The 72,089-nt window shown below is 37.3% G+C and overlaps 5 protein-coding genes across 5 annotated transcripts; all 5 read left to right on the top strand.

Moving 5' to 3' along the window:
- The first annotated feature begins 3,577 nt into the window (after positions 1-3,577).
- On the top strand, positions 3,578-4,510 carry LOC118839233 (olfactory receptor 51I2-like). The gene has a single exon (XM_036746691.1). It carries the CDS (start codon positions 3,578-3,580, stop codon positions 4,508-4,510), a length of 933 nt encoding a protein of 310 aa, XP_036602586.1.
- A 20,074-nt stretch (positions 4,511-24,584) lies between these two features.
- LOC118836566 (olfactory receptor 51L1-like) lies at positions 24,585-25,544 on the top strand. The gene has a single exon (XM_036743815.1). It carries the CDS (start codon positions 24,585-24,587, stop codon positions 25,542-25,544), a length of 960 nt encoding a protein of 319 aa, XP_036599710.1.
- Positions 25,545-34,650: 9,106 nt separating this feature from the next.
- On the top strand, positions 34,651-35,595 carry LOC118836565 (olfactory receptor 51V1-like). The gene has a single exon (XM_036743814.1). It carries the CDS (start codon positions 34,651-34,653, stop codon positions 35,593-35,595), a length of 945 nt encoding a protein of 314 aa, XP_036599709.1.
- Positions 35,596-41,883: 6,288 nt separating this feature from the next.
- On the top strand, positions 41,884-42,831 carry LOC118836563 (olfactory receptor 51V1-like). The gene has a single exon (XM_036743812.1). The coding sequence runs from the start codon at positions 41,887-41,889 to the stop codon at positions 42,829-42,831; it is 945 nt and encodes a 314-aa protein (XP_036599707.1). The 5' UTR covers positions 41,884-41,886.
- Positions 42,832-60,719: 17,888 nt separating this feature from the next.
- LOC118835343 (olfactory receptor 52K2-like) lies at positions 60,720-61,664 on the top strand. Its single transcript, XM_036742534.1, has one exon. The coding sequence runs from the start codon at positions 60,720-60,722 to the stop codon at positions 61,662-61,664; it is 945 nt and encodes a 314-aa protein (XP_036598429.1).
- Positions 61,665-72,089: the final 10,425 nt, after the last annotated feature.

Below are 72,089 nucleotides of genomic sequence, written 5' to 3'. Positions count from 1 at the left end.
GATGGGGGTGGAGGTACTCAAAAACAAACACTTTGGAAAGGGGACAGGGTCAAGGGAGAAAATTCAATAAAGGGTGATGGGTTGGGAAGGAGCAAAATATAGTGAGTCTTTCACAACATGAGTATTGTGGAAGAATTATACATAATGATATACATGTGGCCTATGTTGAATTGCTTGACTTCTTAGGGAGGGTGGGTGGGAAGGGAGGAGGGGGGAGAATGTGGAACTCAAAGTTTTAAAGACAGATGTTCAAAAACAACAAAAAAAGTTTTTGTATGCAACTAGAAAATAAGATACACAGGCAATGGGGCATAGAAATTTATCTTGCCCTACAAGAAAGGAAGGGAAAAGGGGATAGGAGGGGAGTGGGGTGACAGAAGGGAGGGCTGACTGGGGAACAGGGCAACCAGAATATACACCATCTTGGAGTGGGGGTGGGAGGGTAGAAATGGGGAGAAAATTTGTAATTCAAACTCTTGTGAAAACCAATGCTGAAAACTAAATATGTTAAATAAATGAATTAAATTTAAAAAAAAAAAAAGAAATTGGGGGCTGGGAGAGAAGCAGCACTCTAAAGACCGCAAGTGTCTCTTCCTCCCAAACTTCCCACATATTTCCAGGGGATAGGGCATTGAGGTAAGTGGTCATTATTGGGTTACTAATACTAGAACCTTTTGCAAACTATATGAATTCCATTCTCAAAATATTATCAATAGAAGGAGTTTGCAAATGTTCAAGGGGAAGGGAATCAATGTACTTTCTTGTCATTGTTAAACGTTCACAAAGTTAATTAAGAGCACCAGCAAAGAAGGCTTGTTTTAAGGGCAGGGGAAGTAAGTTCCATTTTCAAGTTCCATTTTCTACCAAGGTGCCCTCTTGGAATTAATACATTAGTCAACAAACATTTGTTAATTGACTACTGTGTGTCACGGATGATGCTTAGTGCTGGAGATTCAAAGGAAGACAAAATCAGTCTCAGCTCTCAAGAATCTCACTCTCTAATGAGGGAGACTACACAAAAACACTACACACACACACACACACACACACACACACACACACACACACACACACACACGGTAAAGTGGGAGTTCTTCTGGGAAAGCACTAAGATTAAGGAGAACTAGGAAAATACTTCTTGCAGAAGATGGAACTTTAGTTACCTTATTATCACTTTGAATGCACCTGGTAAAGAAGGCAACAAGCACTTACTGTTTTGATAAGTAATTTTGTTTGATTTTACTCTCTAGTTTCACTCAGAATGGGGAATCTTTACCAAGTTTTGAAATGATTAATTTCAAGTTATGGGAAGTGTGTTGCCTACTTTGGGGACATCAGCAAGTTAAGAACAGCTTGATATTTGTTGAAAGTGTCAACTAAGGGAAAATTCATCCAGTCACCAAACATTTACTGACCACCCATCAGTTCTGTGGAGTTTTCTGTTCTTCTACTGTTAAGTGGAGGGATGATCCACAACTTCTCCTTGGAGAGACAAATGAAGGAATTTACAGAGTTGGCTTTCTTAGCATTCAAAGGAACCAAGAAATATCTTTTCACAGAAGACATAGTCATTTGTGTTGTATAAATTTTGCATTTATTTATCAACATACCTGGCTTTTCTCCCTGTCCCTGCTATGACCCCATAAGGTGTGTACTGCACATTATATTATTATTATTATTATTTTAAAAATGGTGAAAATGAGGCTCAGAGAAATTAAGTGAATTTCCCAGCATCAAACTAGTGAATGCTGAGGAGTATCTGAGGCAAGATCTAATATGACATCTAGCCCTACTCCATTTTTACTAATACATATTATCATTATCATTATTTTACAGATGAGCAAACTGAGACTCAGGAAGTTAATATATTTTTTTAACTCTAGGATCATTGTCCATAGTCATAGCTCCCAAATTTGATGATTTGTTATAATAATCTGGGAATAGGCTTGCCAGATGATGATTGGTGTTAGCGTTCACAGCTCTGTCATCCCTTCCCCAAGGTTCAGCGAGTAGTTTCAAGGTTCCCCTCCTTCTCTGTAGTAGAGACAAGATTATATAATCGCATATTTAGCAGCTTGTTTGAACTTAGAGCCGTTGATTCTAGCATCAGTCACTATACAGGAAACTCTTCCATACTCCAAGTCTGACAGTCTAGCCAATGAACCAGAATTTATTTTTCTTTGTATGATTAATTTTAAACAAAATTAAACATAAAAACAACCATTTGAAATTACTTTGAAACTACATTTAAATAAATGATTTTTTGCTCCTAAAATGTCATAAGTTTTGTTATTCCCTCCATATGTCTAACAGCAGAAATAGGTGCATTTTATTATTTATTTATTCCTATTCCTTAAGTGCTTTATATACATTTTCTCATATGATCTCATTATTCCACCTTATATTTATATAGATCTTTAAAGTTTTTTTTTATTTTCAATTGTAAGTGTTCCCTTCTAATGTTGCACAAAAATGAATAATTTAAAAAAATCCTTAGCAACATTTGTATGTATGTAGTCTAGCAAAACAAATTTCCAGACTGCTCAATCAATAGTCTTCTATATACAGGCACATATTTGAAGCAACTGAGGAATGCCTATTGCCCAAACTTTGATACACAGTTGTATAGAAATCCCATAGATCTGGTCCCCTGGTATCTTCACTTTATACAGACAGTACAGACAGATGCTGAACTTGTTCTAGAATGGAGTATGAGGAGAATGTGATGTTTTGCCTTCTTTGCTTATTACTTTTATTGACCCCAAACTTCTTCCTGAACTAAAAGCCCATCTTTTTACAACTGAAATCAATGAGCATTTATAAAATGGCCACTACGTGCCAGATACTGTGCTAAGTACTGTTAATACAAAGAAACATAAAAGCAGTCTCTGTCCTCCAGAAACTCCTAATCTAATGGGTGAGATAATATGCAAATAACAATATGCAAACAAGATGTGTACATGATAATTTTGTTGTTGTTATTCAGTCATTTCAGTCATGTCCAATTCTTTGTGACCCCATTTGAGGTTTTCTTGACAAAAATACTGGAGTGCTTTGCTATTTCCTTCTCCAAACCATTTTACGGATGTGGAAACCAAGGCAAACAAGGTTAAATAAATTGCCCAGGATCATATAGTTAGTATTTCCCTGAGTCTGGATTTGAACTCAAGGAGATGAGTTTTCCTGCCTTCAGGCAGAGCACTCTTTCCACTATGCCATCTAACTGCCTTATATACTGGAGAACTCAGAGATAATCTCAGAGGGAAGACACTAGCATTAAAAGACAATGAGAAAGAATTTTTACAGAAGGTGTTTTTAACTAGGACCTTTTAAACATCAATATTGTCATAGTGATGGTATAATACTAGGATTCCCAAAAAATTGAGGTTTCTGATAATTTGGAGGTGAAAGCATTACAGAGGGGTATAGAATGTGTCTGAGTGGGGTATAACATAGGAATTGACTACTAATAATACACAAAGATCCACAAAATCAGATAAAGATTGATGGAAGTCATGATTATGAAGTAACCTGGACAATTTCTCTGTAGAGACCCAGGACATCCTCTTCTCTGAGAATGGACTCTTTCAACTACAGTGACTTCAGACCCTTGCTTCTGACCGGCTTTCCAGGCCTAGAGGCTTCACATCCACAGATCTCTGTCCTCTTCTGTATTCTCTACCTGATTGCCATTGTAGGTAATGGTTTAATCCTGGTGGTGATCTGGCAAGAACAGTCACTCCATGAGCCAATGTACTATTTCCTTTCCATGTTAGCAGCCAGTGATCTAGGCCTTTGTGCCACCACCCTGCCCACCCTGCTCAAGCTCTTCTGTCTCAATGCCCGCCAGATTGCTTTTGACTCCTGCCTGGTTCAGATGTTCTTCATTCATGTCTTCTCCCTCATGGAGTCAGGCATCCTGCTGACCATGGCTTTTGATCGATATGTAGCAATCACCAACCCACTCCATTATACAACCATCTTGACCAATGCTACCATCGTCAAGATTGGCTTTGGCCTCTTGCTTCGGGCAACTGCAGTCATCCTGCCAGGACCGTTTCTCATCAAGCGACTAAAGTTCTGTAAGTCCAATGTCCTTTCCCACTCTTACTGTCTTCACCCAGATATTATCAAACTCTCCTGCTCTGACCACCGTATTAATAGCATCTATGGCCTCATCATCATCCTTCTTACTTTTGGTCTAGACTCTGTGCTCATTCTTCTCTCCTACTTGAGAATCCTGATCACAGTGCTGGGCATTACTTCCTATGAGGAGCAGTTCAAGGCCTTCAACACCTGTGTCTCCCACATCTGTGCTGTCTTGATGGTCTACATTCCCATGCTAGGTGTATCCATCATCCACCGCTTTGGGAAGCATGTCCCACCTGTTATTCACATCCTCATGGGTTATGTTTACCTGCTAGTCCCCCCTGTGCTCAACCCCATTGTTTACTGCATCAAGACTCGTGAGATCCGCACACGAATCCTCAGGTTCTGTCGGACAAAATAAAAAGAGGAACGAAAGGGAATACCTACTCAAAGCAAAGTAAGGAATGTCCACAATAGCATGACATACGTCTGAGTCATTAAGTCATTAATCAGTAGAAATTAAGGTAAGATCCAGAGAATAGTGATGACAGTGAAAATAACGATAAAGCTTACAATTATTATTTTTTTATAAATTTCTTTATTTATTTTTAGTTTACCACACACGGTTCTACACAGTTTTGAGTTCCAGTTTTTCTCCCCTCCCTCTCCCCTCCCTCCCCAAGATGGCATGAAGTCTCATATAACTGTCATGTATAACGTCGCATTGAATTAATTTATGCACTAGTCAACTCGTGGAGAAGAATTTTGACCAATGGAATGAATCATGAGAAAGAAGAAACAGAACCAAAAAAAAAAAAAACCCCAAAAACAGAAACAAAAGAGAAGCAAAAAAGGCGAGCATGTAGTGTGCCTCAGTCTGTATTCAAACTTCGCAGTTCTTTGTCTCGATGAAGATAGCATTCTCCATCGTGAGTCCCCTGGAGTTGTCCTTGCCCCTTAGGTTGCTGAGAAAAGCGCAGTATGTCAGGGTTGGTCCTCATGGAATCCATATATCTGTGGCTGTGCACAACGTTCTCCTGGCTCTGCTCCGCTCACTCAGCATTATGTCGTGTAGGTTTTTCCAGGTTGTTATGAAGTCTGCATCATCCCCATTTCTTATGGCACAATAGTATTCCATCACCTTCATATACCACAGCTTGTTCAGCCATTCCCCAATTGATGGGCATCCCTTTGATTTCCAATTCTTGGCTACCACAAAGAGAGCTGCTATAAATATTCTTGTACATATGGGTCCTTTTCCCGCTTGCGTGATTTCTTTGGGATACAACCCTAGAAGTGGTATTGCAGGGTCAAAGGGTATGAAGATACCTATAGCCCTTTGGGCATAGTTCCAAACGGCCCTCCAAAATGGCTGGATCAGCTCACAACTCCACCAGCAATGCAACAATGTTCCAATGTCCCCACATCCTTTCCAGCATTTATCATTCTCCTGATTTGTTATTTTAGCCAATCTGACAGGAGAGATGTGGTATCTAAGAGTTGTTTTCATTTGCATTTCTCTAATCAGCAGCGATCCAGAGCATTTTTCCATATGCCTGTAGATAGCTTTAATTTCTTCCTCTGAAAACTGCCTGTTCATATCCTTTGACCATTTCTCAATTGGGGAATGGCTTGTATTCCTATATATTTGGCTCAGCTCCCTGTATATTTTAGAGATGAGGCCTTTATCAGAGATACTAGTTGCAAAGATTTTCTCCCAATTTTCTGCTTCCCTCCTAATTCTTGTTGCATTGGCTTTTTTTGTCCAAAAACATTTCAATTTGACATAATCAAAATTATCCATTTTGCATTTTGTAATGCTCTCTATCTCTTGTTGGGTCATGAATTCTTTACTTTTCCACAAATCTGATAAGTAAACTATTCCTTGCTTTCCCAAATTACTTAGAGTATCAGCCTTTACTCCTAAATCATGAACCCATTTTGACTTTATTTTGGTATATGGTGTAAGATATTGGTCTATGCCCAGTTTTTGCCCTACCATTTTCCAATTTTCCCAACAGTTTTTGTGAAATAGTGAATTATTAGCCCAGAAACTGGCCTCTTTGGGTTTATCAAAGTGTAGATTACTAAACTTGTTGATTTCACCTACTTGTGTACCTATCCTATTCCACCGATCCACACCCAAAGCTTACAATTATAAAACACATTTTGCTTTTCCCAGTTTACCTAATTCAGTCTTGCGCAGAAGACTTATGTTAGGATATGTGAAGCACCTGCAGCTGCTTTCATGCCTAGATGACTATAATAGATGTTGTTGGTGAACTGGCAGACCAAAGTGGACTCCTTCTGGGTCAAAACTCCCCTCTTCTAGGAAGACATCCCCTATTAATCTGTCCTGCTCTTATGTCTCTTTTGGACCATCTATCACCATGACTTCAACACTCCCCATTCATGTTTTAGTAAAATACAGTTTTGCAAATGTCCTGAGTCCTTCTTATTTGTAGATACTGAAACCCTTTACTGGACTGAATACTGTCCTGGAGCCAAGCCATCTACTGTATATTCATCAACAAATGCTGCCCTGTGAAATCAGTAATGGGCATAGCAAAAGTCTGAAGGAATGGGCCACAGACTTCAGGGTCAGGTTACGTCTATCTGGATCTTTGCCTTAAATTACTAATTTAATTTTTTTTTATTATGAACTGAACAAATACCAGGAAACATAAGTGTTCCAGTATAGAAAGATAAAAAAGTAAAGGATATAGTATATGAAACTGAGTAATTTATCATTGTTGTTCAGTTGTGTTCAACTCTTTGTGATAATAAATAGGGTTTTCTTGGCAAATAAAGTGGAGTGGTTTGCTGTTGCCTTCTTTAGCTTATATATATATATATATATATATATATATATATACACATAGATAGATAGATAGATAGATAGATAAATACAGATATATAGATGTAGACAGATAGATAGATAGATAGATAGATAGATAGATAGATAGATGAAGAATATGAGGCAAATAGGGTTAAATGATTTGCCCAGGGCCATACAGCTAGTAACTGTCTGAGGCCAGATTTGAACTCCAAAAGATGAATCCAGAAGACTTCTAGGAGCCAAGATTGCAGAGTAAGCAGTAAATCACTGTAGCTCTCCCATACTCAACCCCAAACAACCATAAAATAGAGTCAACGAAGAAATCTTGGAACAGCAGAACCATCAAAAATATGTGGTGAAACAATCTTTTAGCCTAAGAAACTTGGAGGATAAGAAAGAAAGGTCCATCTCACTTGGGTGAAAGGGGAGATTAGTCTAGGATGGGAAGAGTCCCAACAAGCCAGCAACAAGCCCCACCTCAGCAGACCGGGTGACATCCTCAGCTCCAGTGGGACGGAGCATGTGAATGCCAATACCAGGACCCCGCACATGCCTTAGCATACCCACAGGAAGTGGCAGACTTCATCTCCAAGAACCACCGCATGATTCAGTGTAGCCCTAGGCAAATAGGCAGTCTCAAGAGGTCAGACCACCACTTCAGTTTAGTTTATCTTTAGTTTAGCTACAGGGAAACACAGAAACACATCATCGGGCCTCAGCACACAGCAAACATCACTACTAGGACCCCTGCTGGGCACCAGATAGCAGCTGTCAGACCCCTACAGCTTAAAGTGATAACAGCCACCCCCACCCACCCCCTCAGCACAGCACCAGACCTTAGGGCAACATCAGTGAAATACCAGATAAACAGCCAGGGACTGCAGCCACCAGCACAAGAAGCCTGAGACAGTGCCCCTTCCACCCTGGGAGCAGAGCTTAAATTTAAAAGAATGGAAAAAGCTCCCCCCCACCCACTAAAAGATGAACAAACAACAACAATAAGAACAAAAGAATCTGATATAGAAAGTTATTATGGGGACAGGGAAGACCAAGACACAAACTCAGAAGACAACAACGTTAAAACACCTATGGGCAAAACCCCAAAGAAAAATGGGAAGTGGTACCAAGTCCAGAAAGAACTCATGGAAGAGCTCAAAAAGGAGCTTAAAAATCATATGAGAGAGGTAGAAGAAAAGTTGGGAAAAGAAATGAGAGTGATATAAGAGAGTTATGAAAAGAAAAAAGACTCAACAGTTTGGAAAATTGCTTAAAAAGTAGAATTGGCCAAATAGAAAAGAAATACAAAAATCCACTGAAGAAAACTACTCCTTAAAGAGTACAATTGGTCAAACAGAAAAGAAAGTATAAAAGCTAAATGAAGAAAATAACATAAATGTTAGAATTGGGCAACTAGAAGCTAATGACTCTGTGAGACATATTGAATCAAACAAATTCAAAAGAATGAGAAAATGGAAGAAAGTGTAAAATACCTCATAGGAAAAAACAAGTGACCTAGAAAATAGATCCAGGAAAGACAATATCAGAATCACTGGACTACCTGAAAGCCATAATCAAAAAGAGGTCCTGGACACACTTTCATAAGAAGATGAGAACTAAACCAAAAATTTGACTTCCAATATAAAGACCCAAGAGAAGCAAAAACAGGTAAAAAGAGAAAAGGAAATATAAAGGATTCATTAAACTATTTGCATTCCTACACAGGAAGATAATACTTGTGATGCTTAAAAATTGTATCACTAACTATAGATAGGAGGAATATAGAGGGTATGGGTATAAGGTGAATTGGAGGGAATGACACAAAAATATCAAAGGATGAGAAAGAGGAGTACAATGGGTGCAAAAGGAAAGGAGAGGTGGAATGGGGTAAATTATCTCACATAAAGAGGTGAGAAGGACCTATTACAATGGAGGGGGAACATGGGAAGGTGGGTGATGACCATGGCTTGAATGTTACTTACATCAGTATTGGCTCAAAGAGGGAATAATATACGCTGTCGGTTGAATATAAGAATCTATTTTACCTAACAGGGAAATAGGAGGGGAGGAGATTAAATAAAGGGTGGGGTGGGGACTAACAGAAGGGAGGGCACAACAGAGAAGGCAGTAGACAGAAGCAAAACACAGGTGAGGTGGGAAAGGATGAAAGGAGAGAGAGGACAAACAAGAGAAAGAATAGGTTGGAGGGAAATACACAGGTAGTAATCATAACTGAAGAATGGGATGAATTCTCCCATAAAGTGGAAGCAGATAGCAGAGTGGATCAAAAAACAGAATCCTATAATATGTTGCTTACAATAAACACACTTAAAGCAGAGAGATACACACAGAGTAAAGGTAAGGGGCTAGAAAAGAATCTATTACGCTTCAACTGAAGTAAAAAATAGAAGGAAAAAAATCAGGGGCAGCAATCATGATCTTAGACAAAATAAAAGCAAAAATAGCTAATTAAAAAAATAAAGAAGGGGGGGCGGAGCCAAGATGGCGGCTGGTAAGCACGGACTAGAGTGAGCTCCGTACCCAAGTCCCTCCAAAAACCTATAAAAATGGCTCTGAACCAATTCTAGAACGGCAGAACCCACAGAACAGCAGAGGGAAGCAGGGCTCCAGCCCAGGACAGCCCGGATGGTCTCTGGGTGAGCTCTATTCCACACGGAGCTGGGAGCTGGGAGCTGGGAGCTGGGAACGGAGTGGAGCAGAGCCCAGCCTGAGCAGCGTGGACGATCCAGACCGGAAGCCGGGCGGAGGGGGCCCTAGCGCCCTGAATATGTGAGCTGCGGCAGTTACCAGACCCCTCGACCCACAAACACCAAAGACTGCGGAGAAGGTTAGTGGGAAAAGCTGCGGGAGTGGAAGGAGTTCGCGGTTCGGCTTCCAGCCCCCGGGGCAGCGGAGGTGGGGCAGCTACAGCTGTTGTTACTTCCGGCTCCAGGCCCACCTGGTGGGAGGAATTAAGTGGCGGATCGCAGCAGGGGTGCACAGCCTGCCGAAGATCTGAGCCCAGTCTGGACTGGGGGTCCTTGGGGAAGGAGGAGTGCGGCTCTGACAGAGCTGGCACCTCCCCCCCAAACGTAGAACATAGAACTCTGTAATCTACAAGCAGTCATACCCCACTGAAAAACTCAAGGGTCAAGTTAGTTAGTTGGGAATATGGCCAGGACGCGAAAACGCACCCAGATTCAGTCTCAGACTTTGGATTCTTTCTTTGGTGACAAAGAAGACCAAAACATACAGCCTAAAGAAGACAACAAAGTCATAGAGCCTACAACCAAAGCCTCCAAGAAAAACATGAACTGGCCCCAGACCATAGAAGAACTCAAAAAGGATTTGGAAAAGCAAGTTAGAGAAGTAGAGGAAAAATTGGGAAGAGAAATAAGAAGGATGTGAGAAAACCATGAAAAACAAGTCAATGACTTGCTAAAGGAGACCCAAAAAAATACTGAAAAATACACTGAAGAAAACAACACCTTACAAAATAGACTAACTCAAATGGCAAAAGAGCTCCAAAAAGCCAATGAGGAGAAGAATTCCTTGAAAGGCAGAATTAGCCAAATGGAAAAGGAGGTCCAAAAGACCACTGAAGAAAATACTACTTTAAAAATTAGATTGGAGCAAGTGGAAGCTAGTGACTTTATGAGAAATCAGGATATTATAAAACAGAACCAGAGGAATGAAAAAATGGAAGACAATGTGAAATATCTCCTTGGAAAAACCACTGACCTGGAAAATAGATCCAGGAGAGATAATTTAAAAATTATTGGACTACCTGAAAGCCATGATCAAAAAAAGAGCCTAGATACCATCTTACAGGAAATTATCAAGGAGAACTGCCCTGATATTCTAGAGCCACAGGGCAAAATAGAAATTGAAAGAATCCATCGATCGCCTCTGCAAATAGATCCCAAAAAGAAATCTCCTAGGAATATTGTTGCCAAATTCCAGAGCTCCCAGATCAAGGAGAAAATACTGCAAGCAGCCAGAAAGAAACAATTTGAGTATTGTGGAAACCCAATCAGAATAATCCAAGATCTGGCAGCTTCTACATTAAGAGATTGAAGGGCTTGGAATGCGATATTCCGGAGGTCAATGGAGCTAGGATTAAAACCTAGAATCACCTACCCAGCAAAACTGAGTATCATGTTCCAAGGCAAAATATGGATTTTCAATAAAATAGAGGACTTTCAAGCTTTCTCAGTGAAAAGACCAGAACTGAATAGAAAATTTGACTTTCAAACACAAGAATCAAGAGAAGCATGAAAAGGTAAACAAGAAAGAAAAACCGTAAGGGACTTACTAAAGTTGAACTGTTTTGTTTACATTCCTACATGGAAAGATGATGAGTATGATTCATGAGACCTCAGTATTAGGGTAGTTGAAGGGAATATGCATATATATATATGCATATATATATATGTTTAAGTATATATATAAGTGAATGTGTATGTATGTATGTATCTATGTGTATATGTATGTATGTGTATGTATGTGTATATATAGATATGTAAAAGAGAGAGAGCAGACACAGGGTGAGTTGAGGATGAAGGGAAGATATCTAAAAGAAATAAAATGAAATTAAGGGATGAGAGAGTAACATACTGAGAGAGGGAGATAGGGAGAGATAGAATGGGGTGGATTATCTCACATAAAGGTGGCAAGAGGAAGCAGTTCTGTGGGAGGAGGGGAGAGGGCAGGTGAGGGGGGAATGAGTGAAGCTTGCTCTCATCAGATTTGGCCTGAGGGGGAATACCATACATACTCAGTTGGGTATCTTACCCACAGGAAAGAAGAGGGAGGAAGATAAAAAAAAAAATAAAAGGTGGGGGGATGATGGAGTGGAGGACAGATGGGGGTGGAGGTAATCAAAACAAACACTTTGGAAAGGGGACAGGGTCAAGGGAGAAAATTCAATAAAGCGGGATGGGTTGGGAAGGAGCAAAATGTAGTTAGCCTTTCACAACATGAGTATTGTGGAAGGGTTATACATAATAATACATGTGTGGCCTAGGTTGAATTGCTCAACTTCTTAGGGAGGGTGGGTGGGAAGGGAAGAGGGAAGGGAATTTGGAACTCAAAGTTTTAAAATCAGATGTTCAAAAACAAAAAAACTTTTTGTATGCAACTAAAAAATAAGATACACAGGCAATGGGGCGTAGAAATTTATCTTGCCCTACAAGAAAGGAAGGGAAAAGGGGATGAGAGGGGAGGGGGGTGATAGAGGGGAGGGCTGACTGGGGAACAGGGCAACCAGAATATACGCCATCTTGGAGTGGGGGGGGAGGGCAGAAATGGGGAGAAAAATTGTAATTCAAACTGTTGTGAAAATCAATGCTGAAAACCAAATATGTTAAAGAAATAAATTGCATTTAAAAAAAAAAATAAAGAAGGAAACTACATCTTTAAAAGGTACCATAGATAATGAAGTAATCAAATTAGATGAGCAAGGAACAATCTACTTATCAGATCAATGGGGAAGGGAAGAATTCATAACCAAAGAAGAGATAGAGAATATTTTGAAATATAGATATATAATTTTGTTCGTATTAAATTGCAAAGCTTTTGTACAAATTACACCAATGCAATCAAGAGTAGAAGGAAAGCAGAAAGCTGGGAAACAATCTTTACAGCAAATGTCTCCAATAAATGCCTTATTTCTTAAATATATACAGTACTGAGTCAAATTTATGAGAATATAAGCCATTCCCCAATTAATAAATGGTCAAAGGACATGTATAGGCAGTTTTCAGACATCTATAAGCATATAAATAAGTACTCTATATCACTTTTGATTAGAGAAATGCAAATTAAAACCACTCTGAAATATGACCACACACCAATCAGATTGGCTAATATGACAAAAAGGAAAACAATAAATTTTGGAGACGATGTGGGAAAACTGGGACACTAATGCACAGTTGGTGGAGTTGTGAACTGACCCAATCCTTCTAGAAAGCTATTTGGAACTATAAGGGCTATAAAACAGCATACCCTTTCATCCAGCAATACCATCACTAGGCCTGTATCCCAAAGAGATCATATAAAAGGGAAAAGGACTTACATGTGGGAAAATAGTTATAGCAGTCCTATTCTTGGTTGTTAGAGGTCCTTGACCAGCAAGGATCCCTATCTCAGTACGCAATGATGAGGCAGGAGTCAGGTAAGATGCAACTCCGATTTATTGGCAGATGGTATCCAGTTTTATAGGATTTTGCACTACATAAGCAGAAGCTGGTGTTCAAGGGGCAAGGGGATGAGAGCATGGGAAGATCGATATCTGGTGGGAAGAATCTGGGTTGTTGTAAACTATGTTTCCTACAAGCATATGGGAAAAACTAGGGCTGTAGTAAGGTAGTTTCCATGAGAGTATGGGAACAAAGTGGGGTGCTGTCCTACAGTATCTATGGAGGCATGGGAAGGCTCAGGCATGTAGCCAGCTGATATCAGAGCTGTATGAGCTATGTGAGGCATGGGGCAGGATGCCCTTGTAAAGTATCAAAGATGTTCCAGTAAGTAAAGTATCAAAGCATTGTTGTGTTAGGCACTGGTTCAAGAGCATTAGGTAGTGGCCAGCTGGGTTCCTCCTTCTGGGCTTGTGAGTCCCTGGTGAATGGACTCTGCCTGCATGAGAAAGGATGGCTACCAGAGTGGGAAGGGGGCTGTTAGGGATGAAAGTCCTTCCTCCAGGCACCTACCATTCCAACTCCTACTAAGCCTGTCTGGTTTTACCCAGGAAACAGGCCAAGCGCTAGGGTCTGAGCATCCCTGGTGTTGGCACCAACTCCCAACACTTGGTGGCAAAATATTGGAAATTGAGGGGATGCCCATCAATTGGGGAAGAGCTGAACAAGCTCTGGTATATGGATGTAGTGGGATACAATGCAATAAGAAAAGACGAACAGACAGATTTCAGAAAAACCTGAATATACTTATACAAACTGATGCAAAGTGAAATGAGCAGTGAAATGTTCATAGCATCAGCGACATTGTGTGATGATCAACTGAAATGACTCAGTGCTTCTCAGCAACTCAATGATCTAAGACAAGTGTAAAGGACACAGGAAAGAAAATGCTATCCATATCCAGATAAAGAACTGATGATCAAAGCATATTTTTCACTTGTTTTATTCTTTCTCATGTTTTTTTTTCTTTTGATCTGTTTCTTCTTCCACAACTGTGATGAATAGGGGAACGTTTTACATGATAGCACAGGTATAAACCATGTCAAACTGCCTACCATTTTTAGAAAAGTAGAGGGGAAGGAGGAAGGAAGAAAAATTTTAAACTCAAAATCTTCTAAAAGTGAAAACTAAAAAATTTTCTTGATATGTAATTGGGAGAAAAATAAAATACTATTTAAAGCAAAACAAAATCTTAGCAAAAAATATGTACACCAGAGACATCAGTGAAACCCAAACCAGGTTTAAATGCAATTGTGAAATATTAAACAAAAAAATAAAATATCATCAGACATTAAAAAAGATGAATCTTCCTGATTCCAGCCCCAGAACTCTGTTCACTGTACCACCCAGCTGCCTGAGCGATTTACTACTTTTTCTTTTTAAATACACATTAAATTGACCATGGGAATAATAATACTGTCCTGTTCATTTTTGTTTCTCTACAAACTCCCTTCTGCTTTTTTCTGTGTATTTTTAAAATGTTTCTTTGAATTTTTTTTCTTTTTTTTTCTTTGATGTTATGACTCACCAACCTCTGCCAAAACAGAAACTCTTCTTTGTAACAAATATGGATAGTCAAGTAAAAAAATGGTAACAGTGGTTATATCTATAAATATGTGTAATTTTGTACCTCTAATCTATCATCTCTACACTAAATCTCTCTAGGACCTTAAGGACTCATCTGGGGACCACCAGAAGAAGAAAGCAGGACAAAAGTATAGGGGACTTCTTTTACCTAAGACAGATTCCCATCCATTGAAGGAGAAAAGAGCAGACATCTGAGATCATAAGAAATATTTCTTGAGACACTTCCTGAATCTATTATAGAATCTATTCAGTCTTAGATTCTGTCTCCCACAGTGGATCTCTGGAATGATTCATGGGAAACCTGACTGTGTTGACATCATCCTCAAAGGTCATAGATCTGTCCCATACATCAGGAACTTCTCTTAAAACTGTCACATTTTGGATCCTCAAATATTCTTAGACCTCAAATAAGAAAATCAAGCTGAAAGCAGAACAAGTTGTAAGAAACAACTTTAGGTGTGTTTATTTGCCTATCTGGACAGGTGATTTCATTAGTGTTGGGATTTCCCAGAGTGGAAATTCCCTTTGCAGATTAATAAATATTTTTTAAATTTAATTTTGTTTTAGACTCAAGGGCCAGAATGCAAATACAGAATAGAGAAAAGAAACAAAACTTATCATAATCTTAAATATTGAAACTTAAATACAGAGAAAGAAAAAAAAGCATGTCATGTGCATAGGAGAACATAAGAGAGGGTTCAAAATATATAATAATAGATTCTCATTTCAAGAAAGCCTATATGTAATAAATAATACATGTTGTTTTGAGAATTGTCCATCTTTGCTTCCTCATGAGTTTTCCTTTGTTCTCTGCTGTGCACTTTTTACTTTGTTCTTTTTCCCCCTCTCTCCCACCCCACCCTTAAAGTCTACAATAAACTTTAGATATGTTTCTCTATAGCTACAGATATATACATACACATATACATATATAGATATACATATGGATATAGATATAGATATAGATATAGATATAGATATATAGATATATACTTTGCCAAACATACTCTACTCCTAATCTTTGTTTTCATATCTCTTGTTTGCTATCCTCCTGATTCCTCTATTTTACTTGACTGGCTACTTTGCCCTCCTATTACTTGCCTACCCCCCTCCAAGGATCTCTCCCCTATCTTCCTATTCCCATAAATCTAAACACCCTTCTATACCCCTCTTGTACCTATTCCCTAATTCTCGCCTCTAAAAATCTCTCCCTTGTCCTCTCCCCCCTCACTATACCCCTACCATTTTATTTCTTCTAAATTTAGAAGACTTTTATACTCTTTTAAATATATATGTATTGTTCTCTTTTAAACCCATTCCCGATGAAAGTAGGTTATCAGAACTATCAGCCCTCCTCTCCCATCTAAATCCTCTGTATTCTTTCTTCCTTTTGTGTGAAATAGTTACTCTTTTTAGCTGTTTCTAAATGGTTTTCCTTTTTTTATTGAAGGGGGAAGGCAGGGCAATTGGGGTTAAGTGACCTGCCCAAGGTCACACAGCTGGTAAGTGTGTCAAGTGTCTGAAGTCAAATTTGAACTCAGGTCCTTCTGACTCCAGGTCCGGTGCTCTACTAACTGCGTGACCTAGCTGCCCCAGTATTACTTTTTAAATTCATATCACATTCAGGTTTACCCCCCTCTTTCTTACAAACTCAACAATTATTAATAAGAATCATAGACATACATTTTACATCTTATGTTATATAAAAGGTAAACAGTCTGTCCTTACGGATCCCTTATAGTCAGTCTTTGGTATGTAACTTATGTTTCTTTTGGTTCTTATATGTTGCATCTTCTATTAAGTTGAGGATTTTTTTAACAAAGTCTTGAAAATCTGAGAGTTTGTCAAATGTCCATTTTTTTCATTAAAGATAATACTTAAGTTTCAAGGGTATGATATTTTTGGCTGGAGCCCCAAGTCTTTTGCTCTTCCATATATTGTGTCCCAAGACCTGAGGTCCTTTAATGCTAGGCCTTGTGCAATTCTAATTGTGCTGCTAGGTCTTGTGTAATTCTAATTGTGGCACCATAATATTTAAATTGTTTTAATCTTGGTGCTTTTAATATTTTATCCTTGAGCTGGGGGTTTCAGAATTTAACTATGATATTCCTATGAGTTTTTTTTCATAGGATCTCTTTTAAGTGGAGTTTGATGGATTTTTTTTCTATTTCTACTTCCCTGCCTTGTTCTAATGCTTCAGGACAATTTTCTTTAATTATTTCTTGTATTGTTGTATGAAGATTCTTTTTTTTATCATAACTTTCAGTTAGTCCAATTATTTTAATATTTTCTCTTCTTGATCTATTCTCCAAATCTGTTTCTTTTTCTTACAAGATGTTTCACTTTCTCTTCTATTTTTTCATTATTCATTTTGTTTAATTATTTCTTGATCTCTTATAATTTCACTGGCTTCACTTCGCTCAATTTTAATTTTCAAGGTGTCATTTCCTCTTTCAGATTCTGGATCTCCTTTTCTAATTGGTTGACTTTCCTTTCATAATCTTCTTATTTTTCTTGGATTATTTTTATTTTTTAGTTTTTCTTCCATCTCCATCATTTGATTTTTAAAGTTTTTTTTAAAATCTTCTATAAATTCTTTTTTGGGCAAGTGATCATTCGACATTGCTCTTTGCAGGTTTCTTTACTTCAATATCATCCTCTGAAGATGAACCCCAGTCATCTCTATTCCCATAATAGGTTTCTATGATTGGATTCTTTCTCCTTTGTCTGTGCATTTTTCGTGGTAATAACTTAATTTTTGTAATCACCTCTATCCCTTAGGTATGGGAAATGGTGGCTCTTGCCTCAGATCTTCAGTTCTCCCCTCTAAACTGGAACCAAAGCCAAACCTCCAACCTCCTGTAAGTGCCCAGAGCCAGGGGCTTTCTGCCCTACTGCTTCTGTACTCACTGGGCTTGTGCTGGTTCCTTCTCACTCCCACGGCTCTTCACAGCACAGCTGGGTCTGGCGTTCATCATCAGCAGAGGTTCCATCAATCCTCCTGGGCTCAAATACACAACTCCCCTCACTATCCCAGAGTAAAACGTTCTCGTGTCTGTGGCTAAGGCAGCCTCTCAAACCAACTAACCCCAGGGCTTGCTGCTAGTTGTTTAAGGGCCTTGCTGCTTGTTGTTAAAACAGAACCTAGCCTACAGGTGTTTACTCCTCCAAGGGACCAAACCTGGTCCTGGGATTCTTCTTCAGATCTTCTCAAACTCTCCCAGGAAGATCCTGGTTGTATCCCTATTCTTCTTTGTTTCCAACCACACTTTGTTCACCCTAAGGTGCTTGCTATTTTAACTCTGTTGTGGGAAAATCTTGAGAGCTTAGAATTTTTTGACCTACTCCACCATCATCCCAGAATCCTCTCCAGATTAATAATTACTTTAAAACATCATCTAGAGAAATTCTGGAGGCACTTAGAGGTTAAATGACTTACCCATGATATTGCTTATATGGGTCAATGGCAGAACTTGAAGCCAGGTATTTCTAACTCAAATGCTAGCCCTCTCTTCACTATAGCAAGTTGCTTCTCAAGGCAAAAAGCTATCTCTACATGAACATGTGGTGGATTCTGTGAGTAAACTCAGTTGCCACGATGTACATGATTTTCTGTTTGTGGATGATTGTGCATTCCATGCAGCCTCTGAAGCTGAGATGCAACCAAGGATGGATCCCTTCTTTTCTGCTTGTGCGAATTTTGGCCTAACAATTAACGCCAAGAAAACACGGGTGCTCCATCAGCCACCACCACACCATCCATATATGGAACCATCAGTTACAGCAAATGGAGAAGTTTGAATGCTGTTGATAAGTTCACTTACCTTGGTAGTGTACTTTCCAGGGATGTGCACATTGATAATAAGGTTGACGCATGCATTGCCAGAGCTAGGCCAGTGCCTGGGAGGCTCCGAAGGAAAGTATGGGAGAGAAGAGGTATTAGACCGATTACAAAATTGAAGGTCTGCAGAGCTGTTGTGCTGACCTCATTGTTGCATGCCTGTGAAACCTGGACAGTCTACCAGTGTCATGCCAGGAAACTGAATCACTTCCATTTGAATTGTTTTAGGAAGATCCTGAAGATTGCCTGGCAGGATAAGGTACAAGGCACAGAGGTCCTTTCTTGAACTGAACTGCCAGGCATTCAAACTCTGCTTAAGAGAGGGCAACTCCGATGGGCTGGCCATGTTGTTCGAATGCGAAATGTATACTTGCCAAAAAAAAATCTATCTTATGTAAAACTCACACAGGGCAAGCATTCACATGGTGGTCAGAAGAAGCAATATAAGGACACTCTCAAGGTCTCTCTCAAGAACTTTGCAATTGATTGTGTAACATGGTAGACATTGGCACAGGACTGCTCAGCAAGGAGTTCCCACATCAGAGAAACTGCTGTGCTCTATGAGCAAAGTGGAATTGAAACAGCTCAAAGGAAATACAGGATGTGCAAATTTAGAATATCCATCCTAAACGTTCACATGGACAATCTGTGCCCAACCTGTGGTAGAGCATTCTGAGCTCATGTTCATCTGATCAGCCCCAGTAGGACACACTGAAACTTGACTCTAGCATAGTGATGCCATTTTGGTCCTCATCAAGAATGAAGGACAACAACCACTCTATCTCAAAGGGTATATGCCCCTTAAAAAACTGGATGATTAGCCACAGATTAGCTATGCAGGAGAGAGCAATGGTGCTAGACACCATGCTAAGGAGCACAAACCTTTAATCCTTTGGATGAAAGAAAAAGAAGGAGGGATCAGCAGTGAAATACCATGTTTCTATAATCTCCTTGAAGTGAGTTAAAGGGGGCTTTGCAGATGGTTTACATCAGCTGTTCAACGCTTATGTCCTTTTGTTTTAATGCTCACATAAAGGATATAAGGTGGCTCCCAAGGTCATAAAGACAATGGCAAAGCTATAATGAGGATCCGGATAGGGCACTATACATAGGGTCATGGCCTGGGTGGTAATTTCAGGTCCAACATGGGGGAGGAAGATGATTCAAGGATCATTTAATAAAGAGACTACTATTTAGCCTTGAGCATACCATCCAATCACCATAGACGATTGATGGAGTCTTGTCTCTTCCAACAGGGGAAAAAAAATGGTCTCTTCCAAACATTAGTTCAATAAGCCAACTCTAAATGCTAGGTCCATGAGCTCATCACCAAAGAATACTGCCTCCATGAAAGGACAGACAGTTCATTACTGGAGTGTCTCTTATTGGAACAGCCCACCCTTTGGGGCAATCAACGACCTCACCTGCTGAAATAACACAGAGCCAAGGAAGAACATCTGAAATACCTGATGAGTTTGCTATATCTAATAAAATAAGCAGATAGAGGTACAATTTAGCTAGGAAACTGGAAGATTACAGCCAATAAACACTTCAAATATGGGGAGTTGCAGAGAAGTGATATCAAGATTGAAAAGGAGGTACAGAGACAGATTATCACAGAAAGACTAACCCCCCCCACCATATTTTTAATGGTAATATCCTTCTTTCAAATCCTACATATAATAACTCATATTTACATAGCACGTTAATGCTTATGAAACACTTTTTCTGATAAGAACCTTGTGGGATAATTGACAAAGGACAGTTCTGACTATGTTATGCTTGTGTTTTCGCTGAAGTTCAGGGTGCTGACTTTTTCCCCTGAACTAACTGCATGTATGTTTAATTAAAGTGAGATTGTAAACCCCTTAATGTTGCCTTCCTTAGAAAAGCAGATCAAAGAACCTGTGCTAGCAGCCCTCCTGTGTGCTGGTGTTATTGACCTTGCACCTCCACAGTAGCTTCAAGTAGCTTTGTTTTTAAACCCTACAAGAGGCTTTTCTTGATTTTCCTATTTGTGCTCTATAATTGTATTTTTAATATATTGTGACATTTAAAGATTGGCTTGTATATGTACATCTTATTTCCCCCCAGACCACAGAATTTAAACTCCTCACCTATTTCCTCCACTTTGTTAATTTCTTCTCATGTCCTTTCCATCTTTCAAAATGTATCACATTTGAAGTCCAGGCTAATGCAAAAGGTCCTTTCTGATTACCCTGAACTTCATCATTTTCTGTCCTTTGAACTCTTTGTTGCTAGTGCCATGCAATTAATTATATTGCGTTGTTATTGTTTTTGGTGTGACTCATCTTCAGAGTAGTCTGCACACTCTTGAAAACCATGTACTGTATCTTACATATTTTGCCCCCATCTCCTCCATAGTACCTAGCACAGGACTGGACACATAGCCAACGAATATTTGTTTGATTGTAGGTTCCCTAATTTAGGGGAAGGAGCACTTTGAAGCCAGGAGTGGATTTAAATCTGAGCTGTGCTTCTTACCACTGCCTAAATTCTCTCACCCTTAGATTCCTAATTTATAATATGTTTGGGGTTAGATCTCTAAAGTACTTTGCAGCTCTAATTCCTAAAATATTCTAATGATCCATCTAAGTAAAGTGATCTACATCATGTTGCTCCATGAATAGGTGCCTGGAAAACTAAATATAGGCAACGGGGGCCTCTTGCCAGGGATGGAAAACGGAGAATTAAGTATCCTATTAAATCTTCAATAGTTTCATACAAAAGACAAGCAATTAAGTTGCGAAGTCCAAACACTTTGCGCACCAAGGGACGTCCTGTGGTTTCTCATTTTCCTTAGGACAAAGTTTCTTTCCACAAGGGACACAAAGAGTTCCATAAATAGAGAGATTTGCCTGAGGCATGTGCACAGACCTGCTTTCCTTCTCTGCGATTACACCGTCATACATAGCCTTGGAGAGCCAAGAAACTATACAACCCAATCCCCCAAGTTAAGGACATAGGAAGCCATTTGTCTAGACTGAGAGGAGCAATCCTTCAACCGAGTGAGTTAATGTTGGGGAAACAACAACCAGAGATGGGCAACGAAATGGGGAAGAAGGAAGGGGATTTAGTGTGAAATTGAGAATGTAGGGGAAGGAGAGTAAGGACTTGTGCTGTTTTAATAGTTCTAGCAGTGTCTGAGGTAAAGGGACATGTGGGATACTTATCAAAATTGCAAGTGATGCAAGGCTAGAGAAGACGTCATATCTAAGATGATATAATCAGGTTATCAAATTATTTTGGTAGCTAATCAAGTAGACAAAATAAATTTTTAAAAATTCATGCCATTTATTTGGATCCAAGAAAAAAAATTCATGAGTACAGCACAGATGAAGTGTGAATGGACAGCAATTACTGAGGAAAAAATAATCTGAAGGTTTTAGTGAACACCTTGGTCAATATTTGTCAACAGTGTGATGCAATAGGCAAAAATATTTTATGCAACATTAAATAGAATAATGTTGTTGATAATGAGAGCAATGAAGCAGTTGTATTACATTACATCTAAGGTCTTTTAAGCTCAAGACCTTTTCTTTCCTCTTTTTTAATCATATTACACTCTAACTGTGCTCAGCTCTGTTCACACCATACCTGAAATACCTATGCAGATTTGAGTTAATGTCAAAAGACTGACAGCCTTGAACCTGGAGAATAGCGGATTGTAACAAGGATAACAATGGGCCTAACAACATTTCCTGGGAGTAAAAGGCAGAAGAAACTAAAAATATTTGCACCATAGAAAAGGAATTTGAAAAGAGATATGATGACTCTCTTTTATTACTTAAAGGATTGCCATTATGATTAGGGATTAGACTTGCTTTGTTTTTCTCCAGAAGGCAAAATTAGGAATAAGGTGTAGAAATTGCAGAAAATCATATTTGGAGTGACTCAAAGTAAAACTTGCTAACCATGAGGAAAATTCAAAAGTAGAATGGGTATTTCCAGAGGAAGTTGGTTGCCTATCACCGGAAATCTTCAGGAACAGGTGTGGGCTAGTGACTAGACTCACTTTAGAACACAAGATATTCGAGATTTATGGGGGAATAACTTCTGCAACTTAAACCCAAACAACTGGTCTTTTGGACTCCTTTCCATTTGGGGAATATATTAAAATGGAAACAAACAGCCAGAGAGGAAGTATATTAACGGTGGATTGAAAAGGGAGTAGGAGGGAATAGGCTGGAGAGAAGTGTTATGTCTAAAGGGAGTAGTTAATCCCCCACTGGGAAGCAGGGTGAAAAACTGCTAAGCAAAGAGGGATTTATTTCGTGCCCAAGAGATAGAGATATGGAGAATGCTTGGCAAAAAGGTAGTCCCTAGTAAATTGCAAAATTTTTCAGTCCTTCATTCCATCTTGAAAATATAACTTCCCTCATTTCATAACCTTCCCATATAAATCTATAGTAAAGTAAATGTAATTGCTTGAGTAGCTTGGACCACAGACCCTATGACAAAAAGATGACACTTTTTAACTGAATAGCTCTAAACCTTCTTTTCCATACTTCAGGACAAGAATGAAGAGGCTGGCCATAGAATCATTGATATTGAACTAGGCAGAGGTGTAGGAGAAGTCCCTCACTTGTAGCTTTCATAGGTTTTAAAATTATAATGATCTTATTTTCTGAAAGCATCCCCCAGTTTTAACCCATGAGGAAATTGAGGACTATACGTAGTAAATTCCTTGCCCAAGGTCATGCAGGTTGTGATTGTTAGAATTGGAATTGAAATCCAGTTCTCCTAATTCCAAATAGAGGAGTCATTTTATAATGTCACCCTTCCCAATCTCACTAAATACTGAAAACAGAATATGTCATGAAAAAGAAAATCCATTGCTTACAATTGAAGGCAGAAGTCAATAAAAGACTATTTTTAGCTATTGGTACCAGCTTGGAGAAGCATCAATTAGTCCATATAGAAAGGAAATCCATGTGGAGCAAAATGGTAATCAGAATGAGCCATTCTTCGCTCCCACTCACCCCCACCTCCATAGTAATTATAATACATAGAAACATATGATCTTACTGGGTTCACAATGGGACAGTCATTGCCCTTGGGGAGAAGTTGTTCAGTTCCAGAGGAGGGGAGAGAGACATATTAAGCCACTAGATTGACTTTAGAACATAAGACAGGGCAGAATCCACATCCCTTTTGGATTGCCTTGTAAAAAGAACTGGGTGCAATGAAGGCAGATTAGACATGATTGCCCATTGATACTGAAGTAGTGGCTTACTTTAAAATCTCATCACTCATGGCAAGAGCAGACAGATCCCCTCTCTTTGCTACCACATGTAAAAGACAATGTTTTGCTAAAAAAAAAACAAATTCAGGCAAGAATAACTTAAAATGGAGAAAAATAAATTGCTCTTTAGGATGTGCAGGGCCATTATGAAGCAGAAAAAGATATTTCTGCCTGCTCAACTTCCTATTTAATATGACCCCTCTGTATCAACCTCATTTCCCCTGTATCAACACATCTTCTTTTCTTATCTCTAGTGAACCTATGTTTCTCCTTTCCCTTCACTGGAGAGATTTATGGGTATTGCCTTAAATTTCCCCTCCTTTCCTACGTTGGGATTTGCCCCTTTCAGACTGGTAATTTTGCTCTTTGAAAAGGGCAACTATAAAGACAAACATGAGCCTAGAATATAAAATTTTAAAATAACATTAAGAGAGCATACTACTGAGATAATGTTGGCAATGAGGGCAAAGAATGACTCAGAGCTAATTTTCTAACTGCTCAAATTCGATAATAGCAATAATAGAATAATAAATGTAAAAAATTAAAAAAAGGACCTTGAACTCCAGAACTGTTTTATTCTTATTCATCAAAGGAGAAGAGGGAAGGTAAATAGAACAGACATACAGTGAAAAAAATGTGAGTATAGATATAGGTAAGTTGTTATGGTGTGGAACAACATGCAATTCATAGGGAAGTCTTCATTCTATCCTCTAATGTGTCTTTCATTTTCCTTAAGGGCATGGGATTCTGGCACTGGGGGCTGTTTCCATGGCAGACTTCAATGCCAGTAGTACCCCTTCCTCCACATTCTACCTTACTGGCATTCCTGGCTATGAGACGGTGCACCACTGGATCTCTATCCCCTTCTGCATCCTCTACTTTATTGAAATAGTGGGTAACTGCACCATTCTTCATGTTATCCGGACTAACTCAAGCCTCCATGAACCCATGTACTATTTCTTGGCCATGTTGTCTTTTGCAGACATGGGCATGTCCCTTCCCACACTTATATCTGTCCTCCAAGTGTTGTGGTCCATATCCAGGGAGATTGAATTCAATCTTTGTGTGATACAGATGTTTTTTATCCATTCCTTCTCCTTCATGGAATCAGCAGTGCTCCTAGCAATGGCTTTTGATCGCTACATAGCTATCTGCTATCCACTAAGGTATGCCACCATCCTCACCCCACAGCGCATTGCTAGAATTGGGATATTTGCTATTCTTAGGAGCTCCCTCCCAGTCATTCCATTGATGATCCGCCTGACATACTTCCCATTCTGCCATTCCCATGTACTCTCTCATTCTTACTGCTTGCATCAGGATATAATACGGCTGGTTTGTGCAGACACCAAATTTAATTCTATATATGGGCTGGTTGTGCTTATTCTATACTGGGGATTTGATTCACTGGGCATCTTGGTGTCTTACATCTTCATCCTTCACTCTGTGTTGAACATTGCCTCCTGGGAAGAGAGGCTCAAGGCCCTGAACACATGTGCCTCCCACATCTGTGCTGTCCTCATCCTTTATGTGCCCATGATTGGCCTTTCCATTGTTCACCGTTTTGCCAAGCATGCCTCTCCCCTTGTGCATGTCCTCATGGCTCACATCTACCTGCTAGTGCCCCCTGTTCTCAATCCCATCATATACAGTGTGAAAAATAAGAAAATTCGTAGGGGGATCATCCACCTGATCAACCCCAAGAGAATGCACTCCACCCTGAGGTAGACATTTCTAAGAGATGATCCCACAAAGCCTGTCATTGTGATGAACTGAAAAGAGTACCAAAAGATATAGAAGTGTGATGAATGCCAGTCATTTCTACTCCTCACACATGTACACATACATATGTGAGCAAACAGAAACATGCACACACATACACACACAATGATATTCCAAATTCAGTCACTTCCTATAAATGTGACCATGGACAGTCTATTCCAGCTCTATGGCCCTCAATTTCCTATTTGGAAAATAAGCAGTTTAGATAAGTGATTACTTGTTGTTGTAACATTCTACAATTTGAGAGTACTAGGGTAATTATAAATTTTTTGTGCTTCATTCAGTTTACTACTGAGCACCTTCCATGTTCTATTAGTCTCCTAAACAAATACATCCACTTTTCCTGGATTGGAGAATCTGTGGCTTTAATCCCAATTTTTTTTTTCATTTTTTGAGCTGTGTTCCTCTTTGGTCCCTCCATGTGGCTATATGTTTATCATTCCAGTGTTCTTGACTAAGAACCAGAGTCATCAGTGACTGCACTCATTGCATTTGAAGACTTGTAATATCTTTGAAAAATCCTTGAACCAGGAGTCAGAAAAAACTAGGCTTTTAAAACACATTTTCCTTGTCAGAGAAAACAGAGTACATAAATGAATCCATGACTCAACATTCTTTTGAAAGTTCTTTTGCAAAAGGTTGGCATTTTATGTGATTGGAACACAGGGTTTTAGTAGGCAAAGGTGTTGACTCCAAATCCAAGTCACACAAGCCTAATATTTGAAGAAAGAGAAGAGTCATTTATAAAACTCATCAAGTTGAAAATTAGAATTCTTCTGTTTAGTTCCAGAGAATAGAACCAGGGACAATGAATAGAAGAGAGAAAGAATAAATAAATCCAGGTTTGACATCACGGAAAAATTAAAAACAAAAAACAAACACTTTTCCTCAAACATAATTATCTAGTAGTAGAAAGGTTATTTCAAGGAGGTGAGGAGGGGAAAGGGAGTAGATTCCCTTTCATTGAAGGTTTTCCATAGCTTAGACGATCATTTGCTGTTAAATTACAGTGGGTGTCCTTGTCGGATATAGGTTAAACCCAATGGCTACCAGGTTTTCTTTTAACTATAAAATTCTGTGATTCCAGCACTGGGGGATCCTTGTCATACTACATTTTTTCTTCTTACACAATCCTTTGAGATTTAATTCAAGTCTTAATTCTTCTGCTTTGTGTGGTGGACATAGTGCTGGCCTTGGAGTAAGGAAAGCTTGGATTCAAACTCACTTTAGAAATTTAGTATTTGTCTGGCCTTGGGAAAATCATTTCACCTTTCTCAGCCTCACTTTCTTAATCTCTTAAATGTGAATATTAATTGAGCTTACTTTACAAGGTTGTTATGATCATCCAACGAGCTAACATGTATAAACCTTGAATCTAAATAAAAATGTGAGGTATTATTTCATTATATATTGTTTTTTTTTCACTTTCTGATTGGCTGCTTGGAAGCCATATTGTCAATATATGTCTATATAATCATATTCTGTCCTTAGTCTAATTATTGTAATTTCTGTAGTTCATCTATGGTGAGACTGTAAATTCTGTGGCTACAGGGACCATTCTGTAGACTGCCCAGTGTTCATCCTATGCACAACTTGTAAATTAATGGGATAACTGATCAATTGACAAGCATTTATCAAGTATCTACCAAGTACCTGACACTATGCTGGGTGTGGAGTATACAAAGATAAAAGACACTCTGTCCTTGTTCACAAGAGATTTCTTTTCTACAGGAGGGGTACACCATATACACAGCTGAGTAAATGGAAAATGTAATGTTAGACTGGCCAATGAGGTCTCAGTCTTTGAAAGCATGCATGTTTGACAGACTTAGAAATTCCTGAATTTCCTAGAATTGAGGGGCTCTCCACTTCAGAAGTTGTTCTGCACTTGAGAGAATGTACTTAACCTGATTCTCCTTCCTGCCTTGTGACATTTTAGTGAGAAAGCAAGGATTTCTTTAAGTTTTTGGTTGGGGAGATAAAGAAAGAGCTAGTGATTATAATCTACTCTCCCCACCTAGATTAACATGAATCCATGAGCACTTGGCCCAGCCATTGCTTCTATCCTTATTGTGATTATGCCTTCCTGCCTTGAGTGAAGAAGTAATGGGGATATACTAGGCTGTGAACCTGTGAGCTTTGAAAGGTAGAAAGATCAAGCTACCAGATTGAGTGAATACACTCCATGCCAGAATTTTCAGGCAGATGAGCCCAGTCAAGATCAAAGCTTTTAATGACCTGCTTGATTTAGAATAACCATCACTGGCATTATCAAAGGCAGCCAATAGGGGGCCACTTACTCATTCAATGTCTTATGCAGACAGTAAGCTAGATTTGGCATTTTAAGGCAGCTACTTTAAGTTTGAAGTCACTACTCTTTGTGACCAAACTAACATAGGAGAGAATGTTGAGGGAGAAGTTTTGTATTTTTCTTCTTTCTATATCTTCTCAATAAACATACCTTTGAAAAATTAATTGGTATTGATTGGCTAATTGATGCTACTCTCCTAATCACTGGCAATTGGTACTGGGAAAAATACACCCAAGTAAAAGCTCAAACTATATATACCATTATAAAGCATTAACATGAACTCTGTAATGACTATACCAACTTGTCAGAGTTACACAACAAGTAGCCAATCAGAAAGGCTTCTGAAGCCCAAAACTACTTGACATACCAGTGATCCTTTGTGAGTGAACTCTAGTCAAATTTGGAGATACCTGTAGCAGCCAGAAACCACAGAGTCAGTCTTGACCAGCACAAAGTTAAACTTGAACAGCAGTTGCAGATTCAAGACCTTGCTTGGAACTTTCTAAACATCCTGCTGTCTGGCTTAATTGTATCTACAGATGTCTTCTCTGAACACTCTGCTTCATGCCTGAAAGCCTCTAGACACTATACTATCTCACCCATTTTTCCACTCTCCTTTGGCCACCTGAGAACTATCTCCCTCTCTGTTGCCTTGCACGTTCTACTTCTCTTCCTGGCAAGTTCAGATTCTAAGGTAATAAACACTTTTGTAATCTGTGATCAGACTCTATCATAATTTCCAATCCCTCTTTTGAAGTCCAGGGGAATTTTGTTAACAAGATATAAAATCTTTGGCAATAGGAGTTTTTTTAATAATTTATATTTGTAGCATTAGCATCTAACAAAGTGCCTGATACAAAGCAAGCCCTAAATTGTTTTTTTTTTCATGACTGACTGGTTGATTATTATGTTGTCTGGAACCAGAAAACAAAGGATGATGGCAGTTTATGATACATGTCCCAGCCTAAGGAATAAGACACCTGAGAGAATAAAGCCCACTTCAAAAAGAAGTTGGTATTTCATTCTTTCTTTGTAATCCCCTTCCAAGTTTTATGGCACATTTTAACATTGTGTTCAAGCTCATTAAAAAATGAAAATTAAAATACCAGTTGCTCATGGTTAGGCCGAGCTAATATAATAAAAATGTCAATTTTACCTAAATTTATCTATTCAGTGCCATACCAATCGAACTACCAAAAAATTATTTTACTGAGCTTGACAAAATTATAACAAAATTCATCTGGAAAAACAAGAAGTCTAGAATATCTAGGGTATTAATGAAAAGAAATGCTAGAGAAGGTGGCCTAGCCATACCAGATATTAAACTGTACTACAGAGCAGCAGTCATCAAAACTACCTGGTACTGGCTAAGAAACAAAGGTGTGGATCAGTGGAATAGGTTAGGAATACAAGATGGAGAAGTCAACAACTATAGCAATCTACTCTTTGATAAACCCAAAGAGGCCAGCTTCTGGGCTAATAATTCACTATTTCACAAAAACTGTTGGGAAAATTGGAAAATGGTAGGACAGAAACTGGGCATAGACCAATATCTTACACCATATACCAAAATAAAGTCAAAATGGGTTCATGATTTAGGAGTAAAGGCTGATACTATAAGTAATTTGGGAGAGAAAGGAATAGTTTACTTATCAGATTTATGGAAAAGAAAAGAATTCATTACCCAACAAGAGATAGAGAGCATTACAAAATGCAAAATGGATCATTTTGATTATGTTAAATTGAAATGTTTTTGTACAAAAAAAGCCAATGTAACAAAAATTAGGAGGGAAGCAGAAAATTGGGAGAAAATCTTTACAACTAGTATCTCTGATAAAGGCCTCATTCCTAAAATATACAGGGAACTGAGGCAAATATATAGGAATACAAGCCATTCCCCAATTGAGAAATGGTCAAAGGATATGAACAGGCAGTTTTCAGAGGAATAAATTAAAGCTATCTATAGGCATATGAAAAAATGCTCTCGATCACTACTGATTAGAGAAATGCAAATCAAAACAACTCTTAGATACCACATCTCTCCTGTCAGATTGGCTAAAATAACAAAACAGGAAAATGATAAATGCTGGAAAGGATGTGGGAAAATTGGAACATTGTCACATTGCTGGTGGAGTTGTGAGCTGATCGAGCCATTTTGGAGAGTAATTTGGAACTATGCCCAAAGGCCTCTCAAAATGTTCATACCCTTTGACCCAGCAATACCACTTCTAGGGTTGTATCCCAAAGAAATCACGCAAGCTGGAAAAGGACCCATATGTACAAGGATATTTGTAGTGGGTCTTTTTGTGGTAGCCAAGAATTGGAAATCGAAGGGATGCCCATCAATTGGGGAATGGCTGAACAAGCTGTGGTATATGAAGGCAATGCAATACTATTGCACCATAAGAAATGGGGATGATGCAGACTTCATAACAACCTGGAAAAACCTACATGACATAATGCTGAGTGAGCGGATCAGAGCCAGGAGAACACTGTACAGAACCACAGATATACGGATTCCGTGAGGACCAACCCTGACAGACTTCGCTCTTCTCAGCAACACAAGGTGCAGGCATAACTCCAAAGGACTCACGATGGAGAATGCTATCTACATCCAGAGAAAGAACAATGAAGTTTGAATGCAGATTGAGGCACACTTCATGCTCACCTTTTTCTCTTCTCTTTTGCTTTTGTTTTTGGGGTTTTTTTTTGGTTCTGTTTCTTCTTTCTCATTATTCATTCCATTGGTTGTAATTCTTCTCCACAACTTGACTAGTGTAAAAATTAATTTAATGAGAAGTCATTCGTGGTAGTTATATGAGATTCCATGCCGTCTTAGGGAGGGAGCAAAGAGGGAGGGGAGAAAATCTGGAGCTCAAAATTATGTAGAACCATCTGTTGTAAACTAAAAATAAAAATAAATTTAAAAAAAACTCTAGAACACAATGGCCCAGACTCTAAAAAAAAAAAAAAAAAAGAAAATTAATCATTTTGCTTTGCCCTGGGGTTGGAGTTCAGCTCCTCTCACTTGTCACACATTTTTAAACTAAATAAAACCCATGGGCTCTCTAACACATATTTAGAATATAATAATTCACTCTTTTCCAAAACAGTTACCTGATACATACATTTGATAGAACCAGGCACAAACCCTGTTCTTTACATGCTGAACTTTTCATAAGCCATGTTAATTTCCAGAATACACTGTCCAATATGTGACCACCCTCTAATTTCATCTTTCAAATAGATTTCTTCAGATACTTATTATTCAGAAGGCCATGGCATGGAGAAAAACCTCCATGGCTTCTTCCATCCATATTTTGATGCAAAGAGATATTCAGGAATAATAGGGAGCTGAACTTCACTGAGACCTGGATTCAAATCTTGCTGAAGATATTTGCTAGTTTCATAACCATTAACAACTCACTTAACCTCAACCAGATTTAGTTTCTTCATTTGTAAAATGGTACAAGTTATATTGTACTAATTATTCCATAGAGGTGTTCCATGGAGAGAATTTTGCAAATAGAAATTTAAAGCATAATTTTTCATAGTAAGAAAAACCGTGGGCTTCTGGAAGTTTGTCTAAAAATTCTCTTCATAACAAATAGAAATACTGTGGTCTAATATATCCCCTCAAAGTTACATAATTTTTTTTTGCCTAGATGGTCTGAAGTTCAGCTAGGCACATAGGCAGTTGCTTCTCAATTTTCAACTTTTCCATAAGTTATTTTTTAGTTTGGTTTGTTTTTTTCTGTACCCTTTCTATTAAATGTTATCTCCATTCTTAGATTGTCCACTGAGAAAAGTGCCACCATACTTGCAAAATAGTAATAACAGCAATAGCTACCATTAACATAAGACTTTAACGTTGCAAAGCATTTTACACACATTCATATTCATATGATGTAAAGAACCACCCTAGGAAGTAGGCACAATTTTTATTCTAACAGTAAGTGACTGAAGAAACACAAGAATTCAACTCTTCCTGATGCCAGGTCCATCACTCTATCCACCTAGTAGCTACATCTTCCTGACCTTCCAGTAATTAGCTATAGAAATATCATAGAAATGATAGAGATAACATCCAATCTTAAGTCAAGGAGAACAGGTTAGTACAGCAGTCATAATCTTTTTCTGTAAGGAACCAGAGAGTAAATTTTTTAGGCTTAGTTACTTATATAATAGGAATTTAAAAAAAATATTTCCATTATTTTCTATTGAAGAAATCCAAAATTAAATAAGAATTGAGTACAGTTTTTTGTAACACAGGTCTATTAATGAGAAAAAAATGAAATTTTTAAGGGGATAAAATTTTATTTAATGGGGTGTTCTTAAATTTAGTGTTCCCTGTCAAAAAAAATGTCCTGAATGTTCATCTGTTAATGCAGATATGTAATTAAATTTTATGTATTTCACACTTGAAAATGAATTTGTACAGAAATATGTACTGATGAATACTTATATCATTCCACAATCCATATGATTTTAATTGAACTGAAAGACCAATTGTCTTAAATGAGTTTATTTTCACTGGACATATTTTTTCAACTCCTGTAATCACATGTGATTTAATTAACTCAACATTCCTTTCTTGGCTAATAAAGGAGCCAATCAGAAAGTAACTTTGGCTGCAAGCCTCATTTTCATTTTTTTTGTTTTGGTTAAGAATTCTGATGGGATGAGATATAAAGTTTTAAATTTTCTAATTTTCCTGATTATTGATTTCCTGTCAGTTGAGAATATTGTGAGGAGTGCTTAGTCTGGTATTGTCAGTGTATATTGTGTTGTTTCAGTATAGCTACAACAAAGCAGTACTCCCTACTTCTGAACTGATGGTGCTTAAGATGACTAAGTGATGCAAAGCCCTTTAAAGCAGATTAGCTAGAATGTACTCAAGTAATGCAATACTTTACCATCTAATTTTATGATAAAGTAATGCACACTCCACTGTGCATTTCAAGTCTGAATATTCAAAGTCCACTCTTCTCTTCTTTTGAAATGATATGCACTGGTAATCAAAAATATATAACTGGATGGCCATATATGTAGATTTTGTCATTGCAATTTGTAGCTCATTGAGCAAGAGTATGAATCAATGAAAGCACCACACAGGATCTCTGTCATAACTACTCCGCTCTTCCACCATAGTGGAGTAGGCAAGCTTAGACATTAAGCATATTGATGAGTTGGGGCAAAGAGGAAAGCTGATTTTATAGAGGAAATCTGCTAGTAAAAATATTTACACACATATGTGTCAATCTGTATGTATGTCAGTCTATCATATACACATATATGTGTATGTATAGACACGCAAGTATATACCTATATAATATACAGACATATCATATATGTATACATATATATAAATATACACCTACATACACGTTTATATATATATATATATATATATATATATATATATATACACACACACATGTGGACATATAAAATATATCTACTGCATCAGGAATACTGCACTTAAATTCTAATAAATCCTACATCATTTGTGTGTGTGTGTCCATGTAAGATATTTGTGTTCACATGAATTATCTAAATGGAATTCCTGCAAGGCCTTGATATTTAGGATTGGAGATTTGATCAATTCCTAAAGGGAAAAGGAGATAAAGCCTGTTGAGGGAGAGGGGCAGATATGCCCTGAGAGCACTACATGTGCTTTCTTTAAGGAAATGGATGAATGAATAAAGCATTTAAGTATTTACTATGTGCAAAACTATAGTGGCCAGCTAGGTGCCACAGTATTTAGAGTGTGGGCCCTGAAGTAAAAAGACAATAAAATCCTGAGTTGAAATTCAGCCTCAGACATTTACTAGCTGTGTGACCCTGGGCAAATCACTTAACCCTATTTGACTCAGGTTCCTCATCTGTGAAATGAGTTGGAGAAGGAATGGCTAACCACTCCAATATCTCTGCCAAGATAACCCCAAATAAGATCATGAAGAGTTAGACACGACTGAAAATATTGTGGATGTCATTAGTTCCAGGGACCTATAACCATATGATCTTCAAGCTAGGGCTCTAGGGGGAATACAGAGGCCAGATATGAGCTACACGCATATCCCTCCATCAGTCTCCCAAAGCAGAGTCCAAAGCTGGCAGTAATTAAGATAGAAGTTACGCATCATTCTCTTCTGGATTCAAAGGTAGTCTGATAATCTCAAGAGAGAGAGGATCCCCTTGGGACTTAGTGTCATTATCTTTCCTGCAGAAATACTCTCAAATCTGTACCTCTCTACCACAGAGGCTGAGAAACAGCTAGCTATGTTCCTTTGGCTCCATTCACTAGAGTACACTAAGGAGCAACAATAACTATGTTATGTGACTGGTTTCAGTTGGTTTCTTATTATAAATGAGAACTAATTGGAAAGGTGAAAAACATTGGGTAAACAAGACAGACTAACTCAGAGCAGCAGAGAAATAATTCCTAGAAGGTTCTGATCAATTCAACAACAAGATTCATACTAGCAGATGCTTCTTTACCTGGATTATGGACAACAAAGTGAATGGCCAATATTGTGAGAGTTTCATATCCAGCCAATAGGATTGATGATCCCCAGACTTGCCATAAAATAGTATTTCTACAACAAAGCAGTGCTCCCTACTTCTGAACTGATGGTGCTAAAAGTGACTGAGTGATTCTTCATTTTTTTTCAAAGCACGTTAAATATTAGTATATAAATGACAGTTCTGACCTCACCCAAGAAATCCCCTCTTTCACTCATGTTGATGCTCCCCACTCACAACTTCAGTGCCTCCACTTTCCTCCTCACTGGCTTTCCAGGATTAGAACCGTTTTATTCTTGGATTGCCATCGCTTTCTCCTCCATCTATGCTATCATCCTTTTGGGGAATTGCATGATTCTCCATGTGATCCGGACTGAGACAAGCCTACATGAGCCCATGTTCTACTTTCTAGCTATGCTGGCTTTCACTGACCTGTGTATGGGGCTGTCTACCATTCACACAGTGTTGAGGATCTTTTGGGGGTTCAGCAATGATATCAGCCTGGATGCCTGCATTGCCCAGACTTACTTCATTCATGGTCTGTCCTGTACGGAGTCTGGAGTCCTTCTTGCCATGTCCTTTGATAGATTCATTGCAATCTGTAATCCTCTCAGATACACAACTATCTTGACAAATACCAAAGTCATTCAAGCTGGGTTGATTATTTTGTTGAGAAGTGCTTTGTCAATTCTCCCTGGCATCATCCGCCTGAAGTTCTTCCATTACTGCCGCCACCACATCCTCTCCCACTCTTTCTGTCTACACCAGGACCTTCTCCGGCTGGCTTGTTCTGACATCCGCTTCAACAGTTTCTATGCCCTGGCTCTGGTGATCTGCACCTTGCTATTAGACTCCCTCCTCATCCTTCTCTCTTACATCCTTATCCTACATACAGTCTTAGCTATTGCATCCCAGGAGGAGAAACTCAAGTCCTTCCAGACCTGTATCTCCCATATCTGTGCTGTCTTGGTCTTCTACATACCAATTATAGGTCTTACAATGGTGCATAGGTTTGGAAAACACCTCTCACCCCTAGTCCATGTCTTAATGGGGAATATCTATATCCTTTTTCCACCTCTCATGAACCCCATCATCTACAGCATCAAGACCAAGCAAATTCGCATCAGGATCCAAAGAATCTTCCTCTTGAAAAGAGATTGAAAGCCTTTGGGCCTCAAAGGATCTGATGTTGGGTCTGACAAGATCATAACTCTCAGGCTGACACGAAGGATCTGAAAGTGAAAAGGTTTTGTTTTGTTTTGATTTTTAATCAAAGATAGAAAAAACTTTTAAGCAGCTAATTCTGGTGGGAATGTGGGAACACTGTCTAAGTTTTCATGCCTGAATTAAGAGGAGGAATCTTTTTTCAAAAAAAAAAATTATACACTATTTTTCATTTCCTCATCTTTTTGACTGTGACCTTCCTCCCTTTATCTCCTACTTGATCTTTCTCATATGCACTCTCTCTGCATCTCTCAAACTCTACTCTAAGGAAATAGCTATCAGTCACTCTAATTATATGAATTAAGTCCCCATTTTTCCTTATCCAGAGATATTTTCCTTTTCATTATAATCTCTACTTATGATGCTGAGTGAGTGGATCAGAGCCAGGAGAACAGTGTACACAACCACAGATATATGGATTCTGTGAGGACCATGACATACTTCGCTCTTCTCAGCAACGTAAAGTGCAAGGACAACTCCAGGCGACTCACGATGGAGAATGTTATCTCCATCCAGAGAAAGAACTGTGAAGTTTGAATTCAGATTGAGGCACACTACATGCTCGCCTTTTTTGCTTCTCTTTTGTTTTTGTTGATGGGGTTTTTTTTGGTTCTGTTTCTTCTTTCTCATGATTCATTCCATTGGTCGTAATTCTTCTCCATAACTTGACTAGTGTATAAATTAATTCAATGCGAAGTTATACATGGTAGTTAAATGAGATTCCATGCCATCTAGGGGAGGGAGGGGGGAAGGAGAGGAGAAATTCTGGAACTCAAAATTATGTAGAACCGTGTGTGGTAAACTAAAAATGAAAAAGAAATAGACTAATTGAAATGGCAAAAGAGGTCCAAAAAGTCAATTAGGAGAAGAATGCCTTAAAAAGCAGAGTTGGCCAAATGGAAAAGGAAGTCCAACAGTTCACTGAATTAAATAATTCCTTAAAAGTTAGAATGGAGCAAATGGAAGCTAATGTGTTTAAAAGAAGTCAAGAAATTATAAAACAGAACAAAAAGAATGAACAAATGGAAGACAATGTGAAATATCTCATTGGAAAAACCACTGACCTGGAGAATAGATCCAGGAGAGATAATTTAAAAATTGTTGGACTACCTAAAAGCTATGATCAAAAAAAAGGCTTAAACATCATCTTTCAGGAAATTATCAAGGAAAACTGCCCTGATATTCTAGAACCAGAGGTTAAAACAGAAATTGAAAGAATCTGCTTAAAAAATATAAAACCAGGTGTTGGCTTTCTCTTTTTCAGAGCTCTTACCCAGAGCTGTGGTGGTGTGCATGACTCTGGGCCAGGCCTTGTTATGAGCTCCTGGGCTGAACTTAGATGTTGGTAAATATGAAATGTATTTGGTCTGTCGACGTTTGTATTTTGTTTGTAATTTGCTCTGAAGTTCAGGGTGCTGGCTTTCCCCCCTGAACTAATTGAGTGGTATTTGCATGCTGAATTAAAGTAAGCTTGTCAACCCCTTAAAAAAAGAATACATTGATTTCCTCCTGAAAAAGATCCCAAAAGGAAAATTCCTAGGAATATTGTAGCCAAATTTCAGAATTTTCAAGTCAAAGAGAAAATATTGCAAGCTCCCAGAAAGAAAAATTCTGGTATTGTGGAAATACAATTAGGATAACACAAGATCTAGCAGCTTCTACATTAAGGGATTGCAGGGCTAGAAATAAGTTATTCGTGAGATTAAAGGAGCTAGAATTAAAACCAAGAATCTCCTACTCAGCAAAACAGACTATAATACATCATGGGAAAAAATGGATTTTCACTAAAGTAGAAGAATTTCAAGCATTCTTGATGAGAATACCAGAATTGAATATTAAATTTGTCTATCAAATACAACAATCAAGAGAAGCATGAAAAGGTAAGCAGGAAAGAGAAATCACAAGGGACTTACTAAATTTGAACTTTTTACATTCCTACATGGAAAAATGATATTTGTAACTCATGAGACCTTTCTCAGTATTTGGGGTGTTGAAGAGAATACACATACATTCATACACACGTACACACACATACATACACACGTGTGTTTGTGTGTGTGTGTGGGTGTAGAAAGGGCAGAGGACGAGTTGAATATGAAGGGATGATATCTAAAAAATAAAATTAAAGGGTAAGAGAGGAAATATTCGGAGAAGGAGAAAGGGAGAGGCAGAAAAGGGTAAATTATCTCATATAAAAGAGACAAGAAAAACTGTTGCAATAGAGGTGAAGAGGGTGTAGGTGACAGGGAATGAGTGAACCTCACTCACATCAGATTGGGCTTAATGGGGGAATAATATACACACTCAATTGGGTATCCTACCCTACTGGAATGTAGGGAGAAGGTGATAAGAGGGGCAGATGGTAGAAGGGAGGGCATATTGGGGGAGGGGGTAGTCAGAAGCAAATTTTTTGTAAAGGGACAGGGTCAAAGGAGAAAATAGAATAAATGGGGGGGATATAGTCTTTCACAACATTACTAGTATGGAATTGTTTTACATAACTACACATGTATAATCTATATTAAATTGCTTGCCTTCTGAACTAAGGTGAATGAGGAGGAAAGAACTGAGAGAACTTGGAACTCAAAGTTGTGAGAACAACTGCTAAAAATTGTTTTCACATGCAAATGGGAAATAAGTACAGTCAATGGGGTATAGAAATTTATCTTTCCCTCCAAGTATGTAAGGGGAAAGGAATAAGGGTGCGGTTGTGATAGAAGGGAGGGCATACTGGGGGAAGAGACAATCAGAATGTATTCCATAATATGGGGTGGGAGATAGGGGAGAGATGGGGAGAAAATTTGGAACTCAAAATTTAATGGAAATGAATGGTGAAAACTAAAAAAAAAAAATAATAAAAAAGAAAAAGAAAACCTTTGTAACAAGTATAGAAAGTCAGTTGAAGCAAATTCCCACATGACACAAAATATTGACATTAAAAATATGTAGCTTTCAAAAAATATATTTCCTAATTTCATTATCATTAGCAAGTCACTTAACCTCAATGAGCCTCAGTTTCCTCATTTGTAAAATGGTACAAGTAATATTATGCTCATTATTACAAAGAGGTATCCCACGGAGACAATTTTGCAAATATCAAATTGTAATAGAAATATTAATCATAGTTATTCATAGGAATAAAAACCATTGGTTTCTGGAGAGTTGCCTAAAAATTCTCTTCATATAAAATAGCAATACTTAGTTCAATCTATCCCCTCAATTTACATCATTTTTTGCCTACATGGTTTCAAGTTCAGGGAGGCACTTGTACACTTTTCATTGAATATTATCTCCATGCTCAGATTGTTCGCTGAGAAAAGTGCCACCATACTTGCAGAATAGTAATAACAGCCCATTAACTTAGGGCTTAAAGCTTGCAAAGCATTTTACATTCATTCATCTTCATATGATGCAAAGAAGAAGCCTAGGAGGTAGGTACAATTTTTATTCTAACAGTTAGTGACTGAGGAAATAAGAGAATTCAACTCTTCCTGATGCCAAGGAAAATAGGTGAGTACAGCAGTCAGCAACCCTTTTCTGTAAAGAACCAAGAAGTAAATGCTTTAGGCTTTATTATAGAGGTAATTACATGATAGGAATTAAAAAATATTTACATGATTTTCTATTGAAAAAAATCAAAATTAAATAAGAATTGAGTGTAGTTTTTGTAACACAGGTCTATTAATGAGAAAAAATGGAATTTTTAAGGGTAATAACATTTTATTTAATGTAGTGTTCCTTAAATTTAGTGTTCTCTGTCACCAAAATTTATGGCAAATGTTCATCTGATAATGCTGACATGTAATGAAATTTTGTGTATTTCATTTCTGAAAATGAATTTTTACAGAGATATGTACTGACAAATACTTATATAAATCCACAATCCATATGATTTTAATTGAACTGAAAGACCAATTGTCTTAAATCAGTTTATTTTCTCTACACACATTTTTTCAACTCCTGTAATCAAATGTGATTTAATTAACTCAAAATAGGTGAATTACTTTCCTTGCTTGGCTAACAAAAGGAGCCATTCAGAAAGTAGATTTGGATGCAAACCTCATTTTCATTTTTTTTTTGTTTTGGTCAAGAAATTCTGCTGGGATGAGATATGAAGTTTTAAATTTTCTAATTTTCCTGATTACTGATTTCCAGTGAGTTAAGAATATTGTGATGAGTGCTTTGTCTGGCATTGTCAATGTATGTTGTCTTACTTCAGCATAACTACAACAAAGCAGTGCTCCCTACTTATGAACTGATGTTGCTTAAGATGACTAGGTGATTGTTCATTTTTTCACAACCCTTTAAAACTCAGTAGCAAGAATGTAACTAAGTAATACAGTATTTTGCCATGTAATTTTACAATAAAATAATGCATACTCCACTGTGCATTTAAGGTGGGAATATTCAAAGTCCACTTTTCTCTTCCTTTTAAATGATATGCACTGATAATGATATATATATATATATATATATATATATATATATATATATATATATATATATATATATATATATATATATATATATATATATATATATATATATATATAACTGCATAGCCATATATGTGGATTGCAATTTGTAGCTCATTGAGCAAGAATGTGAATCAATGAGAGCACCACACAGGATCTTTGTCATAACTACTCCACTTTCCCGCCATAGTGGAGAAAGCCAGCATAGACAATAAGCATATTGATAAGCTGGAGCAAAACAGAAAGCTGATATTATAGAGGAAATTTGCTGTTAAAAATATTTACACACATGTGTGTCAGCCTGTACATGTCAGACTATCATATATATGTGTGTGTGTGTATACATATATATGTACATATATATGATATGTCTATGTACAGATACACATAAGTATATACACATATATGATATGTACATATACATACATGCATTGATGCATACGTATATAAAATCTGTCTACTGCATCAGGAATCTTGTATTCAAATTCTAACCAATCCTACATTGTTTATGTGGGTGTGTGCACATCTGTGTGTCAATGTAAGATATTTATGTTCACATGAATTATCTAAACAGAGTTCTTGAGAGGCCCTGATAGTTAGGATTTGAGATCTGTCAGTTCCTGAAGGGAAAAGGAGATGCAGTATGATGGATGAGAGGGACAGACATGCCCTCAGAGCACTAGATATGACTTCTTTAAGTGAATGGATTAATGAATGAGGCATTTAAGGGTTTACTATCTACAAAACTATAGTAGGCAGGTAGGTGGCTCAGTGTTTAGGGTACAGGGCCTGAAGTCAGCAAGACTTAAATTCCTGACTTCAGTCCAGCCTCGGACATTTACTAGCTGTGTGACCCTGGTCAAATGACTTAGCCATATATGCCTCAGTTTCCTCATCAGTGAAATGAGTCGGAGAAGGAAACGGTGAACCCCTCCAATATCTCTGCCAAGAAAACCCCCAATAAGATCGTGAAGACTTAGACATGACTGGAAATATTGTGGATGTCATTAGCTCCAGGGACCAATAACAATAAGATCTTCAAACTAAAGGTCTGGGGGGATACAGAGGCCAGATGTGAGCTACGTGCAGATCCCTCTGTCAGTTTCCCACAGCAGAGTCTGGAGCAGGCGGTAATTAAACTGGAAGGTTTGCATCATTCTCTTCTGGATTCAGAGGCAGTCTGGTCATCTCAGGAGATGGAGGTCCCCTTAGTGCTCATTATCATTTTCTCTCCTGTATAAATACTGTCACATCTGTCCCTCCTACCACAGTGGCTGAGAAACAGCTAGCCATTGTCCTCAAGCTCCACTCACTAGAGAACACTGAGGAGGAGCCACAACAACTATTTCTGTGACTGATTCCAGTTGGTTTCTTATTATATATGAGAATTAATTAGAAAGATGAAAAACATTGGGGATACAAGTTAGACTAACTAGGAACAGCAGTGGAATAATTCCTCGAAGGTTCTGATCAATTCAACAACAAGATTCATGAAAGCAGATGCTTCTTTACCTGGATTATGGACAACAAAGTGAATGGCAAATATTGTGACAGTTTCACACCTAGCCAATAGGACTGATGATTCCCAGACTTGCCATAAAATAGTATTTCTACAACAAAGTAGTGCTCCCTACTTCTGTACTTATGGTGCTTAACATGACAAAGTGATCGCTCATATTTATTTCAAAACCCTTTAAAGATTAGTATATAAGTGAGGGCTCTGACGTCACCCAAGAAATCTCCTCTTTCACTCATGTTGATGCTTCCTGCTCACAACCTCAATGCCTCCACATTCCTCCTCACTGGCTTTCCAGGATTAGAACCGTTTTATTCTTGGATTGCCATCGCTTTCTCCTTCATTTATGCTATCGTCCTTTTGGGGAATTGCATGATTCTCCATGTGATCCGGACTGAGATAAGCCTACATGAGCCCATGTTCTACTTTCTAGCTATGCTGGCTTTCACTGACCTGTGTATGGGGCTGTCTACCATTCACACAGTGTTGGGGGTCTTTTGGGGGTTCAGCAATGATATCAGCCTGGATGCCTGCATTGCCCAGGCTTACTTCATTCATGGTCTGTCCTTTACAGAGTCTGGAGTCCTTCTTGCCATGTCCTTTGATCGATTCATTGCAATCTGTAATCCTCTCAGATATACAACTATCTTGACAAATACCAAAGTCTTTCAAGCTGGGTTGATTATTTTGTTGAGGAGTGCTTTGTCAAGTCTTCCTGTCATCATCCGCCTGAAGTTCTTCCATTACTGCCACCACCACATCCTCTCCCACTCTTTCTGTCTACACCAGGACCTTCTCCGGCTGGCTTGTTCTGACATCCACTTCAATAGTTTCTTTGGCCTGGTTCTGGTGATCTGCACCTTGCTATTAGACTCCCTCCTCATTCTTCTCTCTTACATTCTTATCCTACATACAGTCTTAGCTATTGCATCCCAGGAGGAGAGACTCAAGTCCTTCCAGACCTGTATCTCCCATATCTGTGCTGTCTTGGTCTTCTACATCCCCATTATAGGTCTTACAATGGTGCATAGGTTTGGAAAACACCTCTCACCCCTAGTCCATGTCTTAATGGGGAACATCTATATCCTTTTTCCACCTCTCATGAACCCCATCATCTACAGCATCAAGACCAAGCAAATTCGCATCAGGATCCAAGGAATCTTCCCTTTGAAAAGAGATTGAATGCCTTTGGGTCAAAGGATCTGATGTTGGTTCTGCCAAGATAATAACTCTCAGGCTGACTCGAAGGATCTCAAAGTAAAAAGGTTTTGTTTTGTTTTGATTTTTAATCAAAGATAGAAAACTTTTAAGCAGCTAATTCAGGTGGGAATGTGAGATCACTGTCTAAGGCATGATGCCTGAATAATCAGGAGGAAATTTTTTAAAAGTTTATACACTATTCTTCATCCCTTCATCTTTTTGACTGTGAACTTCCTCCCTTTTTTCCCTTACTTGATCTTTCCCATATGCACTCTCTCTCCATCTCTCAAAATCTACTCTAAGGAAATAATATCAGTCATTCTGACTATATGAATTGAGTCCCCATTTTTACTTATCCAGAGATATTTTCCTTTTCATAAGAATCTCTTCTTATGGAATGTTAACCTCCATCTTCTCCTGAAGGTAAAGTAAAAATCAATAGAGATTTATCCACACACTCCTGAAATTCTACAACGTAGGAAGGCAAATATCACGCTTATGTGTTTGGCCAGCTCTGTGGCCTCTTTCCACTTGGATGGAAACTCTAGTGTTATCAGCTATATTTTTTTAAATTAACAGGTTACCATGAATTATTTACCATTGATAATGTTTCTTAGAAGATTGTTGACACCATCCCTTGCTTCTATGTAGTTAATTGCCCAAGCAGTCTTTGATATTGTATAGTTGTTAATGTTTGTCTCAATATCTCGCTAAACAGACACACATTTATACACATGAATATACATAGAAGCACTTCTATAGGGATTGAAATGAGATCACATTGAATCTCAAGTACAGCGTTTCAAAACCCACTGTTGTCCTAGTCACCATTTATTTCCTTGACTTCAACAATTGGCACCATTGCCAAGTTGAAAATTGACCTAAGTGCCTCTCTGGGCAGATCCTAAAAGAATGACAAAAACTTAATCTTTAACCTCTAGGAATTTATACTCTGAGGCCAGAGTAGTAAAAAAATGCATAAGAAAAAAAAACAGAAGAATAGCAGTGGCAATGGCTTAGCAACATTTCAAGTAAATGAGTCCTGGTGATTAAGACTTACCAAAATCTGAATGTCAGTAGTTCCTTCTAAAAAAAAAAAAGTTCCTATTCAGTTGTAAAGAGAAGCCTGGTGTTCCAAAACAGGAAGGTGCTAGTCGTTCTGTATTCTGTCTTTACTAGACCAGATTTTGCATACTGGGTTTAGTTCTAGGTTCGTTTACCAAACACTGTTGCTCTGAAGCCCTTTAACAGAGACACAGATAGCTATTCCATACCTATACATAGAAGGCAACTATCCTTGGGAGAGGGAATACAGATTAATTCACAATTGGTGTTAATGTTAAATATCAAGTCCTTCTTCATGGAAAATTTTAAGAAGACAAAAGACACTGTCCACCTAAAAACACATAGAGACATAAAGAGAGAATTATGGGAGAAGGAAAAGATAAGAAGGAGAATTGCATGAGATAATTTAATAAGTTCAAACCCAACTTTTCAGGAAGTAACATTTGAGTCTGACAAAGAATGACTGCTACATACACTGGCTAATGTTGGGGGCGTGGGTTGGGGGAAAACCATTTTTACATTAATAATTCTTGTCTGTCAGGGAGTTCTGCTCTTTTTACTCCTCGGAAGTTTACAATCACACTAAATCTTCTAAATCTCAAGCAAGGGCACTGGCAAATTAGAATAGGTCTAGAAGAAAGTGATAAAGCTAACTCAACAGGTTCAAAATGATGGAATATGAGGAACAGTTGAGTTGGAAGTGTTGAGTCTAGTGAAGAGAAGATTTAGAATTTTCCTGGTTTAGGGTCCAGGGTGCACAGAAAAGAATAATATATTTGTCTTCTCCAATCAATCCCTTTCCATTGCTCCAGTTGGCTGATCTCTGGTAGTTGGAAAGAAGCCTCTTGTCTCAGTAATTTTAAAAAATGATATAGTTACATTGACAGTCTCTCCCAAATATAGGTTCTTTTTAATTTTTTTTTTATTTTTAGTTTACCAAACATAGTTCTACATAGTTTTGAGTTCAAGATTTTCTCCCCTCCCTCCCCAGGACGGCCTGGAATGTCATATAACTACCATGTATAACTTCGCATTGAATTAATTTATACACTAGTCAAGTTGTGGAGAAGAATTATGACCAATGGAATGAATCATGAGAAAGAAGAAACAGAACCAAAAAAAAAACAAACCAAAAAACCCCAAAAACAAAAACAAAAGAGAAGGAAAAAAAAGCGAGCATGTAGTTCGCCTCAATCTGTATTCAAACTTCACAGTTCTTTCTCTGGATGAAGATAGCATTCTCCATCGTGAGTCCCCTGGAGTTGTCCTTGCACCTTAGGTTGCTGAGAAGAGCCAAGTGTGTCAGGGTTGGTCCTCACGGAATCCACATATCTGTGGTTGTGTACAATGTTCTCCTGGCTCTGATCCGCTCACTCAGCATTATGTCGTGTAGGTTTTTCCAGGTTGTTACGAAGTCTGCATCATCCCCATTTCTAATGGCACAATAGTATTCCATCACCTTCATATACCACAGCTTGTTCAGCCATTCCCCAATTGATGGGCATCCCTTTGATTTCCAATTCTTGGCTATCACAAAGAGAGCCGCTATAAATATTTTTGTACATATGGGTCCCTTTCCCTCTTGTGTTATTTGTTTGGGATACAACCCTAGAAGTGGTATTGCTGGGTCAAAGGGTATGAACATTTCTATAGCCCTTTGGGCATAGTTCCAAACTGCTCTCCAAAATGACTGGATCAGCTCACAACTCCACCAGCAATGCAACAATGTTCCAATTTCCCCACATCCTTTCCAGCATTCATCATTTTCCTGTTTTGTTATTTTAGCCAATCTGACAGGAGAGATGTGGTATCTAAGAGTTGTTTTGATTTGCATTTCTCTAATCAGTAGTGATTTAGAGCATTTTTTCATATGCCTATAGATAGCTTTAATTTCTTCCTCTGAGAACTGCCTGTTCATATCCTTTGACCATTTCTCAATTGGGGAATGGCTTGTATTCCTATATATTTGGCTCAGTTCCCTGTATATTTTAGATATGAGGCCTTTATCAGAGATACTAGTTGCAAAGATTTTCTCCCAATTTTCTGCTTCCCTCCTAATTCTTGTTGCATTGGCTTTTTTTGTACAAAAACATTTCAATTTGACATAATCAAAATTATCCATTTTGCATTTTGTAATGCTCTCTATCTCTTGTTGGGTCATGAATTCTTTACTTTTCCATAAATCTGATAAGTAAACTATTCCTTGCTTTCCCAAATTACTTATAGTATCAACTTTTACTCCTAAATCATGAACCGATTTTGACGTTATTTTGGTATATGGTATAAGATATTGGTCTATGCCCAGTTTTTGCCCTACCATTTTTCAATTTTCCCAACAGTTTTTGTGAAATAGTGAATTATTAGCCCAGAAACTGGCCTCTTTGGGTTTATCAAAGAGTAGCTTGCTAAACTTGTTGATTTCTCCTACTTGTGTACCTATCCTATTCCACTGATCCACACCCCTGTTTCTTAACCAGTACCAGGCAGTTTTGATGACTGCTGCTCTGTAGTACAGTTTAATATCTGGTATGGCTAAGCCACCTTCTCTAGTATGTCTTTTCATTAATACCCTAGATATTCTAGACCTCTTGTTTTTCCAGATGAATTTTGTTATTATTTTGTCCAGCTCAGTAAAATAATTTTTTGGGAGTTTGATTGGTATGGCACTAAATAGATAGATTAATTTGGGTAAAATTGTCATTTTTATTATATTAGCTCAGCCTAACCATGAGCAACTGATATTTTTCCATTTATTTAGATCTGATTTTATTCGCGTGAAAGGTGTGTCATAGTTATGTTCATATAGGCCCTGGGTTTGTCTTGGCAAATACACTCCCAAATATTTTATAGTGCCTACCGTAACTCTGAATGGAATTTCTCTTTCTGTCTCTTGCTGTTGGGCTTTGTCAGTAATGTATAGGAATGCTGAGGATTTATATGGGTTTATTTTATATCCTGCAACTTTGCTAAAGTTGTTTATTATTTCAAGTAGTTTTTTTACTTGATTCTCTAGGATTCTCTAAATAAATCATCATATCATCTGCAAAAAGTGATAATTTAGTTTCTTCTTTTCCTATTCTAATTCCTTCAATTTCTTTTTCTTCTCTTATTGCTACAGCTAATTTTTCTAGTACCAAATTGAATAATAGGGGTGATAATGGATAATTTTGTTGCTTTTTGATGTTTTAAAAATTTGAGTAGACTATGGACTGTATCAACCATACTTTAGAGCAATTTTTAGCTATTCCCAAAGGGGTATAAAACTGTGCATATCCTGTGACCTAGCAATGACACTAGTGTATGGAAAAAAAAACATTTAAAAAAGGGGGAAAGGACCTTTGTATGCAAATATTTAAAGCAGCTGTTTTCTGGGCAAAGGGAGTTGGAAATTGGGAGAGGCTCCTCAAATGCTGAACAAATTGTGCTACGTGATTGTAATGGAATACTATTGTGCTATAAGAAATGATGAGTAGGATGCTCTCGAAAAATCTGGAAACACATAAGCTTAGAAAAAGAGAATACCATGTACAAAATAACAGAATATTGTAAGATGATCAGCTGTGAATGACTTTTTAGTTTTATCCAATACAACTCTGAATAATTTCTAATGAAAAATGCTATGCATTTCCAGACAAAGAACTTACAGTATCTGAATACAGAGTAAAGCATACTTTCTTTTAATCTCTATTTTTCTTGAGGGTTTTTTGGGTATGCTTTCTTTCCCAACATGACTAATGTGGAAATATGTTTTGCATAACTACATGTATATAACCTATGTTGAATTGCTTGCTTTCTCAAAGAGGGTGGGGGGGAGGAAGGAAGGGAGAAAATTTGGAACTCAAAGTTTTCAAAATAACTCTTAAAATTTGTTTTTTTTTTTTCATGTAACTGGGGAAAAATATAAATATTAAGAATTTTTAAAAAAAGTACAAAAAAACTGGGCAGCTAGGTGACTCAGTGAAAAGAGCACTGGCTCTGCAGTGAGGAGGACCAGAGTTCAAATCTGACCTCAGACACTTGACACTTACTAGCTGTGTGAGCTTAGGAAAGTCACTTAACACCAATTGCTTTGTCTTCCCCCCTCCAAAAAAGAAAAGAATACATTGAGCAATACCCAAAATACAGGTTAAAAAAACAAAAATGAAAATATCACTCGAGTCAGTCATTCCCAGCAGCATGAAGCATGTTGGTAGTATAGGGAAGCAGTGCTTTGCAAACTTCAAGGCACTATAAAAGAAGTGATCTTTTATTTATTATTAGAAAGGCAGAATAGCATGGTCAAGAGAAAGTCAGACTTGAAGCCAGGAAGACCTCCAAGTCCTGTCTCTGACACAGAGGCTGAATGACCCCAGGTAAAGCATTTGGCTTCTCAGGACTTTAGACAGATCTCTAATACAATAAATGAAAGAAAATGTGTCATCTCGTGGTGGCAGAAAGGAATTTTCACATCTTGAATTTCTGTATGCAAATGAAATAGAGCCAGCCTCTATTTTTGTTATATCACTACTATTTACCATTGCTAATACTGTTGTTGTTATTGTCATTATATGATCTTATAGAGACTCTTGGATTGATGGAGAAATCTGTTGAGGAATCTTTTCAACTAGAACAGAGAGGACAAAATGGTGATCAAGTAATAAGAGTAGTAGTAGCAGGAGTAGTGGTAATACTAATATTAGTAGTAGCAGGAGTAGTAGTAGTAGTAGTAGTAGTAGTAGCAGGTGTAGTAGTAATAGTAATGATAGTAGTAGTAGTAGTAGTAGTAGTAGTAGTAGTAGCAGAACTAGTAGAAGTAGTAGTAGTAGCAGTAGCAGTAGTAGTAGTAGTAGCAGCAGGAGTAGTAACAATAGTAATAACAGTACTAGTAGTAATAGTAGTAGTAGTAGTAGCAAGAGTAGTAGCAATTGTAATAATAGTAGTAGTAATAGTTGTAATAGTAGTAGTAGTAGTAGTAGCAGCAGCAGGAGCAGTAGTAATAGTGATGATAGTAGTGGTAGTAGTAGTAGTAGTAGTAGTAGTAGCAGGAGTAGTAGCAGGAGTAGTAGTAATAGTAGTAGTAGTAGTAGTAGTAGTAGTAGTAGTCATCGTAGTAGTAGTAGTAGTAGTCATCGTACTAGTAGTAGTAATAGCAATAATTTGCAATAGGGGAAGGTTAACAACGTGTATAGATTACTAGGTTTGTAGTCAGAAAGACTTTGGTTGAAATCCTGACAAGATACTTACTAGCTGTTGGAGCCTGTAAAACTACTTATTTTCTGTGAAGGTTGAGGATTTGACTTAATCTTATTAAGCAGAAACAGAAAATTCTCCAGCTCTTATCTATTAAATTTTAAAGTATTGTGACTGTGTTTGTTACTCACAGTGAGAAAATCAGAGATTCTTCCATTTGCTGATTTGGGTAATAATGTTCAAAAAGCTTCCCCCACCACAACACACATATATACACAATATTGTAAGTTCCTCCAAGGAAGAGACTCTGTTGTGTGTTTTTCATTTCCACCCACAGGAATCAGCTGAAAACAAAGTTTTGTAATGTAATGAGATTATTATTACTCCTCAAGTGCTTGTCCCCTAATCCCCATTTCCACTGTTACTAATACAATCCCTGATTACTACTGACATATATAAAACATCCTAATTCCTTTCACCCAACACTTTCTCCCCTTTGAAAGCCATTCATTATCCTCACTGCCAGTCTAATCTTATTTATTTACTGATCCTACCAAGAAAGTTTTCTGCACATGAAATCTTTAAATCCTAGCCTATAGCCATTGAATTAACCCCAAACTCAGTTTCCTAGCATTTGAAATACTCCTCAATCTTGCACCATAGGACCTTTCTGGCCATATCTCTGTGTGTTCTATTCTGCACCAAAACTGTATAAGCATTACCCATATCTATCTTTGCTCACTCAGTTATCTGTTTGACTATTTAATTCCCATACATCCTTTAAAGATTATTGCCCTGATCATGGACTTGTGATAATTTTTGGATAATAAGATTAGCTCAAATCCTATTCCTCCATAAAGCCTTCCATCATTCCACTACTGGTAAGAACCTTTCCTGTCAAACTTCATATAGAACTTTGTCTTGTAGTTTTCCAATTCAGTAAACAAATCTTTTTTATCAAATATTGTTATCTATGTATATTACTTACCCTTCTGCTGGAATATAAGCCTTATTCAACAAGATAGTGTGCCTAACCAAAATTCTGTGTCATGTACATACCTTAATGCCATACTTTGCACACAGTAGGTACTTAATAAATGTCTGTTGCCATTTAATGAATTGAATATTAAATGAATGTGTTGAATTAAATTAAAAATTTCCCAGAGAATTGCCTAAGAATTATCAAAATAGAAAGACAGTTACACTTCTGATTAGACTCAAAGGATACTAACAGAATGAACCTAAAAAATATTGCCAATGATTATGAATTTGGGGGCAAGAAACTAGATGCCACAGAACAGCCATTGTGTTTTTCCCACCGTTGCCCTTGGAGGGCAATGGATACAAATGAAAACAAAAATGGTGGAGGTTGGGGGGAGTAAAGAGCTGTTTAAGATCTAATCACAGGATCTGAATTTGTAGGCCTTTGGTTGAAGGATATAGAGAACATGAAGATGACAGATTCCTGGCCAGAGTGGGTGCACACTTACCAAAAGCTGGTAAGATTTACTAGGAGTCTTAGAAATATAATCAATAGTATTTAAATTAAAATGTATGGCAGATAGAGAACATCATGTATATAAATACACACATACATGTATGTACAGATGTGCATGTGTATTCCAAGTCATCATAGAGAATAGCTACAGTGTGAGAATAATATTTGAAATATTCATAAGTCCATAGGAAACAAAATATAAGACATAAAAGTAAACCCCATGGCCTCAAATGTCATACTCAAACCCCCAAAGCATAGCCATTAAAGAAGAGGAGTTAATACAAAGAGGTAAATTTGACCTAATGGGTATCAATGAGACTTGGTAGGAAGAGATCATGGCTGTGTCCTCATTCTAAATGTGTCAATTCTATATAGAGCTTTACTGAAAAGCAACATGATGGAGGGGTGGGGCCATTCCTACACTGTACACTCCATGCCTTTCCGTAATGTAATCCCTTGGTAAACCAGTTCAACTCTACACTATCCTCTTCTTTTGAATCTCTTGCTCCCTCATACTATTGATGGTCTTGTTCTTCTAAGCCTCAGCTTTGAATTACTCCTAAGACCCGCTCCCTTCACTCCTACTCCTAATTAATGTTTATTGATTCACTGATTGTTTTTCAAATATCTCATCCTCACAACAACATGGACACAGTTTAGGGGTACTGGGAACCACAAGATATCAGTGTACAGGACAGTATCACCTGGAGTGAATTCACATACTCAAACCATCTTCCAGTCAAGTGGCAAAGTTTATTGAGATGCTTACAGAAGTAGGCAAAGTTCTTAGGGAACCTGCAACTTAATGGGGTGATGCTAAAGCTTATGCCAAAAAGGAAGAGTGAAAAGAAAGTATGGGGAAATTCAGGGAGGCAACAGAGAGAGCTCTGTTGATAGCAGAAATTGGGGGAGAATGGACAAGATTGTTCTGTTACTGGTGCCAGAGACAGCATCCTTGGGCAGGCACCTTGTGCTTGCACTGATAGCTTTTATCTCAGGAATTACAGGGTCACATCTGCATGTGCCTGCAACAAGAAAATATTTTCTCACAGGCACCTACTGAGATTCAGAGCTGCTTCCAGAGCCATGGTCTTTGCCTTTTGGGGTCCAGGTCCTACCCCATCAATACTAGTGGATACTATTGTCCCCATTTTACAGGTGAGGAAACTGAGGCAGAAAAGTTAAGTTACTTCCCCAGGGTCATACCTGCTAATACCTGAGCCCAGATTTGAAGTCAGCTCTTCCTGACTCTAAGTCTGGTGTTATAACCACAGCACAACTCAACTGCTTTAGATACAGTACTGACATATAATGATAATAATGAGGATATTTATATGGCACTTTGACATTTACAAAGCAGTTTCCTCATGCCATTGTTCAAATGAGGTGATGAAAATATGATTTCTCTTATATATAGGGAGAAACCGAGGCTCAGAAAGTTTGTGATTAAGCCAATGTCACATAGATGACAAGTGGCAGAATGAGGGAAATAGCAAAGGAAAGATTGACTTCTTGTTTTGAGGGCATGGGTTGGACTCCCGGCCCCATTCACTGCATCTTCCATATTAGGCAAACAACTAGACTTTTCTGGTCTTTAGTTCAATGATATGTAAAACGAGGAAGTCTGATTCAATTTGACACTTATTTATTTAGTATTTCACTATTTATTTAGTATTTAGTAGGTGGCCTATTCTGTGCAATGCACTATGCAGGGTACAAGGGAAAGAAAGACCAAAACAAAACAAAAAACCTAGTCTGTTTTTTATTGGGATAATATTACACATTCATAGATTAATAAATGCAAGTAAAAAGAAGGATATGCAGACCCTAAAACCTTGGAGGTGGATTCAAGAAAGGCCATCTGTATATAGGAAATATCGAGCTAAGGAAGAGAAAGATTCTCAAAGTCAGAGAGGAGGAAAGACAGTATTCCAAATTCAATGATTTCTAAGGTCTCTGATTTCTAAATCTTACAACTACAAAATTGTTTCCATTTGCAAAACTGAATGTAAATAATAACAATGAAAACAACAATAATATCTACTCTACCTAGCACACAGGGGTTTCAAGAACCAAATCACATAAAAAATTGAAAATGATTTGTAATAATTTTATAAAATGAGTTACATTCACAGTCATTTAATTGAAGAAAAAGCCAGAGTTCTTACTCAAGGAATTTGATCCTGAGTGGCAGACTCTAAGTAAAGCTGCGCCTTGGTCCTTTCTTTGCCTGATTGTCCCTTGATTCTAAAGATATGACCCTGGGGACCCTAAGTTCTAAATCCTGAGCGCCCTGATCTGAGAGCCATCTCCCTTGTACCCATTCCACTTGGGTGTCCCTATTTCATCCTATTGTCCTCAAAGCCAGTGGGAATCCAGAGTGCCTGGAAAAGTAAATATAAATCAGTTTATTTTCAGAAGCCTCAGGATACACCAGGGATAGAACCAGAGTCTCCTTTGTCTCAGGCAGTAATTCTTCTCTGCCCATCAGGGCCCCAGGACAGGTAAAGTTGATGGAATAGTAACAAATCCATTCCATTCTAGCACTGTCCTGAATGAGTAAGCTGGGGATATAGAAAGGGAGCCTGGGCATTGAATCAGGAAAGGAGAGATAGGAAAAGCAGTGGGTCTACATTGTCATAGACAGCACATGGTTTTAAAACATGGAAGACATGGGTATACATGCCTGTAGCATTAGCATTAGCAATTTCCTCAGCCTTGAGCTGTTGATTTCTGCTAAAACAGCTGATTCTTATAGAATGTTTACTGGGCATTCACTGTCCAGAAAGTGAAGATGAAGTGACTGAAGCAAAAGGGAGGATGGACTAAGGAAGTCTCTTCTTCCTTAAAGGTCGTTACATTTTCTTCCATACTTACTTCCCCACCCTCCTCCTTACAATCACTGCTTACAACACTCTGTGATTCACTTAAAGGACAGATTGTTGACTTTTATACCTAATTGTAAGAACAAAACAAAACAAAACAAAACAAAATAGATGAGCACATAGACTCCAAGAGGTTCCAGTGACTAGCCCAGGTTGACATAGCAAGAGAACGAAAATGCCATAACTAAAAGGATAGTTTTGATGCTCTTGAGGGGTTTATACTTGATTAGCAGAGAGAAGACACATGTAATTAAAAGGACAGACTGTATGTGACCAATGGGCACATCACTTCATTTAGTTGTAATTGTAATAACTCATATTCTGAAAGTGCTTTGAAGTTTACAAAGCCCTTTCTTCACAACCATCCCCACAGTGAAGAAAGTGTAAGTGCCTTTATCCCCATTTTCCTGATAAGGAAACTATGACTCTTGGGGATCAAAAACTTTGCCCAAAACCATGCAACTAGTTAGCTCTGGAGTAGAGATATGGACTTAGTTTTTCTGATTCCAAGTCCAAGGTTCTTACAGTACAGTTCTCTCCCAGGAATTGCTGTAAGGATAACTTCTTTAGTCACTTCATCGATTCATATACAATGTTTTCTTCCTTTAGTCGGTCTTTCAGGGCTCTCTCATGGATTTGAACCAATAGGTCTGCATATATCAGAGAATGAGAGAGTGAATTAAATGTAGTAAACAAACCAAAAGTTGAGTAATTTGAAGAAAAGACTTGGTGTCTGAGCTCCTATGACTTATTTTGGCTAAAGGAATATTTTTAAATGTTTTATTGATATGTTTGTTTTTTCATTACCTACATTTTCTAAAGTATCCCTCTGTCCTTCCCATTTTAGAGAATCATCTCATATAACAAAGAGTAAAAAAGAATAAAAAAATAAGCAAAACTAAAAAAAACATTGAAAAAAATCTGATATATCCAGTGTTCCACATTCTTTGTCCTCCTCTTTTATAAATAAGGGAAAGAGGTAGCTCCTCATATTTTTCCTTTGGTGTCATGCCTTGATTAAGTTTGACAGTTGGTCTCTATTTCCTCATTTGTAAAGACAAAAAAATGGATTGCCTATCTGCCTCAACTATCAGAGAAGGAGAGGAATGAGGTAGACCAGTGCTATCAAACTCAGAATAGAACTGGAATCACTCATACACATGTAAGTATCCTTGCTGGGCTCACAATGCATTGACTTAACTTTCAAATGTAATGTGATCTATGTTTTTTATTTTTTTATTTATTCCATTAAATATTTCCCAATTATATTTTAATATGGTTCAGATGCATTTGATAGTATTACCATCATCCTATAGGTTCATTGTTTGTCAACTCTGTCACAGAAAATTGTTCTAAATTTCATTAAATTATATTGACAGAATTTGCTTTGGAGGAACATTCAGTTCAAATCATCCTTTTATAAATTTGTTTATTACAAGCAGGCCCTCTGTGGCATAGATCATCTACCAATGACTGACACATTCCCACTCCTCACTGGGGAGGGTGGGGGAAAAGGAGAAAGTAAAATGGATGAGTGTAAGTCACCTCAGTTATTTCACATCAAGTTGTCAAGTAAAGGTATAAGTACAATGTAAATTACTGCCAGGAACAAAGGTAATGGCCTTGTTAGGTTATCTACATTAACATTAACTGACTAGCTAGAAGCATCTTTCTGGATCATTGACTATCTCTGAACCACAGGTTGAAAATCATCAGCCTCTCTTGCCTCTATGACCATGGCAGGCCTGGACTTCAGCAAAATGAGGAAAGGAAAGAACTTTGTCTTCGCTGCTTTATCATCGTCCCGTTCAGTGTCACTCTCCTAATTATTGGTAGGCACCCTATGGTTCGTTCCTAGTGTATGTTTCATTACTAAGCGTTGTGCTCAGCTAGCTATTAACTGATCTGTTTTAAAGTATGGATGATAATAAGGTTATCCCCCATCCCAAACCCTCCAAGAAATGTTTAGCCTCTTTTAATGTGTAAGTGAATCTACTCTGAGAATTATAGACTCCCTTTGATAGAAATACTTTTTACAATTCAATTAATTTGACATTGTAGCCAATTCATTATTCCTTACTAAACAATCCATTTTTCCTGGCATAAATCACAACCCCTTGCATAAACATTGCCATTAATATATGACTCATTACCTCATAAAACAACTCTTTCCCTTTTAGGACAGTTGTAATCATGCAAAAATTCTTTATAATTAGTTATTTAATTCAAATCTGCAACATTGCAACATTCACCCATTGGTCCTAGATCTGCCTTCTGAAGTAACATACATTTAAATTCTCTTTCATGTGCTAGAAAAATATTGGGAAACAACTACCCAGCTATCCTTTCCCCTTAATCCTTCTATTCTCCTAGATAAATATCTACAGTTTAGAGAATCATGGACTCCTGTTATCTCGGAGTTAAAGGGAATTTTTGTTACATGGAATACTTGCTTCAACATCCCTAGCAAGCTATGGTCAAGAATCAGTTTGAAGGTCTTCAGGAATGATGGGTACTCAATCTCTCCTAAGTCCTCCTATCACAATTTTGGAGAATTCCATCTGTTAGGAAATATTATGTATGCTGAGCTCAAATTATCTCTCTGGGCTCCTTTACCCCAAGGCTTATTTCTCTCCTCTGGTGCTAAGCAGAACAGTCCTAATACATTTCTCTCCCTACCCCACCCCTACCCACTTCATGAGCACAGCATTTATGCCTTTGCTAACGTCATTCCTAACACTATGTAATGAAATGGCATCAAAGATAAAGAGTTTTACAGAACTAAACCAAAGATGTCCTCCCACAATAACAATAATTACTACTCTTTGGCTAATGCCATTTGAGCAGCTATGAATTAAACAGGCAAAATCTTTCAATGATCGCTATCAGAATATTATGAAACATCTTACGAAATCTAAAGTTATATTATATCTATTTGCTTCATCTGTCAGGCTAATAATGTAATTAAGAAAGAAAGAATGAAAGAAAGAAAGGAAGGAAAGAAGGATGGAAGGAAGGAAGGAAAGAAAGAAGGAAGGAAGCAAACATGAAAGAAAAAGAAAGAATTTAGGTTACTCTGGCATGACCTGCTGTAGATGAAGCAAAAATTAATGTCAAATTTATTACTCCTTCACTCAGAAACCATTTTAAAATAGATTTTATTGACCCCCGTATCCCATCTGCTTCCCCAGACAGAATATAATCTATTATTTTAATATTTCAGAATTCTTCACATTCTAGACCTCCAGAATATTTGTAGGAATCAAAATCAAGTTCAACGATAGGTAGTATGAAAAACCCATGTTCTCTTTTGTGAATATAGTAACAACATTCACCTAACTCCAGACCTTTAACAGCACCTCACCCTCTCTTGATTTTTTTGTAGGGGGGAAAGACAGGGCAGTTGGAGTTAAGTGACCTGCACAAGGTCACACAGCTAGGGTGTCTTGCTTTTTTTAAGGATCACTTTTTTTTTTTCCAAAAATGGCTAAGGAATTATATTCACAATTTGGTTTCAGTATTCTCCGGTACCTGAAGGCCTGGTCAAAAAATTAATTCAGATCAGCTGATGCTCTTTAAAAAAGTCCTCTCTTTTCTTATCTTATAAGTCCCTGTAAGCCATGTTTTTTTATCTTCTATTATGAGGATTATTATCTTTTATGGAATAACTAAACATATAGAGAATCAAATACTTTTTCCTTCTCTCCATCAATATCCTATCTGCCTAGGGTACCAATCTGTCCCTTGCTTTTCCATTTGCATCCAAAATACATTCAAGAGCACTTTTTGTTATTGTTTTAATCCATTAAAAGACCTAAATTATCTGGCCTTTAAATAAAATACTTAATAATATTCTTATGAGCATTTGATAATTTGTTTGTAATCATCTTCTCTTATTTGCCTTTTCTTTCATCATTACAACATTAAAAAATATATATGGTCTATGTTATCCTCATTTTTCTGCATAGTGTTTTTTGAATTCACCTTAACTTTTAAACATTGCAATCTTTTTGCCTTTCTTAATTCTTGAGAGTATTTTATCCCTTGTGAGGTAGTTTTCCATGCAGAATTTTTTACTGTGATATCCTACTTGATTTATATACATATATATTTTTTGAAGCTTTTCTTTCCATCTTCACTGCTCTCAGACTAAATTTTCCTGATAACCCAGCCAAAGCTCTAAGGTGAAGTAAGCACCGCACCCCCCATTCCCTACTGTGCTATTCCTATCATTTATACTTAGCCAACCAGTCCATTATAATTGATAAGGAATAGATCCAATTTTCCTCACTGCTTCCTTCATTTTTTTTGTAAGGACTATCTCATTAAAGCACATTGAGAATTTTCTATCTTTCTTATATTTATTTAGAAAAGAAAGACATCTAGACATTGTGCATGTGATTTGAATCTTGTTGATGATAGAGTCTCTTTCTTTTGTCAGCTTTGTAAACTACTTTTAGAATTTATCATACTCCTACTTCCCATCTGTCAGTACTGTGTTTCTACCACAATCTTATTTCCATTTCTCCCTGCATTGATTCTCACCCACACATTTTCTACCAACAATACCCCTCTGTGATTCATGGCTTTCAATACAGAAATCTTCTATTTTTGCATGCAATATTACCAGGTCATCACTTATCTGCACTTCACCTTTTAGCGAATCTATTCCTTGAAATAAAGTGCATATTAAAATTATGAATAAATCTATGCTAAATTTGGCTTTCTGTATAATAATGCCCACTTCATATGGTTTGTTATCATTACTTTTAACATTTTAATATAAATATCTGAGGCTGCTAGTATGATTAGTAACTCTCTTCCTAGATATGTTTGAATTTGAATACCTAGAGAGCTCTTCAAAAGATTGGCACAAGATACGGTTTCATATTTCCTGATCACGCTTATTAGTTTCCTGTAGACACACTCTCATTTTTTCAGTGTCTTTCTCAAAAAGGGATAAACAGGAGAGAATACAATAGCCTAGCTCTGTTTGAGGCAGGAGGAAATTTATTTGAGCTTTCACTTTTATTATTCGACAAAGCAAACTTTCGGTATTACATCTCATGAACCAACTTTTGTGGCTTCATAACAAACTGGTGAGTCACCTTGAGCTTAAAGTTTCTTCAAACACTAAAAGTTTCAAATATTTGAAATGGCCAGTTGTGGAAAAGAGATTAAATTTGTTCTAACTCTAAAATGAAGAATAAGACTCATGACTGAATGTTAAAGGGAGGAAAATTTCATATCCATAAAAGGGAAGACTAAATATCAGAGCTGTCTGGAAGCAGAATGAGATTCATCAGGAGATAATGACTGTTTGGACCTACCTGTGCAGTCATCTTACTTTGAACTGTTTTACAATGTCCTTATGAAAATCTCAATGCAGAGGAAGGATGCAATGTCTTCTTGATGCCTCCGCCAGTGAATCTGATAATAGGACACAAGTGTCAGGTATAGGTGGCTGCAATATAATGTGGAAAGGAAATGGGAACCATTTTGACATTATCTAGATGTATATCACCACTACAGAAAAGGACAAGGGTACTAAAATGTATAGCAAGATGAACTTGCACTCTCCTTAGAAATCAAAACAGTTTTCCCTTTCTAGAGAAGCTTGAGATTTATGATGATTACCACATGGGATAGTTCATTGTAAATAGCCACTAGAAAACCAAATCCAGGTGAAGAAAATTTTGTGGAAATACTTTCAGTGAATAAACACTAAGGTGCAATCTCATTTTACAAGAAATAATTTTTCTTGATCCCAGGAAAGAATTGTGATGCAGATGAAACTTTTTTCTTGTTTGTTAAATTATCATTTAGATTTGTTCTTCTTTTCTTTCTTTAAAAGTATTATTAATTTATTTTTAACATTTTAAAAATTTTAATCACTTGGATCTTTTAGGAATGATAGTCCCTTGGAAACATGGCTCACAGGAATGGAACAATCGCATTTCTTGCCTTCCCACTCTGAATGTTTCTTACCATCTATCCATCTCCAATCTCCAATCAGTTTTTTATTGTTCGAAACCACAAAGTTTGTATTTTGACTAATGTATTTTGGGAAAGGGGGCAACAGGAAAAAAACCCAGTGGTCTAAAATAGGGATGAAATGGGAATAGGAACCACGAGTCTCCCAATGATAACTACTATGTTGTGATCCCTAAGGCTATAATCACTGTGAAGAGGATCCTGATGGGAAAGATGGGAAAGAGGTAGGAATGAGGGAAGGGATTAGCTTCTGTTTGCTTGTGTAGGGCGTCTGCTTTCATGTGGCTTTGCCTTGGTTGCCTCAATATGCACATCTTTATCCATAATTTCATTATACACTAGGAGATGCATGGGATTGATGGGTTTTATACTCTTGTCCAATTCATATCCGATGGGAATGCCAATGGATAGATACACCTGCGAGATGGCTTCTTCAGAGAGGGCTTAAGGATGTTCGATATTCACCTGAAGACTATTTCTCTGTACTACATCTAAAGCACATTTTCTCTGCTTGATTTGAGGGGTCAGTTCCTCTTTTCAGATAGATAAATCTTGTGCTATGCTATCTATCAGACACTTGATGGTGCATGGCTGCCTGCAGTTAGACCCATGTAGTGTTGCTACATTATACACGGTTATCCTTGACCCTGCAGGTCATGAAATGTTGGGTAGTATCACCAGGTCTTCAATAATATCTCATCATTCTTGGAATCTATCTCTCCTTTGTTGAGTTGTGTCGGATTCCTACAGTGCCACACATTACAAGCAAGAAATCTGATGATTATTATATAGAACTATCCAAAGGTAGGAATTGTTATTATCTGTAATGAAGTCAAGTAGGTAGCAAATTCTTTAGCAGCATCTCCTGGCACCTGGACACTGTACCATGTCTCCTCATGTTTAATGTGGTCAGGTCCACATGATACTGTCTCTGAATCAGTAATCAAAATTCTAGGTTCTCTAGCTTTGCTGAATCAGCATGATCTTGTAAGTAGCCATGGAAACCTTGGGAGCAGCACTGGGATAAGACACATGCTGTGGATGGGAGGGCTTACATACATACATTAAGATTCAAGAGGAATATCTAGAACTTTTGAGACATTAAAGATAATCTCACTGGCCTGTGAATTGTAATTCTAGATCTTTTTTATTTTGGCTTTGGTGATTTCAGAAGATAACCTTTGTTAACTTGACATCTTCTTGATCTTTTTTTAAAGGTTCATAAATACCCGTTATCTTACATGTTGGCTGTGAAAAAAATGTCATTCCCTAACAGGACCAATCTTCATCCTTCCACTTTCATTCTCATTGGAATTCCAGGGCTAGAGAGTGCCCACATTTGGATTTCCATCCCCTTCTGCCTGGGGTACATGTTGGCTCTACTGGGAAACTTTGCCCTGCTGTTCATCATTAAGACTGACCCTAGCCTTCATGAGCCAATGTACCTCTTTCTTTGCATGGTGGCTGTGGCAGACCTGATTGTGTGCACCACGGCTATACCCAAAGTTCTCAGCCTCTTCTGGTTCAAAGACAGGGAAATTCCATCTGAAGCTTGCTTGACACAAATATTTTTGATCCACTCCTGCTCCACAATGGAATCTGGTTTCTTTCTGTCTATGGCCTTTGACCGCTACGTGGCCATATGCAAACCCCTTAGACACTCAGCAATCTTTACTCACACAGTCATTGGGAGCTTAGGGTTGGCTATTGTTTTCCATGGAGCTGTGTTACTCAGTCCTCACCCCTTTCTACTCAGATGGCTTCCCTACTGCAAGACTAATGTCATTTCTCATACCTACTGTGAGTTCATGGCCTTGATCAAACTGGCTTGTGCTGAAACCAGAATAAGTAGAGTTTATAGCCTAATTGTTGCATTCCTTACTGGAGGACTGGATTTTATATTAATCATCTATTCCTACATTCTCATTCTCAACACTGTCTTTCAGCTCCCTTCTAAGGATGCACGTCTCAAGACCCTGGGAACCTGTGGATCTCATGTCTGTGTCATATTAGTTTCTTACACCTCAGTATTCTTCTCATTCCTCACACACAGATTTGGACACCATGTTGCTCCTCATGTCCATATTTTTGTGGCTAACATCTACTTACTAGCCCCACCTATGGTAAATCCTATCATCTATGGGGTGAGTACAAAGAGAATCCGGGAGAGAATCCTCAAATTCTTTAGTCCCCTTAAGGCCTGAAGAGCCATTTCATGTAGTAATGCATCAACACTGTGCCCAGTCATAGCTCTGATTATATGTATTAGAGGGATTTTGGCAGTATGGAATAGGAAGGTGAAAATACAACATAGATGTCCCCAGGGGAAAAATCCTAATAAATAGTAGGGAGTACAATGGTGGTAAGAAAGAAGAGATACCTCCACCTCTCCCTCATTAAGAGAAACTTAGTTTAACTCAGCTGATATCCAAAAATGGATTAATCTAGTTATGTGCCTTGTTCTTTTTGCCAGAGACTGCAGATCCTCAGGTCAATAGAATTCTTAGTCACGACAGAACCATTTTTCGGACAACTATTGGAAAACCCAACAGTCTAGTGTGAATAAACCATCAGAGAAGTTGATTGTTCAATTAAAAATATTTCTTCATTTTACAGCCATAGTACCTGTAACTATGCTCTTGGCAAAATCTTTCTAGTCTTAATTATATTGAAAAAAGGAATATTAAGCCATATTTATCTATTTCCTGTGTTTCTAGATACACAAGTGAATAATAGGAGATATAGGGGAAGGGGACAATCATACAGAGAAAGAATTTGGATCAGTTCAGGGGGTATCTTCTTGTCCAAGACTCAAGCCCTTTACACTCTTTCCCTACCTCCCTCTCAGTTTGGTGGTGACAATAGGGAGGTGAAAGTAATGGTAATGTTAGAAATGATAATGATGATGATCATTTTGATGATGATGATAAAAGAGTTAGTTATGTTGATGTTCATGGGATGAAATATCCTAGGATCATAGATTTAGAATTTTCAGATACTTTTAAGCTCATTGAATCAAATCCCCTTGGTTTATAGGCATGGATATTGAAGCACAGACTTAGCCAGAATCATACATCTAGTATCTGATGTACGATTGTATTTCAACGTTTCCAGATTCCAAGTCTATATGCTATACTATGTGGCCTTTCAATTCAATGTGTCAGAAGTGGGGTGTCGAACATAGTGTTGGTGGTGCTGAAAATAGAGATGATGGTATTGATGCTGATGTTGATACTATTGAGCAAGATGGTTATCATAATAATTATGATAGCAATGAATATGGCAATGATGAATTAATTTATACACACAGAAAACTAAGCACTTCTGTACTTTAATGGAACTATGCTCACCTCAATGAGCTTTTTCTCTAGTAAGGGATATGCATTAGATACTATAGGACTCTGGTCCATATAATACCATAAGTTTGGCAAAAGGTTTCAACCCAAAATGATAAGATGCCTTCCTTGAGTTTTCTTGATATTTTGGAGATAATATTTGATCATATGTACAGTCCCTTGTTATTTCTCACTCTAGAAAGATGGCCAACCCATCTTCTTCTAGTCTTTATACATTTCTTTAATATCTTTCCCTGTGCTTCTCCTGCAAAATGCAAAGTTTGTTAAGTTTGGTAGCCTGTTCATTCCCATAATTCCCCCACATGACTCTCCATTGCCTTTTTGGTGATGTAGAATTTTATTTCTTCAGAACTATAGTGTTACTTAACTCATTGCCATACAGAATCACTGGAAGAATATTGATATTAAAAAGAGGAACTTATGATTAAAGCATTCATTAAAAAAACTTTAATTTTTAAATATTAGTCTAGCCCATTCTCCTCTTCCCAGTTAATTCTAAAACTATTTCTTAGTATGTGTGATTTTTAGTATATAAACACATACAGGTATGATATAATATATGCAAATAAATATATATAGCATATATGTAAATATATGCAATATTTCATACACACACAAATATTTATATGTATATACTATCTCTAAAAGTAGTCAACCTAAATGCAATATGATCTGAATAATATTTATTCTTCTTCATGCACCTGGATTTCCACATTAAAAACTAAGTCAAATTCTTATGTATGATTATGAATCTCTTATAGAAGAACTTGGAGTATTCTGTGTTTCTTGAGCAATCAGAAAAATGTCATTCACTAATAGGAGTAAGTGAACGAACTCTCCATGTTTTCACCCTGGATTCTACCACCAGAATTTATACAATAAGTGATTTTTAAGGATATGATCAAATAAAATGTCATTGAATTTGGATCCTCTTCCAGGACATATTGGTAAATGACAGAGAGAGAGAGAGAGACAGAAAAAGAGAGAGAGAGAGAGAGAGAGAGAGAGAGAGAGAGAGAGAGAGAGATAGAGAGAGAGAATTTATTACCTACATCATGTGCCAAGCATTGCACCGGGAATAAACATACAAGCAAAATATATCACAGTCAATTCAAAACTAGAATTCACAAAAATTAAAAATGAATTAAAGGAAAACACTGCAAGGTGTTTTGCTCTACCATCTGCCCCAAACTGATAAATGAAAATTTAAAAAAATTCTCAGAAATATAAAATACCAAAATTAACAAAAAGCATTTTACTTAATGAAATATCAAAATCAAATCAACTCATATAAATATTATAAAATAAATTGAAAAAAAACTCAAAAGTATACACAGAGAAAAGAACCACCCTAGACTAAATTTACAAATGAATTAGTGAAAACATTCAAACAACAGGTAATTCCAATGTCATATAAACTCCTTGAAAAACAGCAACAAAAACAAAAGAAAAGGGGCACATTCCAGACTCTTTTTATGGTACAAATTGCTCATTTTATATAAAATAAGAAGAGATAAATCTTAGAAAGAAATCCACAGATGAATATACTGAATTAACATTGAGGTAAACATATTAAGTAAAGTATTAGCAAATATTCCACCAGCAGCAAAGGTTCTAGAACCATTATATTCTCTCACTAGTTTTATTAATATCAAGAACAGAGTGTTCATTCAAAATCAGAAATAAACACATAGAAAGCACATTGGTAACCAGTTTTAAAACCACATGATTATTTCAATAGATGGTGAAAAGGCAAAATCTAATACCTTTCTATTAAAATGCTACAAAATATAGGAACAAATACTGTTCCCTAATATGGTTAATTGTTGGTGTCTTGAGCAGGGTCCAGTATGTTCTTCAGTAATTTCTGTCATATCTGACTTGTTGTGACTCCATTTGGGGTTTTCTTGGAAGTTACTGGAGTGGTTTCCCATTTTCTTCTTCAATTCATTTTATAGATGAAGGAACTGAGGGAAACAGGGTCAAGCAATTTGCCCAGGGTCACACAGCTAGTAAGTATCTGATTCCAAATTTAAACTCAAGTCCTCCAGACTCTAGAGCCAATATTCTACTCACTCTGCCACCTTGCTGTCCCTAATATGGTAAGCCATACCTCTCTAAAACCACAAGGAAACATTACATGTAGTGAAAAATAATCAGAGTTGTGTCCAATAAAATCAGGGTTAAGGAATGTAACAACAATGTTGCTACTAGCTGCTGTGGGGGCATAAGACCAATAACACCAGCACCCAGGAGGGGTGCTGGCACAAATTCTTTGATCTGCATTTCTACGGAAAGCAACCTTAAGGGGTTTGCAATCTCACTTTAATTAAAAATACATATATTATTCACTTAGTTCAGCAGAAAAAAGCCAGCACCCTAAATTTCACAGAATATGCAAACAGAAATTACAAACATACATTACGTAAACATAGCAAATAAACACAAACCAGTAAACAGGCTTCTAACCATCTAACCATAGCAATACATACAGTTACCAGAGAGAGAAGTGCCAACATCTGTGTTTTCAAAGCTCTCTTCTGGTCAAACTACATGACACTCTTCCAGTAAGTGAGAGCTCCAAACGAAAATCCCAACCTCAGATCATGTACACCCTACTTCAGAGTCAGAGGTCATCACAATCATGTGACTCAAAACTTGTTTCATAAGAAGGTTGACCAAAAACTCTTGATTCAATCAAAGAAACAAAGGAAAGATTTACCAAAGGTACCTGATTACCTCAGTGCTTAGAAGCACTCAAACAAAAACCACCAAAAAGTCCTACTTTGCTTGCCATTGTATTTAAAAGGAAAGACTCAAAAGTACTTGATTATCTTAGCACTGCAAAAGAGAAAACAGTAAAAAAAATTCCACCGTTCTTACCATTACAAGGAAAGACGTCCATTTTCACTACTATGATAGTAAAAAATAATGCCAAAAATTCTACCTGTAAAAATGACATGAAAAAGAAAAGGAATAATTCAACCAAAATAGAAGAAACAAAGATTTTTCTTTTTGCAGAAGATATTATGGGCTATCTAGAACAACTTTTCATAAACTGAGTCATGCAACTTATTTTTTTTAACATTTTGAAACTTGTGTTTCAAATAATTGGTTTTCTTTGTAATTCTGTGCATTATAGCATATGAAATAAAAACAAATTGAACCCCCAAAAGTATTATTCCTTGAAGGTATCCAAATGATTCACCAGATTGCCAAAGGAACCCATGATCCCAAAACATAGGAGTCTTTGAGTTAAAGAACCGTAATTAACTAAAAATGAGTTGAAACATTATATTTGCAAAGATGCAATATGATAAATTAAGCCCACAGAAATTGTTATCACTCTTGTATATGACCAACAAAATCCTACAGGAAGTAATACAAAAATGGCATTCCATTCAAAACACCCACAAAACGAATCAGCAAATTGTAGCCCCTGTCTACAAAGATATAACTCTGAACTATACAAACACAATTACAAAACACTGTATAAAGAAATAGAGTCAGTGTAAACAACTAGAAAAACTCTTAATTGTTGTTGGATATGTTGTACCAATACAATAAAACTCACAGTATTGCCTAATTAATGACCTTATTTAGTGCCTTACCTATCATATTGCCAAATATTTTGGAAAGCTACACAATAATAACAATATTCATCTGAAGTGCTAAAAAAGTTACAAATGTAAAGAATGAAATAAGTTGGAAAGGGTAGGGGAGGAAAACAGGAGTTAATAGCACTAGATCCTAAACTTTACTACAAAAGACTGATTTTCAAGATGATTTGGCATTACTTAAAGAAATTAATCTCTGAAACACAATATACTGAAGAATGTAACAGACTTATGTTTGATAAATTCAAATACCACAGATGCCAAGGTCAAAAACTGTTTGGACAATTACAAAGAAGTGTAGAAGAAATTAATATAGACTATAATACCACAAGTATGACTTAGACATTAAAGATGATATCATAAGCAAATTAGTGACCCAAAAATATACCTTTTGGATATTTGGATAGGGTAAGCATTCATGAAGAAACAAGAGATATACAGAGAATCAAAGAAGATAAAATGGACAATTTTCATTACGTATCTTTAAAATGTTCACAAATAAAACTAAGGCATGTAACACAAGTTGGAAAAATAACTGGGCAAAATCTTGGCATCAAGTTTATCTGATAAATGCCTACTTTTCTAGATATAAAGAAGTAATTTGTATGTATAAGCACAAGAGACATTCCCCAGTAGATAAAAGGTCAAATAAGCTGATGGCTTTTAAAGTTAAAAAAAAACTAGCTACCAACAACCACATGAAGAAGTAATCCAAACCATCAATAATCAAGAAAACACAGATTAACAGAACTCTGAAATACCACCTCATACCCCTCAGATATTATGAGAAAAAGGAAAATAACTCTTAGAAGGGTTGTGGGGGAAAAGGCACACCATTATACTATTTGTAGAACCATGAATTAATCCATCCATTCTAGAAAGTAATTCAGAATCATGTCCCACAAGTCATCTAGCAATGTATGCCCTTTGACTCAGAGACACAACACCTGGCTCCAGTGGACTCAGAGAAAGGGGAAAAGGATCCATATGTACAAGAATATTTATATCAGCTTATTTTTGTACTAGTAAAGAACTAGAAATTAAAGATATATTCATGTACTTGAAATGACTAAAATTATATATGACTGTAATAGAAAATTATTGCGTTGTAAGCAATGACAAAATGGACAGTTTTAGAGAAATATGTGATGATTTATATGAACTGATGGAAAGGGATGTGAACAGAATCAGAAGAATAATTTATATAACTTTACCATAAAGAATAGGAATTTTGGAAGACAACAATTTTGATTAATACAATGACAATGTATGATGTCAGAGAACTGAACATAAAATATGAAAGATATCTCACTAAAGCAAAGCCTAAAACACAGAATAAAATACAATTTTGACATAGACAATGTGTAACCTTTAATTGTTAGTATATATACACATATACATGCATATATGCATTTATATGTTTTGAATATTTTATTTATTTTCATTGCATTTTGATGGACAAACATAAAAAATTGTTGCTAAAAATAAATTTCAAAAATAGTACTGTTGCAGTGTTTTTGGAAAGACTATCACATGGAAATCAAAGAAGGTTACCTTAAGCTTCATTGGTAGACCTTAGAGAAGCTTCTTGCTTCTAGGCTAACTGACCTGTATGATACTTTCCCAGACAACAGAACTAGGACCATGGAGTGAAAGTTACATAGAACAACTATTTTTTGGGTGGGGAGCAAGTTAGGGGGACAGAGCCAAGATGGCAGAGTAAAAGCAAGGATTTGCTTAAGCTCTCTCTCAAATCCCTCCAAATAAATGTAAAAAAAATGACCCTAAACAAATTCTAGAGTTACAGAATGCAAAAAATGACAGAGTGAAACAAACATCCAGCCCAAGATAATCTGGAAGGTCTACAGGAAAGGTCTATTACACCAGACTGGGACTGGAGTACTTGGTGGCGCAGAGAGGGCTAGAGCAGGATTTAGGGGACTGAATCACTGGTAGTTGTGGCAGTCCCCAGACTTCTCAACCCACAAACTCCAAAGACAAACTAGAAGGTCAGTGTGAAAAGTGTGTCAGACCTGGATGAAAAAGAAGTGTAGTCCGGCCCCAGCCCTGGAGCAGCAGGGTGGCAACAGCTGCATTCCAGGGACCAGGGACATGTGGTTGGAGGGCTGTGGGGTTGACTGGGATAAGGCAGCTGATCAGAGTGGTATCACAGGGATCTCTTTGCTGGCACTGAGGCAGGATTTCTTTGCTTTGCCCTGCTTGGATCTGAGTTGCAGTTCTGGGTGGCTGTCCTGTGGCAGCTGTGGAGAGGAAGTCCTGCTCACAGTTCCAAGGCAGAAAAGAGTGCTTGAGGTAACTCACAGGCCACAGCATAGGCCAGGATAGGAGTAAACGCCTCTCCTTTGATCATACCACCTTAGAAGAACTGAAAATTTACAGGTGCTTAGAAGTGTCTCTGAAAAAAGCTGCATGAACCTCTGAAGATTGGGACAGAACACTCTCCACTCTGGAAGCAGAGTTGAACCTTGACAAAGAGCTCAACAGTCAAGTGATTGGCTGGGAAAATGAGCAAACAGCTTAAAAAATCAGTCTACAGAATTTGATTTTGGTTACAAGGAAGATCAAAACATATAAAGAGCAGAAGACAACAAAGTCAAAGCTCCTATATCCAAAGTCTCCAAGAAAAACATATATTGGTCTTAGAGCATGGAAGAGCTCAAAAAGGATTTTGAAAATCAAGAAAGAGAAGTGGAGGAAAAATTTGGAAGAGAAATGGGAGTGATGCAAGAAAATCATGAAAAAAGAGTCAACAGGTTGCTAAGGAAAACCCAAAAAATGCTGAAGAAAATGACACCTTAAAATAGACTAATTTAAATGGTAAAAGAGGTCCAAAAAGCCGATTAGGAGAAGAATGCTTTAGAAAGCAGAGTTGGCCAAATGGAAAAGGAAGTACAAAGTTCACTAAATTAAATTATTCCTTAAAAATTAGAATGGAACAAATGGAAGCTAATGACTTTACAAGAAATCAAGAAATTATTAAACAGAACCAAAAGAATGAACAAATGGAAGAGAATGTGAAATGTCTCATTGGAAAGACCACTGACCTGGAGAATAGATCCAGGAGAGATAATTTAAAAATTGTTGGACTACCTGAAAGCCAAGATCAAAAAAAAGAGCCTAGACATCATCTTGCAGGAAATTATAAAGGAAAAATGCCCTGATATTCTAGAACCAGAGTTTAAAACAGAAATTGAAATAATCAACTGATTGCCTCTTGAAAAAGATACCAAAAGGAAAATTCCTAGGAATATATTATCCAAATTTCACGGTTTTCAATTCAAAGAGTAAATATTTCAAGATGTCAGAAAGAAAAATTCTGGTACTGTGGAAATACAATCAGGACAACACAAGATCTAGCAGCTTCTACATTAAGGAATTGCAGGGCTTGAGATATGATATTCTGGAGGTCAAAGGAGCTAGAATTAAAACCAAGAATCACCTACTCAGAAAAGCAGAGTATAATACATCATGGGAAAAAATGGATTTTCGTGGAAGTAGAAGACTTTCAAGCATTCTTGATGAGAAGACCAGAGCTGAATAGGAAATTTGTCTTTCGGATATGATGATCAAGAGAAGCACGAAAAGGTAAGGGACTTACTAAAGTTGAACTGTGTACATTCCTACATGAAAAGATGATATTTGTAACTCATGAGACCTTTCTCAGTCCTTGGGGTGTTGAAGGGAATATACATACATTCATACACACGTACTCACACACACAAACACGTGTGTTTTTGTGTGTGGGTGGGTGTAGAGAGGGCACAGGATGAGTTGAAAAGAAGGGATGATATCTAAAAAATAAAATTAAGGGGTGAGAGAGGAAATATTTGGAGAAGGAGAAAGGGAGAGGCGAAATGGGGTAAATCATCTCATATAACAGAGGCAAGAAAAACTGTTACAGTAGAGGGGAAGAGGGGGTTGGTGAAAGGGAATGAGTGAACATTACTCACATCAAATTTGGCTTAAGGGGGGGGGGAATCATATACACACACAATTGGTATCTTTCCCTACAGGAATGTAGGGGGAAGGTGATAAGAGGGACAGATGATAGAAGGGAGGGTATATTGGGGGAGGGGGTAGTCAGAAGCAAATTTTTTGTACAGGACAGGGCCAAAGGAGAAAATAGAATAAATGAGGTGGGGGGGGTGATAGGATGGAGGGAAATACAGTCTTTTACAACATTACTAGTATGGAGGTGTTTTACATAACAACACATGTATAATCTACATTAAATTGCTTGCCTTCTTAACTAAGGTGAGTGAAGAGGGAAGAAGGGAGAGAACTTGGAACTCAAAGTTGTAAAAGCAAGTGTTAAAAATAGTTTTCACATGCAACTGGGAAATAAGATATACAGTCAATGGGGTATAGAAATCTATCTTTCCCTCCAAGAACATAAGGGGGAAGGGATAAAGAGGGTTGTGATAGAAGGGAGGGAAGACTGGGGGAAGGGATAATCAGAATGTATGCTATCTTGGGGTGGGGAATAGGGGAGAGATGGGGAGAAAATTTGGAACTCAAAATCTTGTGGAAATGAATGTTGAAAACTAAAAAAAAAATAATAGAAAAAGAAAAGAAAAAGAAAACCTTTGTAACAAGTATAGGTAGTCAGTTGAAGCAAATTCCCACATGAGTCAAGATATTGACATTAAAAAATATGTGGCTTTCAAAAAATATATTTCCTAATTTCATAATCCTTACCAAGTCATTTAACCTCAACAAGCCTCAGTTTCTTCATTTGTTAAATGGTACAAGTAATATTATGCTCATTATTTACAAAGATGTATCCCATGGAGAGAATTTTGCAAATATCAAAGTATAATAGAAATATTAAGCATAATTATTCATAGGAAGAAAAAACATCGGTTTCTGGATAACTGCCTAAAAATTCTCTTCATAAAAAAGAGCATTACTCTGGTTCAATCTATCCCTTCAATTTACATCATTTTTTTGCCTACATGGTTTTAAGTTCAGGGAGGCATCTGTACTCTTTTCATTAAATGTTATCTTTATGCTCAGATTGTCCACTGAGAAAAGTGCCACCATACTTGCCGAATAGTAATAACAGCAATAGCTACCATTAACATAGGACTTTAAGGTTGCAAAGCATTTTACTTACATTCATCTTCATATGATGTGAAGAACAGGCCTAGGAGATAGGAACAATTTTTATTCTGACAGTGAGTGACTAAGGGAACATGAGAATTCAACTCTTACTGATGCCAAGTTCATCACTTTATCCACCTAGTAGATACATCTTCCTGACCTTCTAGTAATTAGCTATAGGAATATCATGGAAATAAGATAGATTACTTCCAATCTTCAGTAAAGGAGAAAAAGTTAGTACAGCAGTCAGCAAACTTTTTCTGTAAAGACCCAAAGACTAAATTCTTTAGGCTTTGTTATAGAGGTATTTACATAATAGGAATTAAATATATATATATATATATATATATATACATGATTTTTTTGTTGAAGAAATTCAAAATTAAATAAATAAAAATTCAGTGTAGTTTTTGTAACACAGGTCTATTAATGAGAAAAAATGGAATTTTTATGGGGAATAACATTTTATTTAATGGAGTGTTCCTTAAATTTAGTGTTCTCTGTCACCAAAATTTTTTGCAAATGTTCATCT

This window comes from Trichosurus vulpecula, chromosome 2 (genome assembly GCF_011100635.1).
Source record: "Trichosurus vulpecula isolate mTriVul1 chromosome 2, mTriVul1.pri, whole genome shotgun sequence".
NCBI classification, from domain to species: Eukaryota; Metazoa; Chordata; class Mammalia; order Diprotodontia; family Phalangeridae; genus Trichosurus; species Trichosurus vulpecula.
This window is presented reverse-complemented; position numbering and strand designations above follow the sequence as displayed.

Excerpts from the sequence above, each read along its gene's own strand:
- LOC118839233 (XM_036746691.1), top strand. The coding sequence starts at position 3,578 with ATGGACTCTTTCAACTACAGTGACTTCAGACCCTTGCTTCTGACCGGC.
- LOC118836566 (XM_036743815.1), top strand. The coding sequence starts at position 24,585 with ATGGCAGACTTCAATGCCAGTAGTACCCCTTCCTCCACATTCTACCTT.
- LOC118836565 (XM_036743814.1), top strand. The coding sequence starts at position 34,651 with ATGTTGATGCTCCCCACTCACAACTTCAGTGCCTCCACTTTCCTCCTC.
- LOC118836563 (XM_036743812.1), top strand. The coding sequence starts at position 41,887 with ATGTTGATGCTTCCTGCTCACAACCTCAATGCCTCCACATTCCTCCTC.
- LOC118835343 (XM_036742534.1), top strand. The coding sequence starts at position 60,720 with ATGTCATTCCCTAACAGGACCAATCTTCATCCTTCCACTTTCATTCTC.